This window comes from Chenopodium album, chromosome 7 (genome assembly GCF_948465745.1).
Source record: "Chenopodium album chromosome 7, dcCheAlbu1.1, whole genome shotgun sequence".
In the NCBI taxonomy this organism is placed as follows: Eukaryota; Viridiplantae; Streptophyta; class Magnoliopsida; order Caryophyllales; family Amaranthaceae; genus Chenopodium; species Chenopodium album.
The window spans coordinates 28,924,063-28,996,151 of NC_137840.1; the positions used below are offsets into that span (position 1 = coordinate 28,924,063).

A 72,089-nucleotide genomic window follows, 5' to 3' on the forward strand; every position below is an offset into this window, starting at 1 on the left:
CCATTGTAAAGTAATTCAGCAGAATCATCCAAAAAGAAAAAAAGAAAAATTTGAACGACACTACTCAAGTAGTCTTCCAACGCAGCAATCCCTCGCGCTGGAAGCCGTTTTCGCCACCATCGACGCCTTCCTACGGTTGTTTGCCGACAATGATTGTTGTGAGAATATAACCAGAAACGAGGATACATCAAAGGATTTGTGATTGCCGACACCAATTGCACGCCAAATTGCACCGATTATCAAAGGTTTATGGAACTTGGGGATACAACTATTCAAGTACTTGAAGGTTTAATTTTGACTGATTTACAGATATTTTGTGTTTAAAGAAAAACTTACAAAACAAACCCATAAACCGCTACTTCAAGTAAGTAGCGGTGTTTTGAGGAAACAAGTAGCGGTTTACAAAATTAAAACCGCTACTTGAAATAGCGGTTTGTTGCTGGACTGAGAAAAAAAAAACCGGTTTGTTTTCCTTAGTTGACGTGGACGGTATAATGGGAAAAAAAAAAAAAAAAAAAAAAAAAAGTAGCTGTAATTTGAGAATTAGATAATTTCCCAACATTATTTAGGAAAAGGGCTCAAGATGAATAGAGTTGCTAGTAGTAAATTTTATGGCCTTTCTTCAAGCGATTTTCACAAATAATGCTAACAATATAAATTAATTCCTATTAAAAAAAATAATTCTACATAAAGTCCACCTAGGCTCAGGTGGGTGTTTATTTTTTTATTAATCCGAAGCTTGAAACCGCATATGTCATTAGTGGTTTCATTATTTGAAAAGCCACGATAATGTCATTAGTGGTTCAATCAATAAAACAATGCTCAGATGAAATAAAGTCACAACTTAATTCATTCATTAGAGGTTCTTCTAGTATAGAACCGCTAATGCCATCAATAACAATATACTAAAAGACACACCAACAATGACACGTGTCATCTTCTGGTGTGTCCTTAGTATATTTTTTTTTAAAAAAAATAAAATAAAACTTTGTAAAAAATTGATTGGAAATATACACAAAATTTTTACTTTCAAACTTTAGGAAAAAAAATCGTAGAATAATCTAATATATATATATATATATATATATATATATAAAGGGGAGTTTTTTCCCGAGTTTTTAGAGAGCCACATAGGATCTAATTTTCTTAGTGCGCCATGTAAGATTATAAATCTTAGTAGTAGCCAATTAAATAGGAGATTATTAATTTTTTTTAGAATTAAATAATTCAAATGCCATGTAAGCAAAATTGGCGAATGAGATTTTTAAGTTTAAATTAATTAAATATTATATTAGGAATTTAATATTAGGAATTTTATTTAAATATATAACAAATTTAAGGCTCATAAATACCAAAAAAAAATTAAACAAACCGTGCATCACGGGCTTCATCTAGTAAATTTATAAACTTAAATATCTAACCATATCATTGTTTAAAATAAATCCTATCTTAGTAATTACTTTTTAATGCATAATGATTATATATAGTAAAAAAAAAAAAATCATAAATATATATTTTTTCAACTTAACATAGTTGGTGAATAAAAAATTATCATATTTGAAATAAAAAAAATGTCATAATGGTTCAACATAGAAGAAAGTAATATAATATTTATTCAAAAAAGAAAAAAAAATATTTTAATTAGCTTGATTTGAGAAAAAAATTAAAAAAAAAAAAGATTTTAAATTGATATTTTATGACAAAGATTGAAAAACCGTGCATGGCACAGGATCTAACCTAGTTAAAGGTTCTATATGTAGAACCACTAACGCTATCAGAGGCTCTATGTAAGGAATCGCTATTGGTAATAATGGTTTTATTCAAGATAAAATCGTCATCGCCATTAAAGGTTTTATACTCGTAAGGATTATAATAAAAATCGAGTATATAAAGAATTAATTTAAGTTTTAGCATTATAAATTCAGGGAAATAGCTCACTTTGTTCAAATGAAAAATGTGAACACTAAATATAGACATCCCTTTTCAAAACTTGTAAGGCATTTTGGGTGTTGTTAAACGTCACTCCCCTTTTACTAGGCATCGCTCGCATTTTTTTAAGATTTTCCATTTTTACCCCTATCAAATAAATAGCCACGACTCACTTTACGGTACTCAAAACTCTCGTACTTCACTCTCATACTCTCATTTTATTCTCTAAAAAAAATAAGTAAAATCAGGAAAACAAAAAATTAGATTACAATAATAAATTTGATAAAATAATAATATTAATTACTCTAATCACAAAATTAATACTAATCATAATAAAATAATAACAATAGTAATACAAAGATTACAATAGTAAATTTGATTAATTAATCAATTTAAGAAAGAAAAAAAAAAAAAAAAAAAGCACTACATACATCCGCCCAAAACATTAGGATCCACCTTGGTGGATCCTAATTTTTTAAGTGGATCTACCTAGGTGGATCCACTTAAAATTTCCGGATCCACCAAGGAGGATCCGGAAATTTTAAGCGGATCTCCCACATTCGCCTAAAATTTCCGGATCCTCCTTGGTGGATCCGGAAATTTTGAGTGGATCCACCTACGTGGATCCTAAAATTTTAGGCGGATGTTTTATTTTAATTTTTTTTAAAAAAAATAGTACGACGACTTATGGAATCCTCCGACGAAGCTTTCGGTGTCCGAATGTTGTCGACATCCATCGTCCTAAACCTGTTGCTAATGCTGAAAATTAACTTGGATTTTTGGTGGTAGATCGAATGTGGTGGGCCGAGGTCGAATGTGGTAGTTCGGGATTTTTTTTTTTTACCACGTGGTAGTAAGTGGAGGGGTCGGGAATGATATTATACCATTATGCACTACAATTTACACAAAGGGCTATATCGTCCTTTCATGTCAAAAAGGGAGCGTTAGTATGTAAAATGGGAGCGACGTTTAGCAGTTGAGGGCATTTTTGATGAAGAGATATAAACTTGGAAATATTTAGTGTATCTTGTATAGAACCCTAAAAAGTGTTTCCAAGTCCGTTGTCCTAAGCTCATTGACCTGGAAATTATGAAAATACCCTCTATGATCCAGCCCATCATTAGTCAAGTGTCTGCCACATGAAAGTATAACTATAAATAGATCTCCAATCATTAATAATGATAACTTTTTCCTAATTCTCTCTCTAAATACTTAAGCATTGGAGGAGAATAGCAATAGGCAGCGGTTCAAACCCGGTCTAAGGCACCGTTTTTAACCGGTTTCTATGTGGGGGGTGTCAATTACTAGGGGTGTTCAAATCCAACCCGGAGTTTCGGGTAGTTAATTATTCGGGTCGGGACATCGGGTACCCGAAAAACTTTAATCATTTCTACTAATCTATGTAAAAATAAAGTAAATTCAGCCAATTATTTTGTTACTAATTAAGCTTCATAAGCACTAGCATACAAGGTATTTGATTGGAGCCCTGCCAAACTTTTAATTACTAAACTACCAAATTGAAATACAAATAAATCATATTTTCAAACAAATCTAACTACAATAAATTGAATTACATATACTGTATAAAAAGAAAAAGAAAAAGAAAACGAAAAGAGTATACAACCAGCAAATGAGTTTGACACTTTTACAAAGTATTAAAATTGGTTTTAACATGGGTTAGTAATTTGGGTATTGAGAAAAACACCAAAAACGGACATTGTGGCCTGTGAGCTAGCGATTGAGTATCGATCGCACAAAAACATCACCAAGGAACTGACCGCCTACCTTGCTTCTTCCGCCTACCGGCGAACGAATGCCGTTGCTCGTCGTGTGTATGTCAAATCTGACAGAACCGACATGGTATGTAGAGAGGGAGAAAGAGTGTAGAGAGGGAAAGAAAAGTATGTGTAGAGGAGAGAGAGAGTGAGGACTGAGGAGAGAGTGTATTGAGGGAAAGAAAGTGACGGCTACTCTAGTAAAGAAGAAAGAGAGTTGGGAATAAAATTATAAAACCCTTACCTTTATTTAGCCTTTCACTCACAAAAAAATAAAAAATAAAAAATAAAAATAAAACTCACGGGTCAGTGGGTACCCGCCACCCTCATAGGTCGGCCCATGTCCTGACCCGAAGACATGTTGATTTACTCGGGTCAGGTACCCGACCCGCCAATTTCAACAAAAATTAAAAAAATACCCGGCAAATCAAGTCGGGACATCGGGTCAGCGGGTCGGGTTAGTCGGGTCGGGTCGGGTATTTTTGAACACCCCTGCCAATTACCCCCCTTTTTGGCACCGGTTCAAAACCGGTGCCCTAAACCAGTTTTGGCACCGGTTAACCGGTGCCTTTAATTATTTTGGCCACCGGTTAACCGGTGCCTAAAATAATCTCCCAAGTTAAATATTTTTGGTGGCAGCTAGTTTTGGCACCGGTTAACCGGTGCCTTTTCACTCAAATTTTTTTTTTCAATTTTCGTGCAATAATATTAAAAAAAAAAACCCTGTTTACAGCAATAATAATAACCTGTAATACCACCAATAATATTAAATAAAATAATTAATAATATTATTATTATAATTACTACTAATAATATTATTATCAAATATTATAATAAGATACAAATAGTATTAAAAACAAGAATTTATATATATATATATATATATATATATATATATATATATATATATATATATATATATATATTCCCAAACGCAATACAATTAAAAAAAAAGTGTTATATATATACAAATGATAGTAAGTAAATAATGAATAATAATATAGTTCAAAAGTTAACATAAATTACAATTAAAATGTCATTTACATGTTGAAGGTGATAAAAGACGCCAACATGTCACGAACTTCATTAAGCTCCTTGATTGTCAACGAACCATCCTTTTGGACCTTGCAAAACTTGAAATACAAAAAAAATTATGTTAGAATTAATTAATTAGGCAAAACAATATGTATTTTATCAATATAACCTATATGATTTCTATTTAGCCCATTTCCTACATTTCTTATCAAATGAACTATTTCTTTCTCATAACATGTCAATGTCACCTAGTTTTATGTGTCTTAGCCCTAAAATTGAATCAAAAAACATTTTATCAAGGTTTAAGACGCTTTTTACTCAAAATGGCCCAAATATGGCCTATATGACTTTACTTTGCCCATTTCCTACATTTCTTATTAAATGAAATTTATTTATCTCATAACATGTCAATATTATCTAGTTATAGGGTATAAGGAAAGAAATCACATCAAAAAAGCATATTAACACAAAATGGCCCATATGACTTCTATTCAGCCCATTTTTTACCTTTCTTGTCAAATGACCTTTTTATTTCTCATAACATGTCAATTTTGGGTAATATTAGGTGTCTAAGGCTAGAAATCACGTCAGTATAGCATTTTATTAAGTTTTACAACGTATTTTACTCAAAATGGCCCAAATATGGCCTATATGACTTCTATGTAGCCCATTTCCTACATTACTAATCAAAAGAAATATTTCTTTCTCATAACATGTCAATGTCACCTAGTTTTATGTGTCTAAGCCCTAAAATTGAATCAAAAAAACATTTTATTAAGGTTTAAGACGCTTTTTACTCCAAATGACCCAAATATGGCCTATATGACTTTACTTTGCCCATTTCCTACATTTCTTATTAAATGAACTTTATTTATATCATAACATGTCAATATTATCTAGTTATAGGTGTATAAGGAAAGAAATCACATCAAAAGAGCATATTAACACAAAATGACCTAAAGTATGGCCCATATGACTTCTATTCAGCCCATTTTCTACCTATATTGTCAAATGACCTTTTTATTTCTCATAACATGTCAATGTTGGGTAATATTAGGTGTCTAAGGCTAGAAATCACATCAATATAGCATTTCATTAAGTTTAACAACACATTTTACTCAAAATGGCTCAAATATGGCCTATATGACTTATATGTAGCCAATTTCCTACATTACTTATCAAATGAACTTTTTCTTTCTCATAACATGTCAATGTCACCTAGTTTTATGTGTCTAAGCCCTAAAATTGAATCAAAAGAGCATTTTATTACGGTTTAAGACGCTTTTTACTCAAAATGGTCCGAATATGGCCTATATGACTTTACTTTGCCCATTTCCTACATTTCTTATTAAATAAACTTTATTTATCTTGTAACATGTCAATATTATCTAGTTATAGGTGTATAATGAAAGAAATCACATCAAAAGAGCATATTAACACAAAATGGCCCAAATATGGCCCATATGACTTCTATTCAGCCCATTTTCTACCTTTCTTGTCAAATGGCCTTTTTATTTCTCATAACATGTCAATGTTTAATATTAGGTATCTAAGGCTAGAAATCACATCAATATAGCATTTTATTAAGTTTTAGGACTTACCTCATCAAGTTGTTGACTGTCCGTACAATGAATCACTATGTCAAGCATGAATCTCATCACATACAAAGCACAATCAAGTCCATTTTCTTGTTGTGCGCACTAGCATATGACAAACAAATCACATCAGTGAAACATGCAAAGGAAATTAACAAATATTTACTAACATATATTTTGAAGATAATCACAATATCATGTAAATTACCAACGGTGACTTCCATGTTGGACCCTGTGGAGCACGACAATGTAGCTTCTTCATAACACTGTAGTAAATAGAGTACATTCAAATTTGATTAGTCGTTTGACTACTAAATTAGTTATTATTAGCAATAATCATCACTAGGTAGCTATATATATTTACTTTTGCAATATAGTCTTCACAAGCCACTTCTCTGATTATCGAGCTGAATCAAGGTGATAAATTGTGTTATTGGAATTACAAATCACCATGAGGCTCCAATTCTCCCTACATAAGTTCACAATAGACAAGCAAATTAATATTTAGGAGTCAACATATAATGAGGCCAAATCGATTGAATTTGACATGGTTAGTCTTACTCTTTATATCATGGGGCGAATATGAACTTGTCTCCCGACGCGCTGATTCCCTGATACTTTGCTCAACATAGTACAACACGTCATGGAGGTTGCCTATGATTCTAGTAGTGGATAACTGGTCGGGGCATAACCACCCAACTTTACAAGGAGAATCAGTTTCAGTTAAGTGCTCCTGTGGTGCTCTGCGTGCATGAATATTGAATAATTAATCACATGTAGGATAATCACCATAAATTTGAATAACTTGAAAAAAGTGTAGATTATGTGGGTATTGAAGTAACTCATGAATGTTTGAATGAGGGAAATGTTAAGCTTTGCACCACGTAGAAATTCCTTCACAACTTCTTTGCTGATCCATGCAACTACATCCTCATCATAGTGGAACATTGCCTTAGGAAGTGCAACTTCCATGGGATCGACCAAATGACAAGCACGGTTGTGAAGAAAGGTCATGTCAGCAGAGAGCGATTGAAGAACAATGTCTTCAAATAGTGGAGTAGGTTGCATGGGTGAACCTTTCGAAGAGTGCAACTTCGACGCTTGTTCACTCTTGGACCTTTGTTCACTTAGCTTCTTCTTAGGTTGATCAATGCTTTTAGGATTCTCCACCCTATTTCTCTTTGAAGTTTTTCTTCCATGCAAAATTTGAAATAGTTTAAGAAAGAATAAGTTTATAAGTTGAGAAATGAAGAAAATAGGCATATTATAAGTTATTTTAGCTTAAAATGGTTTTATTTTGATGAAATGGACCCATTAACTTAGAAATTAGCTTCTTTTATGTAATTTCAACTCACAATCACTTATAAATATGTAACTATGAGATGGTTTGAGAATGAATAAGTTTATAAGTTGAGAAATGAAGAAAATAGGCAAATGAGAAGCCATTTCGGCTCAAAATGGCTTTATTTTGATGAAATGGGCCCAAAAACTTAGAACTTTGCTTCTTTTATGTAATTTCAACTCACAATCACTTATAAATATGTAATTATGAGATGGTTTGAGAATGAATAAGTTTATAAGTATATGCATGATAATGAGTACACTTAGGCAATTTCAAACTACAAACAAGTTAGTTTATATACAAAACAAAGGATTTGGGTCAAATACAAACTCATTTATGTCATTTATGGTCATTTTCGCCTACTTATGCTCCTATATACATGATAACTAAACTATATTTGCAATGAAACCATTACTAACTTTTAATCAAACTACCTTAATATGAAATTCCTTCGTTGTGGTTTGATCGCATATAACCTGCTTCCTTGTCTATGTCATTTAGTACAACAGGTCTAGGAACAGTGAAAGGTGCAGAATCATCAAACGCATCATATTATTCCTCATCCTCAACATCTCCAATGCCTAGGATTCTTCTTTTGCCAGCTAGCACTATAGACCATTTTGAATCGACTGGGTCAGTTACGTAGAACACTTGCTTAGCTTGAGATGCAAGGATAAATGGTTCCGCACTATCATTCAAGTGTCCAAGATCGACAAGAGTAAAGTCCTCATATTTGACGTTACACCTGATATTATCAACCCACTTACACTTGAAAAGAGCAACCGTGAAGTCACAATAATCAAGCTCCCATATTTCTTCAATTCGACCATAGTATGACAACTCTACATCGACAGGTGATTTATCCTTAGCACTTGCAAACTCCCTTGAAGATGCCACAAGCGTTACACCATTGTTTTGGGTGGAGGAAAATTTCAAGTCACAACCCTCGGTCCAAAAAGTGTACCCATTGATGTCATATCCCTCAAATGAACGAACATCATCCCTAGGACCGTACGCAAGCCACCGTACTATATCTATCACATTAGTATCATCCAATCAACTCATTACTCGATCACGAAACCAATTAACAAACCTCTTATTATGCAACTTCATAAGTGCCCTTTCACCTTTCGATGGAAATTTGTCACGCAAACTAGCCATGCGCTCGTCTAAATATGGGTGCACATCTGAAACATGGTGCAACACATAAAGGTGTGCTTGTAAGAACTAATCTCGGTCAGGTGACATTTGTTTCGACCCAATTGTGCCATGACCATCAAGTCTACCTTCATGTCAAGAAGTAGGAAGACCAATAGGTTGAGCAAGGGCTATGTAGTCCGCCATAAAATTACCTATCTCCTCACCCACGGTCCTTTGCATCATACTTCTTTCAAGGTGAGCCCGGTTCCGTACTTTATCTTGTAATGTACCCACGTGTCTTTCAAAAGGGTAGCCCCACCTCATGAACACTGGACCTCACAACTTAATATCACGCACCAAATGAAGAACCAGATGAACCATTATGTTAAAAAATGAGAGTGGAAAATACATCTCAAATTTGCACAAAGTCACAACCACATCTGCTTGCAAAGCATCTAGAGTACAAGGATCAAGGACTTTGCTACAAATTGTATTGAAAAATGAACAAAAGCTTGTAATCGCTTCCCTCACGTGTTTCGGTAGAATACCAGGATTGCAATCGGTAGAAATACTTGCATCATAATGTGACAATAATGGGATTTCATACTTATCAACTTCAATTCTCCATTTAAGGTTACAAATATTTTCATGTTAGATGAGTACCCTGATGGAACCTTAATGCCGTACAGACATGCACAAAACATACGTTTCTCTACCCTTGACAATGTATAGCAAGCCGGGGGTAAATAATTATTTCCATTCTTCCCTTTACCCTCAACTTTCTTCTTTGACGCATCTTTGGCCTTTCCCTTTCCCTTGCTCTATTCCTTTCCTTTTTTCGAAACATTTCCATCTTCTTTTCTCGGTTCCTTCCCCTTTATAACCTTTTCTTGAGGCCACAATTCTGGACGAATCCCCATCTCTTTCAAATCTAACCGTGCACCCTTTCCGTCCTTTGTTTTGCCTTGGATATTCATAAGCGTTCTCAAAAGAGCATCACACACATTCTTCTCTATATGCATCACATCAAGACAATGCCTAACGTCATGTTCTCTCCAGTACGGAAGCTTCCAAAAATTGATTCCTTCTTAAACAGAGCAGCTGAGACCACAAGTTTTTCTGATTTTCCAAACACCGTTCGTATCCCTTTCACCCGAGCACAAATCTCATCACCAGTCAATGGTCTAGGTGCAGTATCCTCTTCCACTGTTCCATCGAAAGCCTTTTTCTGCCTACGGTACGGGTGATCACGCTTAAGGAACCTTCGAGTCGGTAGGTAGACATCTTTATGAGAATGAGTAAGGTATACGCTTGATGTGTCATCAATACATATGGGGCATGCTTTTTTCCCTTTGACCTTGTACCCACACAAGTTGCCATATGCAGGGAAATCATTCATGGTCCACATAAGGGCTACACGCAATGTGAACATCTCGTTCTGATGAGCATCGAAAACGGAAACCCCTTCGTCCCACATCTTTTTCAAGTCGTCAATAAGCGGGCAAGGTAAACATCTATGTCGTTTCCAGGTTGCCTAGGCCCCATTAATAGCAATGAAAGCATTACATACTTACGTTTCATGCACAGCCAAGGAGGCAATTTATAAATCACTAAAAGTACCGGCCATGTGTTGTGTTGGGTACTAAGAGTGCCAAATGGATTCATCCCGTCCGTGCACAACCCAAGCCTTAAATTTCTGACTTCATCACCAAATTTCTCAAACTTCAAATCAATGTTCTTCCACTGTGGAGAGTCAGCTGGATGCTTCAGCATTCTGTTTTTCTTTCTTCCCTCTGCATTCCACCTCAAGTTTTTAGCGTTTTTTGGTATTGAGAACAAACGCTTTAACCTTGGAATAATGGGAAGATACCACAACACCTTAGCAGGAGGTCCCTCCGTACCAGGATTGCAACTCATGCGCTTGTAGCGCGACCGCTTGCATCGTGGACACTCCTGCAATTTTTCATACTCATTTCGATACAGAATACAGTCATTAGGACATGCATGTATCTTCTTATACTCCAAACCAAAGGGACACTTGAGCTTCTTTGCATAATATTAAGACTTAGGAATTTCATTCCCATCAGGCAACATATCACTTAATGCGGTCAACAAATAAGTAAAACTAATGTCCGTCCACCCATACTTTGAATTAATGTTGAAAAGTGTTAGCACGGCCGATAGTTTGGAGTATTTTTTGCACCCAGGATACAAAGGCTTTTTGGAAGCCTTCGATAATAACTCAAATACTCCACCTTCAACACCATGCAACATCTCATCCACTTGTTCATCCTCGATCTCATCGCCTGATCATCATCGACTCCATCCTCACCATTATCAACAATATAGTCATCATTCTCGTATTCCTCGTCCACATGAATCTCATTATTTCTAACACGCACATCATTCCGATCAAGATCCCCACTGTACTCTCCACTTTCTCCGTGCCAAATCCACACATGGTATTAATGCCTAAACCCACGACATAATACATGATCTCTAATGATTTCAACACTATCGACCACATTCACATTATTACAATCAACACAAGGACAATAAAGGCCTTTGCCACCCAGTTTGTGTTGATAAGCTAAAGCCCTCTCGCAAAACTCTTGAACCCCATTCCAAAATTCCAATGTATCACGTCTACCATACATTCAACCACGATCCTTCTCCATTTAGTAAATTGTCTCTAAACATATATAGCAACATATAATGAATAATGTGTAATTGCTACATATTTTATGTAAATCAAATTCAAGTATAAAACGTGAATATACCATTCATATAGTGAAAAAATGCATGTTTCCAAAGGGTCCTTATCACTCCAACCTAACCCATCCTTGAATGTCTACTCTCACTAGTGAATGTATGTCAACTTTCTAATTTTAAGGAAAATCCGGCAGCATTTCCCCCTAGTTCTCCAAGTACACGATGTAGATAATTAATTACCCACATATGTACCCAGAGAACATAGTGAGGAAATGGTAAGCCAAGATGTTCCTTAAAATCGAAAAGAAAACATACATTCACCACCTAAGTGAGAGTACACATTCAAGAATAGTCTCAACCGGGGACTATTCAAGACTTTCTCCTAATGAGAAAGCCTTGAACGGGTATCTAGGCATATGATGATGCAAGTATTCTATATATTGTTGTATTTATTTGCAATTAAACAATACACAAGTTGCAATTTCATTAATAAACTTTTATTAAATGGATAAATAGAAAGAAATATAGCTTAGTAAAGTTTATAAGTCATACCAATATAGCAACTACCCACTTGAGCTCAATATGTAGTCCTCAAACTAAACTCGTGCTTTAATTCACAAATCTATTAAAAAAAAACAATAAACAAAAATTACGTTAAATATTATGTATGTACTATTTCTTTCTCATAATATGTCAATTCACTAATTTATTTATAAGCTAAAACACATCATTCATCGAACTAACAATTGCTAAACTATGTAGTCACTAGTTTAATTCATCTAATTTATTCAAAATTGCTAAACTAACAAGGTTACTAATCTCTAATTTTTTCAAAATTACCCATCAAAACAACTTAAAAGTAACCATTCACCCATTCCAAAATTCATCTACTTTAGTAACAAGGTTACTAATCTCTAATTTATTCAAATATACCCATCAAAACAACTTAATATTAACCATTTAAACATTCCAAAATTCAACTAATTTAATAACAAAGTTTCTAATCTCTAACTTATTCAAAATAATCCATCAAAACAACTTCAAATTAACCATTAAAAGTAACATACCAAATTTCACCTATTTAAGTACCAAGATTAATATATATTCTATAATTAATTCAAAATTATCCACCAAAACAAATTAAATTAACCATTGAAACATAATAAAATCCAACTAATTGAGAAAAATCACTAATATTTTCACAAATTCCCAATAAAACAACCTAATATTGAGAAAAATTGGAGTATAATTATATTCAAACCTAAATTTTAATTTGCAAACAATGATTCAATATGCAAAACACATTAATATAAGTACATAATTAGAAAATAATTGTGAAATAAAAAAAAAGGAAAAACCTTGAAATTAGTGAGGAAATTAGCTCGGTGGTGGAGGAGGGCAACAACAGCAGGTGGCGCGGCAACCTTAGGGTAGCAGAAGCACGGTGGCGCGGCTTAGCTTCAAGACCTTCACAACCCACTTGAAATTGAACAAAGAAAGAGAAGGAATAGGGGAGGAAAACCCGGTCAGGGGAGAAAGAGAAGGGCGGGGCTGGTGGCCGGCGACGGTGGCGGCTTTAATGGTGGTGGGAAAATGGAGAAAGAGAGTGCAGTAAGGGTTTGGGCTCTCTCGAATGAAACAGTGAAAATGAAAGAGAGAAGGAAGAAGAAAGAAATTTAGGGCGGGCTAATTTTTTTTTTTTTTTTGAATGCACCTGTTCAGTGGCATCGGTTCAAACCGATGCCAAAAATAAAAAGGGCACCGGTTTGAGCTGAACCGGTGCCTTTTCTCTTTGTTTAAAACCCGCTCATTTTTAGGCCGGTTTTTGCCACCGGTTTGGCCTGAACCGGTGGCATTAGGGGGCTGCCTATTTGTATTTTTCTACTAGTGTTTTCTCTTTTTTGCAGGCCGAACTCTCAGATATCAAGGCGGAGCCCCCGGACATACTCTTGCTAGGCCGAGCCAAAGGACACTTGGACATTCATTGGACTTAGTCTCTAGAACATCTTGATATTATTACCCCAATACCCCGAGGAGTATTTTGTTTCCAGAAACAAAAAGAATCGGAGATCATATAAGCAAGTCTTAAGATTCATTAGACAATTTAATCCATGTCATTATTAAGCTACCTCTATGTGAGAAAACTCATGACACATTGACTAACTTTTTGTCTTCTTCATTCATGGCTCGAAAAGAGATGCCACCTAATTGCAACAGAAATTATGTACTAATTAGACATGAACATGATCAATCCAATGAAAAAGCATGTTTATCCCATTAACCAAGTGATAACAATACCATAATAACGTGGCCCCATCTGCTAATTTGAGGTCAAATGCATGTATCATTCAACTAAACCAAAGTTCACTCAAACAAAAATCATTTCATTCAACGAACATAATGTTGCAATAACACCAATTTAAGGTTTGTAATTACAAGTTAGATTTAGGTAATCAAACATTGAATTTTTACTTTATTAAGATTTTGTGCTTCTAATTTGTAAGATTCTCTCTACGTTTCTTAAGTTTTTTTTGTAAATGTTCATTTTTGTTTATCTCCCCATTTCCACTGTAGCTGATACATAACCAACCTTTTCTCTCTACTTCATTTCCTATATTTATCTACCCAAAAAAAAAAAAAAAATAAATAAAATAAAAATAAAAATAAAAATAAAAATCTACAAAAATTAGTAACTACGGAGTAGGTTACAAGCTAAGAAATACGGAGTATGTCATACTCGTGACTACCTTATTAAAATAGATGAATAAAATCTTCACAAACTTTTAAAAAAATCGAGTGTACACATCCATTATAAAGATAACCTAAAGTGATTAAAAGTTACCCCTGAAATGAATAAAAGTTACCCCAATATGAGTTAAAGTAACCCAATTCAAATAAAAATTGTCTACGCTTTATTAGTAAAGAATTAAATTTTAAATGACTAAAAATCAATTATTAGTGATTAAATGTAATTAAATTACCTATATAAAACTTTTCTTGTTGTTGATTTATATAAAAATTGTATTATGTTTAAAGTTACCCAAAAAAGACAAAAAGTTATCCTAAAATTAGCTAAAAGTTACCCTTATTCTGCTCAATGTACACTAATATTTGTGTAAACCGGATGTATACAAAAGTTTTTGTAAAATCTTATAGAAACCGATAGGATATGGATATGGTACATATGTGTACAATATGCGACTTAAACTTTTAGATTTCAGGGTAATTAAAATTGAACAATAGGGTAACACTTTTTTCAATATCATACCATATGACTCCCATGAAGCTCGTATTACCCCTGTTACAAATAATTTTCTTATTAAATTTGAAAAAAAAAATAATGAAAAAGTCTACCTCACATGAAATGAGTGTAAAATTACAGAAAGATTATTTTAAATTCACCCATACAAAAAGACTAGATGAAGCCCGTGCAATGCACGATTTGTTTGATTTTTTTATATTATTATTATTTTTTTTTTGTATTTATGTGCTAAAATTTGTTATATATTTAGATAAAATTCCTAATATTAAAAGATAATATATAATTTTAATTGATTTAAACTTTGCTTACATGACATTTGAATTATTTAATTTTAAAATATATTAATAATCTCTTATTTAATTAGCTACAACAAAAAAATTTTAATCTTACATGGCGCGCTGAGAAAATTAAATCCTACGTGGTTATATATATATATATATATATATATATATATATATATATATATATATATATATATATATATATATATATATATATAGGGGGAGACTCTTATGAGAATTTATGCCTTATATGAGAAACTCACTTATATGAGAATACATCTTAGCCGTAGATTAGATTCAATCTAACCGCCCAAAACATTCTACAGTAATGGCAAAATTGTAATTTTGTTTGCTGATATACCCCCTTCTCTTTTTTCACTTTCACTGATTTTTTTCTCTCTCTAAATTCCATCCACTCTCTAAACCCTAGTTCATGCATGCTACTTCGTGAATCAGAATATGGATTCGAATCAAATTCTACCAACATCTCCAATTGTTACTTATGAAAGAAGGTAATAAGTTTATGTTTATGAATTTTGATTATATTTTTTCACATTTTTCTCCTCTTTTTTTTGTTAATTTTCGTTAAATTTTTTGTAGATCAATCGATTCACAATGTATGGATAAATCTCCAATACAAGCCATTTGTCCATCAAATCAGTAAGTAGCGATTTTATTAGGGTTTAATTATTTGATTTTGGTTTAATTTTTAAATTATCATGTTTGAACACAAAAATTAGGGCTCAGTTTTGCTCGATTTGTGAGGGTTTGGCTCGAATTTCTTAAGCATATACAGTATTAGTTAACTTCCATTGGTTTTGGTGTCAAATTTGTTAGGTTTTTACAAATCATTTTTGGATGCTTATAACCTGTTCGATAAAATGCTAACCTGAAATTTAACTTGAGGCAGTGATTTGTATATAGGCTATTATGATTAAAGAGTAAGGGACTAGCTTTAGACATGCATAACTTGGAAAAGAAACTTAGCAACTAGAATCGAAACTCGGCAGGGCAGCAGCAGCTACATATTTTATTAGATTTGTAGAAAATCCATATCAATGCCTTCTCCTTCCTTCTGTGAAGCTAGCGCATTTATTTCTTTCTTGTTATTACTACGATATTATCACTTTTTTTTATTCGTATTTACGAAGTACGAAATAGCATTTACATATATCCTTAGCAATCGAGAACATACAGTACAACTTCTAAAACACCAAATGTACCAGTAAAATATGTACATTTTTTTTTTTTGATAAATATGTGTTATTGTTACTTGTGAAGGATGTGACAAACAGGTGTACATGCCTAGCTTGCAGCAGTTTGGCAGGGCAGCAGCAGCCTCGGCAGGCAGCAGCAGCTGCAACCTTGCTAGGAGCAGCCTCGGCAGGCAGCAGCAGCTGTAGCCTTGCCAGGAGCAGCCTCGGTTGGCAGCAGCAGCCACCTGCAGCAGCAGCTTCAATGTGAATTTAAAGTGCTATGTAATCTTCAAGCAAATCAGACAAAAACATCAAAAATGATATATTGAGAATATAAGAGATAATTTATATGAAACTGGCCTGGAAGAGTAGTATTAGGAGGATACAGGAGTTGAAAAATAAATTCTAGCATGGATTCTAGTCATTCCATGCCATTACAAATTCTATGTGTTTCCAGAATCTTTCTTTTAAGCTTATAATAGTTGTTATAAACAGTTTTTAGGTTCATGAATGATAGAATTATTATTACTTTAATTTGTTAGTTCTTGAATCAGGAATATAATATGTGATTACTATAAAAGAAGAAAGCTATAACAAGTACGATATTGTTGACGCGTATAGGGCAATTACCTCAATTGAATACTTAGCAGCTTGGTTTACAACACTTGCCCAACTTCTACTGTCTGTTTTTCTCTCCCCTCCATTTTTATTATTAACAGCTTCCAACTCATCTTGCCTTAAACTTGCACCAGTTTTCTGAGCAGAAGATAATGATGCCTCAACTTTCAAATTCATGGGCTTTTTTGCTTCATCTCCCACTTCTTGGATTGGGCCTCTTTGTTGTTGATTCCCTTTTTATGCCATTTTCACAACAATTTTATTATATCCGTTTTAAGCTTCTAACCTACTCTTCTTTTTTTTTTTTTTTTTTTTTTTTTTTTTAATAGTGATGGTGATGAAGCACTTGTCAAAAAGAAAAAAAGTGATGGTGATGAAGCTGTAAAAAATGATGTGCAGTGGTCTAGAAGTCCAATTGTGGAGTCATCCTTACTGGAAGCTATAAACAACGATCACATTCAAAGGTTTGTAATCATCAATGGATATTGATTAATTTTTTATGCATGTTAGATATGTTCTAAAATTTTACTCATATGTTCTAAAACTTTACTTGTATGTTCTAAATTTAATTCTAATTTTAACTCTTATTTTACTCACATTTTTATGTTTTCCTCTTGAATTTTGTTCAGTATTGCAGTATGTATACATTATAGTTCAATTGTTAATTTTTGCTACAAGTTTATGTCTATATTTTTTACTCATATGTTCTAAATTTTTGTACAAATGTTCTAAATTATTACACATATGTTCTGTTCTAATTATTCCCTTGTGTTCTAACCTTTATATATGTTATATGTCTATGACTTGCAGTGATAATCTTGTTGGTGTTGATGGTGCTACAACCTCTAATCAGTTTGCTACAACATCTTCTGGAAATGCAAACAAGAGTACCAATGTAGATAATAAAGAAGGTGATCAAATTAAGTGGAAACTTAAAGTTAGAGCTAAAGATGTTCCGAAAAACAAAGCAATGAAGAAAGAACCAAAGAAGGAAGGCAGAGGGAAAAAAAGGAAAAGAAAGGTTGATGAGAGTGATTCTGATGATGATATTGAAGTTGCTCATGCAGATCAAATGGAATGTAGAGCATTAAGTCAACGAATTACTCCCAAGAATTTTATGAACACCGTGCTTAAAGATTTGCCAAAATCTCATAAGGCGGCTATTAGAAAAATTGGCTTTGGAGGTTTCTTAGATTTGGATTTAGATGCACATAAATCTGTATTTTGCTCTAAGCTTGTGTCGAGTTTTGACTGTGATAGGGTGTCTTTAGTTCTTGAGAGGAACCAAGAGATTGAAATTACACCTGTAGACATACATTTGGTTTATGGATTGCCGATGGGAGGAGAAATTATTAAAGAGCAGCAGCAAGAGGAGGATGAAGAATGGGTTGATTTTATTAGACAATGGAGATCTTATTTTGGGTTAAGTTGTGGAAGTCCATCAAACTCTGTGATTATTAATCGAATTGAAGAGTTAAAGAAGCAACCTGTGTGTGATGAATTCATTTGGCATTTTGTAGTTTCTGTTGTCAATTGTTGTATGAGATCCACTGCCAACCCATCATTAAATTACAGGTTCTTGTATAGTTGCATGGATACAAAGAAGATCGAATGTTTGGATTGGTGTGAATATGTTTATAGGAGTTTAAAGTCGTCTGTATCGGAATGGCAAGGTGGTTCAGCTTTCTTCACCGGTTCATTGCCTTTCTTGATGGTAATTTCTTTTTTTTTTAATATATGGTACATTTTTATATTTTGCTCATTAAATATTTGTATTCGTTCACCTATATATTTACAGGAAAGGAAATGTAGGAAAAAGGGAGAAAAGATGTCCCGAAAACCTTCCAAATTGTATTCGTTCGCCTTTTATGGTTCAGTATGACAACATATTCAAAATGGACACAAGAAGAGAATGGCAGAGTATGCATTTGCCAATGGATTACCTAAGTAAGCTCTAAATTTACTTAGTAATTTTAAAATAATTAGTCATGTATTCTGATTTATTAATCATATGTTCTAAATTAGTATTCATATGTTCTAAATTAGTATTCATATGTTCTAACTTAGTATTCATATGTTCTAAATTAGTATTCATATGTTCTAACTTAGTATTTATATATTATAAGGTTTTATCTTATATTATAACATTTAATGCTATTTGTTTTTATGTTTGTAGTGAGATTTTATATGATGATGGTCAAACTACAATCCGTAGAGATGAGATGTCAAGCCTTGCAGCGAACAATCATGTGTTTAATAACATTGTTGATGCTTGGTCATTCATATTGAACATTGAAAACAGAAGACGAACCCCAGGGTCAACAAACAGATTGTTTTTTTCAACGCAAGCTTATGTATGATTCTTAATATTGAACTTGGCTTCTTTCATGTTATAAATTGAGATTTCATAACTTATGTTTACATGATTTCAGGAAATTTTGTGTACGAATTATCACTTTTCTCCAACTGTGAAAATTCAAGATAGATATCATACTTTATTTGAAAGGTTGGATAAAGAGATGAAGCACTCTAAAGTGCAAAACTTTGATAGAGTTCATGGTAAGACATTAAGAAATCCAAAAGAATTTGAATATAGATTTTCTTCTTTATAAGCTTTCTTCTTTTTTTCTTATTTCGATTTCATGATCTGTTATTATATGCAGGTATTTTTTCCAGTTGTATCTTCATCACATTATTACCTGCTTTGTGTGAATTTTCTCAGCAAGACTTTCGACGTGATTGACAACAGATATTTGGAATATAAAAATTCTTTTTGGCACAATTACAAAAAAAACCGAAGAATTTGGTAATATCTATCTGTCTCAATTACTTGTGCTTAGAATTAGATTTTCTAAACATTTATTTCAATGTTCTAAAGTTTAGCTTAGATGTACTAAAATTATACTCATATGTTCTAAATCAGATGTTTTTAAAAAACTTCATGTTCCAAATAGTACTTATACATTCTTAATATTTTCTAATACTTATTTTAATGTTTAATTTTAGTTGAGGGCTTTTGCCATGTTCTTGTCAACCAAGAGATCAAAATGCGATCGAGAGGTTTCTAGTTTCAAAACTAGGACGTTAAAAATGAGTTGGAGGACAAATGATAATAATGATTATTGCGGCGTGTTTTTGCTTAAACACATGGAAACCTATCATGGTGAGAAAGATACCAATTGGGAAAGCGGAATAAAATTGAATGATGTAAGTTTGTTTTATAGTATTACTCATGTTCATATGTTCTAAATTTTTATACATATGTTCTAAATTTTTATACATATGTTCTAAATTTTTATACATATGTTCTAAAATTTCATACATATGTTCCAAATTGTGTAAATCTTATTTTTTTTTATTTTTTTTATTTTTATAATGATGTAAAAAGTGAGATAGCGGATACCAAAGTCTAATGATTTTATCTTTTTATATTGCAGATCAATCAAATGAAGAAATTGAGGGTGGATTTTTGTGCTAAGATATTATCACACAAGGAAAATGAGTTACATCATGAGATAACTTCAAGATCACGGAAATGGGCTAAAGAAAATAGTTTGTAATATAATTTTAGAAATAGCATGTAGAATTTTGTATAGTACTTTAAATTGTAAGCCTTCACTCGCAAACTATTTTTCTAAAAGGTTGTATTCGAATATATAAGCTTGACTTGTCTTTCTTGTGATCAAAATACTAATTATAACACATATGTTCTAAATTTTTAATGATATGTTCTAAACATTTAGTCATATGCTCTAAATACTAATTATAATTCATATGTTCTAAATTTTTATTCATATGTTCTAAATTTTTAGTCATATGTTCTAAAGTTTTAATCATATGCTCTAAATACTATTGTCAAAATATTACTCATGTATTTAAGAACTAAGAATTTAAGTGATTAATTTTAATCATATGGTCTAAATCAAAATTTTGAAATCGCATTGGAACCATACACCACACATGATTACTAATTATAACTCATATATTCTAAAATTTTAGTCATATGTTCTAAATTTTAATACATATGTTCTAAATTTTAAAATATATGTTCTAAATTAAACTCACAAGTTCTAAAATGTAATCATTTCTATAATAGAAAAAAGTGTTATTCAATACACAAATTCAAAAAAATGTTCCAAAATTATTAAGTATCATCTAACTTTTTTTGGACAATTTCAAATATCGTGGTGACTCAATTCCCCACAACCTTTGCATAACCTCTTTTTTTTTTTTTTTTCAGATTTTGTTCTACCGCCTTTTCTTTGTCCCCCTTTAGTCTTTTCCCACTTCCAGATCTTGTTTCAACATTTGAAGTCTTTATAGATCTTGTTTCAACATTTGAAGTCTCTACAGATCTCGTTTCAACATTTGACAAATGAACTCCTGTACCTTTGTTCTTAGAAATTTTTGGAGGTTTGATAGATATTTCACTTGGAACACTAGCTCCAATTAATAGTTCTATGTCTTTTTCTTTGTTAGTAGCATTCCTTTCACCATTACTTCTTGCATTTCTTTTAGCTTCCAAATCCAACCTCAATCCTTGAAGATTAATCACAAGGTCTTTAATATCTTCATCGTCACCCTCTGCCAAACTAACACAATTATGTATCTCTGACCACAACTCATTCAACAACTTTTTATTGTCGATTATATTGGCACATTGTTCCAACAGATTTCCTCCTAGGTCAAATATTGGTCTTTTCGTTGCCATAGTAGTCCATCTGTTTAGAATATATTGCTCAGGAATAATTTCAAACCGTTTTGCTTTCCAAACCCAAACCATGTGCCTGCATGGAATGCCTTGCCTATAAAAACAACTTGCAAGAACATGTTGTCTCTTGGTTAGTCGGATTAAACACAACATCAAATGTTCTACTCCGACCCCCTTCACTTACTTTTGCAATTTCTAATCCATTTTCTCTCTTAAATTCTTCACACCCACAAGCAAAACAAGTCATTTCTACCTCATATTGGAAATCATAAAAAACAAAAATAGTGTATATGGTTGAGGCATACTTTTCTATCCCTAGTGATGTCTTGCACTCTGGGTATTTGTGCTTTGAATCATTGTCGTTTTGACCTTGAGCGTGTCTCTGGGCATCAATTGCAGCTTCATATCTCATGTAAAACTCAACAAGTGAAACGTGAGGATTGATAAAGGAGCAAAAAAAGTTATTTTCACTTTTTGATCTTGACGTGGTACGCATTATTCCTCCCAGGAACGCATCTCTGAAATATGCCGGAATCCACTTATCCCTTATCTCGTACATATAACACAACCACTCATTACCTTCCAATTCAAACTCAACCATCACCTTATTCCACCTTTCTTCAAACTCAGCTGGCTCAATTTCAAGATGCCAAACACAGGCACATATTTTTTTTCAGAAATCCTGTTTCCTCCTTTGTGATCGCTCGCCCTACTTTATCTGGCAACTTTTTCATTATATGCCACATACAGAACCGATGTTCAGATTTTTGAAACACTCTACTAACAGCAATTTTCATAGCTGGATCTTGATCTGTGATCAGACAATTAGGTTCATTATTGCCCATTGCCTTAAGAAATGTTTTGAAAAGCCACTCAAATGATTCAATATCTTCCTTTGCTATGAAACCAGCCGCAAAAGTGATACAACTCTTGTGATGATCAACCCCTGTAAATGGAGTAAATACCATGTTGTACCTGTTTATAACATGAAGATCAAATTTCATTACATACAAAATATAGTACTATCGTTTTAGAACATGTGAATAAAAATTTAGAACATATGAATAAAAATTTAGAACCCGTGATTAAATATTTAGAACACATGATTAAATCAGAACAGAAGAAATTATTTAGAGCATAGATTTAAGACTAAAGTTTATAACACATAAAGGTTATAATTTAGAGCATAAAGGTTATGAGTTTATAACACATAAGTTGGAGCATTAGACTTAAACTTTATAACATAGAAAGCAAATTTTAGAACATGTGAATAAAAATTTAGAACGTATGATTAAAATTTTAGAACACAAGATTAATATTTTACTTAATTGTAATTCGAACATAAGAATTACTATTAAAACATTTGAATGAAAAGTTAGTTGCTAAATCTTATGAGCATATAAAACATAATTTAGAACATTAGACTTAAAATTTAGAACAGTACAAGTAGAAGCAATTTTTAGAACATTCAAAACATAATTCAGAAAATAAGACACATGAATTATATGAATCACCTGTTAGTTTGGTAAGTGGTGTCAAAAGATATCATATCCCCGAAGAGAGCATAATTTTTTTTACAAATAGGGTCCTCCCAAAGAGCTCTAGAAAGACAAGAATCATCATCAACTTCAAAATAAAAAAAAAAAAAGCACTCCACATCAACTTTTTCTTTGTGAAATTGTCTACAAACATTTGAGCATCGGAACCTTGAATGAATGTTTTTAAATCTCTGTGAAAATTTTTAAAATCTTGCTTGGAAGTTCCAACATTATCATAACCTCCAAGTATTTCCTTCATCATTCGAAAAGTTTTTACAGGGCCAATATTCACCTATTATAGGCACAAAAAAGTTTTAGAACATATTAAGAAACTTTTGGAACATGTGAATAATATTTTAGAACATATGAGTAAAATTTTAGAACGCACTGTAAAAATTTATGAAAGAGTTACCTTAGAGTTATCAACAATCATTTTTTTTGTGCAAAATGTTCATCTTTCTTCCTTCGTTTTGAAATAGATTACAACTTGGTGTGTAGAGGGGATGAGTATGTCCTTCGTGGAACTGTGTCACTATATACTTTTCATCTTCACAATGTTTTAGAACCATAAGAGCTTTGCACCCAACACGAGTGACTAATCTTTTTCTTGTTATTGAAATCTTGCCTTCCTTGCTTTGTCCTTCTTTATCATTTAGAATACTCTCAACAATAGGCTTTTTCTTCTCCTTGAAACCCTGTTTGTTGCATAAGACATATTGGAATGCCAATTTTTTCTCTGTATGCCTTTTACTGGTAGACTTCCTAGTGTTAAAACCAGCAGCAAGTGCATATGATTTATAAAATTCAACACCCTCATCAACACTATTAAATTTCATTCCTATTGCAGGTTTTAACTCATTGTGGCACATAGGAAACCATTCTTTTGTTCCCCCGGGAGTTAATATAGGTACTACTGTAGGAGTAGTTGGCACACTTGCAGTGGCATTAGAAACATTATCAAGTTGTTCGTTGTTGTTAATTATTTCTGCACAAAAGTAATTTTAACAAGTTAAAAAAATTTTAGAACAAATGAATAAAATTTTAGAACATATGATTTAATATTTAGAACGCATGATTAAATCAGAACAAAAGATATTATTTAGAGCATAGATTTAAGACTAAAGTTTAATTAATTATTTACAGCATAATTTGGAACATTAGACTAAAACTTTAGAACACATGATCAAATATTTAGAACACATGATTTTAGACATCCCATTAGAAAAATCAAAACATGTTCCAAAATTTTACTCATTTGTTCTAAATTATTTATCAAATGATCCAAATTATTTATCAAATTTCACTCATCAATATTCTCATTTATTACTTTCCGTTGCTTTCCTACCAACATGTTCTAATTTTATACACACATGTTCTAAAATTTTCAACCATGTTCTACAATTTTGGAACATGTTGTACATAAAAACATCCAAGTTAATAAAAAAAAAAAAAAAAACCTGCTTCATTATTTGCTTGTTCATCCATAATTGTCAACCTAATATAATGAACCTGCAAAAATAAATTCAATCAAAGCAATTAAGTTTAATAAATTCCACATCAAAGAAAAAAGCACTCCACATAATCAAACATAAAGCAACAAATGATTGATGAAAATCGAACATAATCAAACATAAAGCAAACACAATCGAAAATCGAACAAAATCGCAGCAAACAAAATCATAAGAATTAAAATTGCAGCAAACATAATCAAACAAAATCATATAGTAAATCGAACAAAATCGCAGCAAACATAATCAAACAAAATCGCAGCAAAAAATCGAAAAATCGCATAAAAATCGAAGCAAAAAATCACTCTTACCTAAGAAATTAAAAATCACTTTAAAATCTCTTAAGAATTTAAAGAACTGAATCATAAGAACACTAAAATTTTCCAGAACACTAAAATCGAAAATTAGAACATCAAATTTGTAAATTTTAACGAAAATACTAAATTAAGATCACTCATTACTAAAATTATAACAAAAATCCAACATTCAAACCATGAAATTCGAAAATTACTGACAAAAATTAAGGAAAAAACTAACAGAACTTTTGTTGATTATTTACCTGTATAATCTATTAAGCTTGTTGATTCTTGCTATTGCTGAAATCTGACAAAAATCGAACGGAATTGTGTTCGAAATCCTTGAATCTCATTGAAATTGAAGCTCGTAGTTTCTTCACTCTGTTTTTCTGATTAACAAGTATATGGATGAAAAGTTTGGTTTTATTAGAGTCGTTGAGATCGTTTGATCCTAAGGCTTAGATTTGTTCTCATATATTAGGAATGTTCTCACATAAGAACCTATTCTCACCGGATCCCTCCCATATATATATATATATATATCAATAACATAATACTAAAGGCGAATCCAACATGACACTTGCCATGTTTTTATTAAAAATATTCCCGCCATTTTTACTTTTTTTTTTTTTTTTTTTTTTTTTTCTTTTTCTTACAAATCTTTATGATTATTATATCCTATAATATTTAACTTTCAACTTGACAACTATATACAAAGTATATTCCATATGCATTTTATGAAATATTTTAACATATCTTTTTAAAATTTTTTAATAGTTATTTTTTATAATAAACAAATATATACTATGTATAAGGTAATATACGAAATCTATTAACTATTAATAAAATAGAAGATGCATGCTGACATCATCACTGCCCACTTGTTGCTATTTTAATAAAAAAATTTCATGCCTAAATGCAATGATGATGTCAATTTTTTTTTTTTTTTTTTTTTTTTTTTTTTTTTTAGAGCTATCATATTTAACATATATGAAATTTAAATATTAGAAGTTTCTACCTTACAACTAAAACCTATCAATGTATCGTAGGAAATTAAAACAATATTAAATAGCACACTAATAAATGACCTCCTATATTAAACTATGACTTAAACGGCGTTGAAACAGATACAATATCAAAATTTTGATGAAAATAAAAGATTTTAAATTACAAAATGTACATAATTCTTTATAGTCATCATGTATGTATATTGTGTAATAGCGATTTATTTTTAAAATGTGCAAATTAAAAATAGGTTTTATATAAACCGTGCATCGCACAGGTTCTAACCTATATATATATATATATATATATATATATATATATATATATATATATATATATATATATATATATATATATATATATAGAGAGAGAGAGAGAGAGAGAGAGAGAGAGAGAGAGAGAGAGAGGAAATACATTTAAGAGATTTTCACACATTACATACTCAGTACTCCGTAGGTAGTAAGGGGGCTGTTTTTTCTTTCTTTCTTTCTTTTTTTTTTTTTTAAGTTGTTCCGTTCCCTTAAATTTTTTACGTTTGCAATTATACGCTGTTATTAAGAAATTGTGTAAAGTGGAGGTTGGAATATTTCAATGATTGAAAGTACAATTTTATTGAAAAAAAAAATAATGTTGTGCACTTGTGCATGTGGGGTGAAGAAAGTAGTGGAGAGAGGAGAGAGGAGAGAGAAAGTAACAATAAGTATTGAAAAACCGTTAAAATATTACAAAAAGTACAATATCACATGGAAAAGTATGGACTTTTGAGTATAAAAATTTTAAAATAAGGGTAAATTTGTCCAAAATTTATGACTAAAAAGGGAAAGATATTACGAGTAAATAAAAAGAATAAAAAGAAAAACCTTAAATGAAAACTTAAAAAACATATGGGAACGGAGGGAGTACAAGGCAAATATAGCCTTTTATTTATATTGCTTTTATTATTATTAGGGTTTTTCTAAGCTATGCCCCTAAACTTTTTCGGTTTCTAAGTTGTGCCTATGTTTTTCAAACGTCTAAGTTGTGCCCTCAACATCACTTTTTTAAATTAGCAATAACCTTTGATGTTAACATTAATTAACGGACGTTATGATTCGTTAATTGTCGTTGCTAGTTACTTTTTAAAAACATTAAAAAAAAAAAATTAACAAAATAATTAAAAAAAAAAACCAAAATTCCCCCCATTGCAAAACCTTAACCTCTCCCCTAAACTCGCCGGAAAACGAGCCGGTACTCCACCTTAACCACGTACACTGGCCGCCGGTACTGTATCTCCCCATCTCATCCACCCCGACCCCCTCTCTTTCCCCTGATCCCCGCTGTATCCACCTTCTTTTTCGAAACCCCGACCAACCGACCACCCTCATTCCTCCATTAAAACCACCACGAAAAAACCCCTAACTCCCTCTCCCACGCCACGAAACAACGAGGGAGGGTCGTTTCGAGTTGGGGGAAAGGGATTGTTGGCGTTTCGTGGTGGTTGGTGGTCGATTTCCTACCTGGGTTGTGTCACGTGGTTGTGTTCGTGGAGTATTAGGAAGGAAGTAGGGCGAAGGGGAAAGGGCGGGGGCTCGTCGACGGGAGGAATTGTCTGGGCAAGGGTGGGCAATTGGTTGCCGGCGCCGACGACGTGGGCTGATGGGCTGGGTTGTGGTGGTGGGAGGGGTGGTTGGTTTTTTTTTCTAATCATTCTTAATTAAGTTTTTATTATTTTTTTTCTGTTTTAATTTTTTTTTAAAAGTGTTAGACCAATTAGAACAGGACTCGTGTCAAATTATTGACGCCACTTAACTTTTGTTAACGAATATGGCTGTCAAAGGATATTATTGATAAAACATCGTGAGGTGGAGGACACAACTTATAACTTTGAAAAAGTATAGATACAACTTAGAAATTCAATAAATTGAGGCATATCTTAGAAAAACACTTATTTTTTCAAACGGTCTGATTGAGGATTTGAGGGAAATCTAATGTGAAAAGGGGAAAACAGTTGGCAAGAATAAGAGCTGGGAGGCGGCAGAATGCCAATTGCTTAGCGTTCAGATTACATATTGAGTAAACGAAATCCAACGGAATAGCAAACTCAGAGGAATATATCTCAAACTGTATTACTGTACTAGAAAACACATTCCAACCTTTTGTTTGCTTTCTTTGACATTAGACACCTTAACTAATTATATTAATCAAATAAAACTGGCATTTCTGGCAACATGAACAAAGGAAGCCAATTCTACATACTATTTTAGACTTTTACACTTTGTTTGGATAGGAAGAAATGGAAGGAAAAGAAGAGAAGAGAAATGGAGGGGGAAAAATCTCTTGTTTGGGTAAAAGATTGGGGGAAGGAAGGGGAAGGAGAGGGAGGGATCCATTTTCCCTCTCTCTTTAATAACCATAATCTCTCCAAAATTGGAGAGATTTGGAGGGAAAATGGAGCTCACCTCCCCCTCCCTTTCTTTTCCCTTCCCTTCCTCCATTTTCCCTTCCCTTCTTTTCCTTCCTTCTTTGCTATCCAAACAAAGCGTTAGTCACCAAAATATAGAGTATTACGTATTAGAAATGTAATTAGGAAATGAGGCTACTAATTATAACGAGGTTTTTTTTTTTTTTTTTTTTTTTTTTTTTTTTTTCCAAGTAATACTTAATCTAGTGGTAAGAATTTCCTTACTCTTTCCCTCCACTCCTGCTAACTTCGCCTATGTGCTAGGTTCAATTTTAGTGAAGGCTTTTTACTTGTTGATGACTTGATGTCCTTTTGTAACATGAATGCTGCCCTTAATGGGTTCAATACTGCTCTTTCGTTTCCTGTTGGACAGGGTTGTTGTACACCACCACCATTTTGGCTGTCTAGTCTCCATAGTATATAACTGGAAAATTGGTTAAAGTTGATAATGAGATTCTGGGTTCATTTTTTTCCTTCCAGAAATACCACATTTTGTATTGTTCATCGCTTGGTATCCAACTATTGGGAATTGAAGGTAATAATCTGGTGAATTGAAGGTAATAATCTGGTTCTTGTCAATGCTGTTCAATCGTAATCTAGTTCTTATCAATGTTATTCAACAGTATCTATCAAGTTCCCTGAAAGATATGACGTACGGAGTATAGCTTAAGCGGTTAGACCTTGAGTGTTTTCGTTACTTGTCTTCCCATTCTTTGAGAGCCCAATATGATTGAACTATGCATGAATACCCTTCCCTCAGTATTTTTGACTCAAGCAAGTAGAAATCATATTCTCCAAGGATGAATTACATTAGGTCTATACTAGGAATCCAATCTAAAGTTCTCTGTACATTTAATGTTGGCTTTCAGCTTATCAGAAGAAATATGAGAGCAGAGGATGACAACCAATTTTATTTTTTTTTTGGATAAAAACCAAAATTATAAGTCAAATTATGACAGCATGTTGCAATAATTGATCAGCTATGGCCTCATTGTTTTAGTATGAGCATCTACATACAACCAAAAATGTACTATCTAATGTGATGATACTCCAATATTTGCAACAAGATTCTGCGCAACTGCATCAATGAAGTCTTCCGTATTCAGGTAGTTTTCTCTAGTAACCCTGCACAAAGAATGGCACGAGCTAGTGAGCTGACTAGTCTAGAGAGAAGGTAAACAGCCACTAGTGGCTGCAAATTATGAAAGAGTTAGCAGACATTGCACCATGTAGGAAAGCAATGTATAAGAAGTTGCAGGGAAAACGAACTTCAGCAGAGAAGCTAACGGGAATAAAGATGGACATGACTCCGCACTTACTTTGGCCCATGAGCCAGTAAAGCCAGATCTTTGGTCATCTTCCCTGATTCAACGGTCTCTATGCATGCCGTTTCCAATTTTTGAACAAAGTCCAGCAAGTTCTGATTTTCATCAAGCTTTGCTCTGTAAAGAGAACGCAAAAGAATATAAATATAAAATCAAAATTACTAATTGTTCTTCGGCCTATTGCCCTCAAGCCTTTTCAAATTCCAAGTTGTACCCTTCTTGTTGTCTAAATCGTATCCTCACCATTCACCTTCCGCTAAGCTAGTTGTTAGATTTAGTTTTATTTGGAAAGGCTGCCAAGGTTTCCTAACCAAAACAGCACCACCATCCAATGAACTTAATCTCTAAGCATCACCCAGGGGGAAATAAGGAGAGATAGATTTAGAGAGGTCAGTGGAGAGAGATGGGAAAAGATGTAAAGGAGGGGTTGGTTATCATCGAGGAGGGGGCGGTGGTTGGGTTCAATTGGTGGCGTTGACTTTTGAAAACAGAGTTTTTTGAAAATGAAGAACAATTTAAAAAAACCCAATGGTAAAACATAGATATCGTGAAGTAAAGGGTACAACTTAGAGAAGTCAAATGCTCCCTATTGAATGCTAGACTTACTCGTATGAGTTTGAAATCTTTCAACATATTTTACTAGGAAATATAACTGAGTAAACATAGCTTACCTATGCTCTAGTCCACGTGTCCAAGCAAATATAGAAGCAATACTATTAGTGCTTGTTTCTTGACCTTTCTGATGCAGCCGGAAGTGTCGTGTTACGGTCCCATGAGCAGCCTCTGCTTCTAAAGTTTTACCATCAGAAGACAGCTGCAAACAATGTAGCAATAAAAAATAATTGTCAAACAGGTTACATGGTACACACAACATAGAAAAGGTCAATATTTTACCAACCAGCACAGATGTCATTAAACCCAAAGACCCGAAACCTGCAAACAGGTACAAATGAAGCCAATCAAATTATCTGGACAATGATTTGATGAAAAAAAACATCTAATTAACAACTCAAATGGAATTGCAAGATTACTAACAGCAACTAACATCCACAAAAACTCAAAGGCCTCCATACATTAAAAATATGTATGAATAAAAAATTAAAATCATTCTACTGTTATGTGATGTTACCTACATGGAATAATCCAAAATACGATTGCCATAACGCCAGGGCCTCGGAGTTGGTTACAAGATAAAACTCAGTTGTGCAGCTAAAATCTCACAATTAAAGAACCAAATTCTTCCTCCGATCTAATACACTTTTTTAGCAAGTAACTTGTAACTTTTTTAGCATCTACACTACAAGGAGGTTGTACTTGTAGCTATGGTTTCAGCGTTGCCTAATTCACTAATGAACTGCAATCCAAATAAAGACATTTAATACGTGTGTGGCACATTTTTGACTTAGCCCTATTCTCTTCACCTTTAAAAAATTATATTAAGTAAAAATAATTTCAGTTCAGTAAAAATAAATTCAGTTCAGTAAAATTAATTTCAGTTAAGTAAAAATAGTTTCAGTTCAGTAAAAATAAGTTCAGTTCAGCAAAATTCAGTTTTACTAAAGAAGAATTATAATAGAAAATCAGTAAAAATAATTTCAGTTCAGCAAAAATAATTTAAGTTCAGTAAAAATAATTTCAGTTCAGCAAAATTAAGGCGAAGAGAACGGGGCCTTACTTTAACAAAACTAGGTAGCAAACTGTGGTCCTGTACCCCAATTTCCAACATTGATTTAGGTACACTGCCATGGTTTCAGGAGTTCAACTTCTAGATTACAATTTTAAGGTTATAACAACATCTATAAATATTCAACAAAGCCACTCAAGCAAATCTTGAGGCTAGATAAGGAGCTGCTTGTTGCTTGATGAAATCTTGATCATCAGATATCCCGCGAAACCATTTATGTCATAAGAAATCTACCTCTCCTACAGGATACTCACCTTGTGCAAGTAAATCGCTCTGGACATCTCCATCATAGTTCTTACATGCCCAAACATATCCACCTTCACTTTTTAATGCATAAGCAACCATATCATCAATCAGGCGATGATCATACCTGGATGAGAAATACTTATGTTTTAACAGACAATAAGACAAAATCAAAAATCAAAGCAATTAACAATCATTGCAAACTCAAACTAACCATATTGAGTGTTCTTCAAATTTCAGCTTCCACTTCTCTTCATATACCTCCTGAAATATATCTTTAAACCTAGTGCAGTCCAAAAAGTTAAGAAATGTTTCATTATACAATATCAAGATCAATATTTATAAATAAAGGAAGAAAAAGTACGTATGTTATTTATTACCTTCCATCATACTTTTTGAGGATAGTATTTTTGGTACTCAAGTAAAGTGGCCACTTCTTTGCAAAGGCCAACGACATTGATGAATTAGCAAAAGCTCGGATTGACTGACAAACCAAAAATAAGAAAACAACAAAGCAGAAAGTGTAAATGTAACTTGTAGAACTGCATTCTTTCTGTGTGCAACATAAAGCCTAGAGCAATAAGACATACCGAATCAATGTTATACATTGCCAATGCGACTCCAGGCCCTTTAAAGTCGTGTACATCAAGTTCCACATGATCCTTTCCATCCTCTGGGACTGCATGATATTAAAATCCACTTATCAAGGATTATATTATATTCTGTAGACAGTGATTATATTATATTCTGTGCTGCTTTCCTATTGAGAATTGACTTTAAAATGCAGACACAATTAAAGAGAAGACAGGGTCTAAATTCATACCGAACACCAATTTAAGCTTTCCAGGACCTGGGATGAGTGTATCAGTGGCTCGATATTGATCACCAAAAGCATGTCTGCCAATACAAATGGGTTTTGTCCAGCCTGCAAAAGAAGCCAAAGGACATGAGTGACAGTGTTATGATTTAAAAGAGCATGAGGGTATGAACGATTTGAAAGGCAAATTAACATACCAGAAACAATCCTTGGAATGTTCTTACACAAGATTGGCTCACGGAAAACAGTCCCTACAAAAACTACGGTTAATAATGCCTTCTTCAAAAACCAATCATATGCCAAAGAAATGTACAAACAAGAGTGGTTAAATAAGGAAACTGGGGGTGTAGAGAAAAGTGAAGAGAGAAAAAAAGAAAAGGATCAGGAAAGAAAGAAAAAGGGGGAAAAGGGAGCTCCCATGAGGCCCACATAATACATAAGCTGAGTTTGCCTACTGCCTTGCCAAGCACCAACTCACTAACAAATCAGTATCAGATTTGCCACCTAGGGTGCCTGGGAAGTTTTCAGAGAGGTAGCCAAAACAGAAAACTTTGGCAAACATGATTGGAAAAACAGGAGAGCAGTCAAGGAAAGTGGAAAGTAGTTTTAAGAAAAATCTAAAATTACTATTACTGAAATATAAATAAATATACTGTATATAATAATAATTAATGTTCAAAGTACTAAACGTTGACCAGAATAGGTAAACTTGTAACATTTATCTAGAACAAACAGGGTATCAAGGAAAATATATATCACAAAAAAGACAAATGTTGCAACAAACAACAGACAACAAAGCATGTTTTACATCACCAAAAATTTAAATCTACTCAAAGCTAGGAGGCATATGAGATTATTTGACATAGGAGGCAATAGCAAAAGTCAAACTCAAAATCTACATTGCAACATAACAAGGCCAAGTCGCACATATCTACTAAGCAGAAATTTAGTAATAATTTGATTACTGACCATCCAATATGTTTCTGATTGTGCCATTGGGACTTCTCCACATGGACTTCAGCCCAAATTCTTTGACTCTGGTTTCATCTGCAAGCCAAATTGATTAGATAATTTGGAAGCAAAGTTTTCTCTCATATCAATCATATTTATTTTGCCCTTTGGCAAAACAGAAATGTGACTTCCTCTAAAAAGAACAAAAAAAAAAAAAAAGGGTAACACAAGCCCTCCCACCTCTCAGTTTCTCCTCTAACTAATAACAAAAGCACCAAAAAGAAACCAAATATTCCTAAAGCCAATTAAGAGTTTGTTCAAAAACGATCATCAAAAATCTGGGATAAAGCAGTACAAAATCATGTACAAACAAATTTAAATTAACCAAAAGGAGAACACACAGGTCATTGAGGCATGACTTGCTGTGAAGCAATTGGATCCTACAGCCTAGGTGAAAGGCTCTTAAGAGACTTCATTTAGATATGATAAGAGTTTAGCCTTTTAGTGTACAAATTGAAATTAATGCAATGACTTTTTTCTGACTTTATTAATTTGTTATCCCAAAATATAGTAGCTCTTCCTTGAGATTCTGTAACGAATAGCAACAAGCCACTTGTCCTCCTCATTTACAGGTTATGCAGGCGCCAAAAGAGACAAACCCAAAAAAACAATAAGAGACAAGGGCTGAGCCACTACCAGAAAAGCAGGAAGCACCAGACCAAGCAACCATTTTGAGGGTTGCAGGCAACAACTAATTTGGCAGCCAGGGAGAGAGACAAGCAGTAGTAAATGTAGCAATTAAGGCATGTACTTATATAGCCAGTAAACAACCTAGGGTAGTATTTTAAATAGGGACTTAAGTATTTTATTTTTTAAAAAAAAACCACCACATCCACCCAGCACCGCCCCCCCAGGCTATCCCCTTTGGCTGGCGCCACCCCCTCCCCTTCAGCTGGTGCCACCCCCTCCCCTTGCCGGCACAGGACCCAGCTAACTTCGATCACCGCCGTATGCTCTCTCAGCCGTCAACCCTCCCCCTCCCCCTTCCCCTTAAACTCCTATCTCCCCACCCCAAAACCTCCTTAACAGCAAATTAGCATCCTTGATCAATAGGTGCCAACTGCGGAAGTTCTAAACCGTCTAGTTTGAAAGATTTCCCGATGCATAGCAAACAAACTACCATCTAGTTTGAATGATTTCCAAATGCATAACAAATAAATTTAACAGCAAATTAGCATCCTTCTTCCGCAGCCGCTTGAATAAGAGCAACAGGGCTTTGATTGAAATACCCAAATGGAAATATCGATTGATTTCCTGTACCATTGTTCAGAATAGGGCTTCGCCATTGTACATGAGGCTGCCAGAAGGTTTCGGCGGAAGAGTCGACGGGGATTGCGATGGCTGCGGTGGTGGCGGTTGTTCCGCTAGCTGAGCTTCTTGATTGAGGAGAGATCAGAAAAAGTTGAGATTGATTTAGGGTTTAAAATTTTGGAAGAGGGATCGTGATTTGGTAAGCATCGCCATTTTTATTGCATCTGAAATAGAGAGGCGGAGAGAAAGTGAAGGTTAAATAAGAAGATGAGAGAGGAGACTGGACGACGGCCAGCGCCTGGGAGGCAGGAGGTTGGGTTGACGTGTGCGGCAGTGTTGGGTGGCTGGTGGGTTTTTTAAATTTTTTTTTTTTATTTTCATTTTTTAATTTTTTAATCAATCATAGAAAGACACATTTCAACCGGTTGGGACTAATTTGGGCAGATGTAGTATAAAGTTGGGATTATTAAAAAATAATCAAAAGTTGGGATTATTTTGGGCGGACGGAGTAAAGTTGGGATATTTATGACAATTTTTTCTTACTTCAAATCCCAAGGAATATGGTACATATATTTCTCTCCTAGTTATTCATTAAGGAATGCTGATTACATATATATTTGACATACCCTACATGCCTTATAAGCAGTAAACAGAAGAACAAGATTACTCTCTATCTGATGATACATTTTACAGTTCCATTTTAAGAATGACCCCATTAATATTATAATACCTCTCTTCCCACAACTTATATAACCCCACTAATATTATAATACCTCTCTTCACATGCCCTATTTTATTCGATACAAAAATTACAACACTAACCTTTAACCTCATCTACCTTTTCAATGATTAAATATTGATGCAACCAATAATAGGCCTTTGGTTGTACAATATTAAAGATTGAAGACAATATTGATCAAAGAGCATATGTTGTCTAGGTTTAGGAATTAAACCAAACATGAAACTAGGGCTTTTGTGCAGCATGAACCAGGATTTCAACCATGACTTTGGGGTACTATCCAGCTACTTTGCTACTGTTTTCGTTTCTTAAACTATTTCACGACTATTTCATCCTAATTTACATTATATGTGAAGATAGATAGATGGCTTCCATGTAAGATTTACAAACGAACTATGGATCCAGAGAGACTTTATATGAAAAAAGAACAAAAAAGCAAATTTGGGAAAGATGCTGGATGTTTTAATGTTTCAAAAGAATAAAGCATCTGGAGTGATTTTAATGTTTAGAGTTGACTGAGAAACTTTGACAACGTATATTTTAGTGTCCCCATGAAATAGCATAAAAATTATCCAACCTCCCACCAATGAAAGTAAATTAAGATAAGTTGTTGGAATTATACATTACTTGTATTTTAAAAGTAAATGTAGACAGTACAGACAAATTAACCCAAACAAATAAAATAACTAAAAAAAAATAAAAAAAAAAAACCTAAATTCTTGTGGAAAAGGCTAAAAGAGAATCTGAAGGGTAGATGAGGTATAGTGTTAGTCCAGAGGTTTAAGAGCTTTAAATGAACTTTAAACTGAGAAAATTGCTTTTGGTGAAGATGGATCATTAAATTAGAATGCAACTCAAGAAAATAGGAGATAATTACTACTATTTGCTAAAATAAGACAGCTTCTAATCTTCTATACAACATGAAAGAGAGGTCAAATCACCTCATACACCAATCCACCTCAAAATTCTCCATGTAAAACATTACACCGTCATCATCACTAGACACTCAAAATGCAACTAATTCAATAGGGATGCAGTCCATTTCGCACAAGTCACCCTTGTATATATAAAGCAGAAATATGTAAAAATCATGTCACTTACTCCAGATATAATATTTGGTTAAGTAGAGTTGGTCAAAAGATAAATAATAGGACCGCATATTATGGATAATAAAGTGACGTAACAAGATCAAATAAGGGGCACCAACAAAGAAAAATGAAGCATATACATAGGGTTGAGAAGAGGGGGGGGGGGGGGGAGGGATAATTTATACTGAACTTACAATCTTCAAAATGAAGAGCTACCATGAAAGAATATGTAAGAACGATTGGGAAAAGCAAAGTTGAAATCATAATAGAAGTACTCATAAGAAAGCCATAGAAGTCAAATGAATTTTGAAAGCAAATTTTGATCCCTTTTATATATTTAAAAAAATATACTAGTATATATATTTATACAGAGTAAAAAAAAAAAGGAAGAATTGTAGCATAAGGTTATATTTCAATAATCTGAAGTTGATTGTCATAAGAAATTTGTACATGTCTAAATAAAAGACACCATTTGGGTTGTTCGAAGCTTCTAAAAGTACATCAATAAAACGTGAATTCAACACTATTTGATGGATATATGTACAACAAATATCTATGAAGTTAAGGTGAAGGGAAAAAAAAGACTATGTTCCAAAAGTCAAGATCACTATATATATTCTTAAGCAGACTATAAAATGATTATTTTCAGCAAATTCTTCGTAAATACTCTATGAGTACAGATAAGTGATAAAAGAAATATTTTGAGGATCTCACAGTAGATGATGTAATGATTACAGTAACAACTAACTACAGGTCTACAGCTAGGAATGGAAAAGGGATCTCAAAGTGCAAACGGTACTTATCTATACATTTCTTCAAGGTGGGAGGAATTTTAAAAACATTTCATTTTCACTTTAATAAGAAGTACTAAAATGAAAGAAAAACTAAAGACAAATTAGAGATCATATAGGAGCATGATTGTCGGTTCGCTCCCACATACTTTCACATTGCCTTCTTAGATTTATCATCTTTGCATGAGCAAATTGAAACAGCAAAGTAAAAAAAAAGAGAGAAAAAGTGGGAATAAAGAGGATGAAATGATGGTCAATAAAGCCAGGAGTAGGAATTGAATATCAGTAGTACACTATGCGCCAATTAGGGATTTATCGAATTAAGGCAATTGATTTAGGGTTCAAATTCAAGCAAGTTCACATAAGTACTTGAAGGTTTTATCAAATTCTAGAGTTTTAGCTCATTTCATTTCTCCCTCTATGGCAGATGGGATGCAGCATCTCACTCTTCATCTAGCATGTCTATGTGTGCTTGGCCAGTTAGAACCATAGCACAAGGGTTATTTTTTTTCTCTCTCTTTGTACTGATTATAAGAAAAAGCAGAGAATTATTAAAAAAATTAAGATGGACAATTGCAATTCCATTACAACTCGACTCCAAGTTAATGAGATGTTGAGTTCTATGTTACTTAGACTCAAATAAAGTGTCAAATTAGATACGGGTGTCTAAGCATCAGATTCACCCATTTTCTTTAAAAAAGTTGTGTTTTTAGTTAAAAATGAAGTGTCCAAGTGTCTGTGTCGATGTCCGACACGAGTCGTGTCAACACGGACACGTAAGGTAAATGAAAGAGTCCGAATAACATAGGTTGAGTTGATGAGATGTTGTAAATGAAATATAAGAGCGATTGTTAGCTTGGTTAACAAAAATTTATCATTCACCTACTTGGATCTTGTCATCTTTGATCAACATCAAATTAGTTGAAGTCAAGTTGTAATGTAACTCCAAAAGACTTGCATCATAGTTCATCTTCTTATGCATTGATATTTCTGTAGTTAGTTCTATTGAATTCTTAAGTCATGTGCATTCATGAAAGAATGTGGAGAAAGAAAGCAGTTTTTTTACAGAATTTCAAAAATAACAAATTTAAAGAAAAAAAAAATCTCCACTCTAATATAATTGTATTATTTGGAGTTTCACGCTTACCAATGCATAACTATGACCATTAATATCTTTAATTATCTTTTCATAAAATTATTGATAATTTAAAAGTACATATCAACTACAATTTCTCTTACTTCTGAATCACATAAGATGGTCAATGAGTGTGATTGGTGTAAAAGTCCAAAAGCTGCAATTACTGGAGAACGAAGGAAGTATTGTTATTTTCAAGAAAGTGTATGTAACAAAATATTCTCGAGTAGAAGTGCTAAAGGGCATATATTAATGACTATAAATTTACAAGCCATCCAATCATAATTTCTTTGTGCAATCCTTTATCTTTATACATAGCCTATAGGGTGGATGTCAACTCTGTAGTTGGCATGTTCATAGGGGAGGTACCCTGAAACCTTTTTCATGTCCCTAACCTTAAACCAATAAAGCTCCAAAGAAACCTCTAATAAATGTCTTAGTAGTATGCATTTTGATAAAAGAAGTGTCATATCTTCCTAGAAAAGAATCTATGGACCATCAACATGTAAGTATGCAACTATGTAACTGCTCATAGTTCAAGCATTAAACTAGATCCAAACATGATTGCTTCAAACATGGAATAATCAATATACTACTTACATAGTTAAATACTTAAATGACACAGGAAGTGAACACTTTGCTTGCATGAAACAAGTAAAGCCATTTGAACAAGCTTTAGTAACACTGAAATTAATAATCAATCTTTTTTTCTTTTTTTTTTTTTGACGGGAATAATCAATCTTACTGAAATACATTTATCACATATCTTGACACAAATATACAGGCCAAAGTGACATCTCCTCGTGACAGAAAATCAAAAGCCATGAGAAAACTAACCAGGAGTAATTGTGGCACATTTAATTGCAACATTATACCTGCACAAATAAAATTGTCATTGAGGTACACATGAGCAGCCTTTCACACAGACCTTGAGATATGTATAAGATTAACCTCAACCTCTTATGTATATACACAAAGTGTAAAATATTTAGAAAATAACTATGTCAAAGAACAGTAAACTTATCCCTAAATCTCGAAAGGATTTATCAACAGAAATTAGCTGCATAAAATCTGATTTCAAGCCAAGGAAAGTCAACCTTAAATGAGCAGAACTTAATCATAATATCATAAATTTGACGTTGATTAATAGTGGAGCAATAAATATAATGGAGCATGACTAGTATAACTAAGCATTAATTTTAACATTTCCAGAAGACTAATTAATAATAATTAAACATCTTTTGGTGCCACATTCACCTTTTACCTCCTTCTTTGCATTGTCGACATTAAGTTAACTGTTTCACAAAAGAATATATCCCAGAAAAATATTCCACACTTGTCCTGCATCATTCCCCCCCCCCCCCCCCCCCCCTCTTCCTTCTCTCTCTTTTTGAGAAGGTGAGATATGTCATGGTCGAAAAAATGAGTCGTATAAAATTCTTCTGTGAGATCCAGCCATTAATATATATTAGTTAGGCATTGTTCACTTCACCTTACAAAGTATTATTCAGTAAAAATAGTTACTATATGTAAAAAAAAATCAGTTTGACCTTGGGTTGAAAGCCCTACAAGTGAGATGACTGAGATTAAGGTTCAATTTGAGTGGACCCCACCATTTTGTAATAAATGCAACAAGGTTAGGCATGATTGTGCTGCAACTCAAAAGCATGTTTAGAGGCAGAAGCATTTGGTGACACTGTAAGCACCCAAGCACATGTAAAAAAGTCTGGATTCCTAAGAAAGCTAACCCTGCTACTGGTGATAAGCTGCTGAGCCTGTTAAGGATGTTACTCAAGCACGTGATGAGGGCAGGTCCCTGGAAAAAAATCAAAGAAGAACACTAAGAGACAGATTAATTTTCCTATTTTTAGCTCAAACACCTACCTCCCTTTGGTAAATGATGCTAATATTGTGGTTGATATTCTGACGAGACTGATTATCCTAATCCTATCAGGGGTGATGGTAATCCCCCTCTGGAAACATTATTATTCTATCATGGAATATTAGGAGTCTTAATACCCCTGGGAAAGTGGCTGCACTTAAGAAGCTACTTTTTGATCAGAAGTGTGATGTGATTTGTATTGTGGAGATAAAAGTTAAAAAGCACAACTGTTCTAAAATTCAGAAAAAGATTGGTTATACTTGGTCTTGGGCTGACAATTATAGTTGCTTTTGACAAGAAGAATTTAGGTGGGGTGGAAGGTTGACCTTATTAATCTCACTGTTCTATCTGTTTTTATTCATTGTCATCTTGCTACTAAGGACCTTCAGAGTCATTTTCTTGTTACATTTGTCTATGGCTTGCATACTGTTCAAGACAGATTACAGCTGTGGACTGGTCTTAAGCAATTATCTGGTATCGGTGATTTCAACTCTATCTCCCCTACTGAGGACAGAATCAATGGGGCTATTGTTACTGACTATGAAACTAGGGATTTACAGAATTTCCTTGATGATTTGGCTTTGGTTGAAATAAAAGTAAGGGTTCTTTTTTCACTTGGTGCAATAAAGCTCATAATGGCCCTAGAACTTATTCTAGGATTGATAGAGGAATTGTGAACCAGGATTTGATTAATCAGTATGGGCATGTGGAAGCTGTTTACTTGCCTCCTTCCCTTTCTAATCATAATCTTGTTCTATTTGACATTTTTCATTCTCGAGGGAGACTGGATTTCTCAATTGCCTAGATGAACATGAAAACTTCCTTGATACTGTTGCTAATGCTTGACAATATTCTGTTCCTAGAACTGCAATGTTTAGAGTTTGGTCTAAACTCAAATTGGTGAAGACAGCTCTAAAAGATCTGAATACCAGAAGTTTGGGCCTTGGGGTCATTGCTGCAAAGATTGAGGATGCCTAGAACACTCTATGTGATGTTCAAAGCCAGATTAATTCCGATCTTCACAATGTTGTCAGGAAATGGAAACTATTCAGAATATTAAGTATTGGATCAGTGTGCAAGAGAGTATATATAAGCAGAAGTCTAGAGTTCACTGGCTTAAGCTTGGAGATAGTAAAAATAAGTACGTCTTTTCTGTCATGAAGCACAGACAAGGCAGGAATAAAATTGACACTCTTTTTGATGAACATGATGTTTTCCTTAAAGTTCTTGCATTAAGAAATTAATGGTTTTTATAAGAAATTACTTGGTACTAGAGGCTAATTCTCTCCCTGGAATTGACAGCTCCAAAGCCCTAATGGGTTTTACTCCTTTTCTTCAAAAAAAATCCTGGGATATTTTAAAGCCCAATGTTTATGATGGTGTGTTGGGAGTTCTTTTATACTAGTTCCATGTTCAAACATTGGAATTGTACCACTATAACCTTAGTTCCTAAGTTTTCGAGCCCTTCTTATGCTAAGGACTTCAGACATATTGCTTGTTCTGTTTTGTATAAATTGGTATCTAAAATCCTTACCTCTAGACTTGATAGTGTTCTTTCTGAAGTCATTAATGGGGCTTAGGTCCAAGAAAGCATATAGGGGATAATATCCTGCTAGCTACTGAACTCATCAGAGGAGTGGAATGAAGTTTCCTTAATGATGTTATGTGTGAGCTTGGTTTCCCCGGTGAGTTTGTTAACTAGCTCATGGCTTGCCTTTCTTTTGTCTCTTTTTCCATTTTGATTAATGGTACCCCTCCAAGCCTTTCCAAGCAAAGAAAGGGCTCAGGGTGATCCTATGTCCCCTTTCCTCTTTGCTATTGGCATGGAGTACCTCCCCTTGCTGAGTTACATCTTGGTCCTAACTTCAACTACCATCTTAGATGTGAGAAAATTATATTCACTCACTTAATGTTTGCCGATGATCTTCTGTTGTTTTCCATATACAAATTATGTTACATTTCTCTTTCAAGCTTTTACAAAATTTTTTGGTGGACAAGGTTACTTCTAGAATTAATGGCTGTTACATTGCTCTTAGACAAGAGTGAAGTCTACTTTGGTGGGCTCCCTATATTGAGGAAGAAGCTTTGAGAAGTCTAATCCCGTTCCTGATACTATCCTTTTCAAATACTTGGGAGTTCCACTATCCTCTAAGAAAGTCAACATTGCTCAATGTAAACCTTTGGTGGACAAGGTTACTCCTAGAAATAATGGCTAGTCTGCTTGACATTTGACTTATGCTGGTAGATTGCAGTTGGTTAAGAGTGTTTTTTTTGGCATTCAGATTTATTATCTTTGTCTTGCCTAAAAAAGATCCTCAAAGAAATGGAAAACAGATTCAGAGTTGAGAAGGCTAATCCCTGAAAGAAATCCTTAGTGTCCTAGTCAGGTGTGCCTTTCCGGTGGTGGGTGGAATCTCATTTCCCTCCCTGAGAATTTGTATTTGTAGGCTGCTTTGGGATCTTGCACAAAAGCAGATAATCTTTGGGTAAAGTGGGTTCATATCTACTATTTCAAAAATAGACCATGGTGCATTGATGATATTGGTGGATGGGGTGCTATTCAGCATGGTGATAGAGTAAAAAAAAAAAAAAAAAAAAAATCAACCAGTTGTCTGGCTCCTAAAGTTACTTGGAGAAGAATCATTTGCAACAATGTTGCTCCTCCTAAAAGTTTGTTTATCACTTGGCTTGCTGTGAAAAACAGATTGGTCACTAAGGATAGGTTGCTTTCTTGGAATCTTCAATGTGACCGTATTTTCTTTCTTTGTAATCAACACATGGAAAATGTAAAGCATCTTTTCTTTGAATGTGCCTATGCTAGAGATATTTGGATGAAACTGTTAAACCTTTTTGGGGTTCACATACGTGTTTGGGCTTTTGATGTTGAAATTTCCTGGATTTCCAGAATCTGCAGGAAAACTAGACCAAAAAATAAATTGTTGGGTATGTGTTTTGCTGAAGCTATATACCATATTTGGCTGCAAAGAAACTCTTTGATCTTCACTGGTAGCTGCAAACCTGCTGATATAGTTTTTAGAGATATATTGTTTGCTGTTGCCTGTAAGTGTAATGTTAGTGACAGACATCTGCTTATTATGTAAGCCTGCCCTTTGCTGTTTCTGTCTGCTGTATAGCCTTGCTGTGGGGTCTGTCCTAAAGCTGAGTCTAGGGAGAGGTCTGTGTTCTTTGTGTTCTGGCCTGCCCTATCCTCTATCACCCTTCCTAGAAGGTGGGTAGGGATGTTTAGGGGTGGCTGAGTTCCTGTTTTTGTGGTGAACCCTTCCTAGAAGGTGGCATCACATTAACAGGAACTTTTGGTGGTTGAGTGCCTGGTTTTCAGGCTTGTGTAGTATAGGGTTACAGCTTAGCTTTTGTAAGTTGTAATTTTTGTGCTCTTTTGGTAATAAAATTTTTCATTTACCAAAAAAAAAAAAAATTCAGTTTGACCAGTAAGTTTAAATCAATAGAAAACAGATTCAATCAGACAATTCAGTAGCTTCATATATGAACTAAAAATAATTTTATTTCATAATAATAGGGTTATTTCAATGTACATTTTGTCTCTGAGTCAAATTTAGCACAAAACACAAAATTTTAAAGTCAGAAGCATGTTCAGCAATGGCTTCAAGTCATTCAACCTAATGGTGTTAAGTGAGGGGGTATTGTAATTACACCCACGCAGCAACATCAGTCAAAACCATACAAGTAACGTATACACCCTGGACATTAAAAAGCTTGAAATTGCGAGAATTACAACAACAATGGCCACATACTTGAGGGTCGCTTCTGCACTTTCCACAGTGACCTTATCATCCGTTGCATCGCGATTAAGAATTCCCAGATCATAGTATTTAATATCCAAATCCACAAATGGAAAAATAAGCTGTCCATTGAAATACAATTCAAAGATTATACATAAACGAAAAAAAGAAATGAAATAAGTGCCAAATGCAATTCAAAAACAACATAAACAAAACGAAACTGCAAGCAAAATCATACATGCATAAGTAGACAGCAAATTGAGATTTCATACCTTATCTTTGATCAATTTCCATATAATTCTCGTCATTTCATCACCTGAAATTCAATCAAAATAACAAGCAGTCATCAAGTATTCATTATATACAATAACAAAACAAGATTGAAAAAAAAAAAAAACATTACCATCCATTTCAACAATAGGGTTCTGAACTTTGATACGTTCGACAGGGGTGGCAGCCATAGCCGAAGAAGAAAAGCAGCGAAGGGAAGAGAAATTGAAGCGACGAAAATGGAGGTTTTTGGAAGTGATTACTTTGTTGAATAAATTGGAATTGGAAGAAGAAGAGTGAAAAATAGAAGAAGATTGCAGAAACGCCGTGCCAGGGGTGGCGCTAATTCGAAGTCGAAGCATTTTGGTCGGCTGGAAAATACGATGGTTGAAAATGAGGAGAGATGGAAACTAAGGTTGTGCCAAGGGTGCCCTTGGGTTCTTACAAATCTTGCCGCGCAACTATTTTGGGGTTTCTGTATGATCATGTTCTCTTCACCTTATTCACTTTCCAGGTTTAAACATTATTTTTTTGCCTAGGAGTCCCAACTAATAAATATAAAGCTTATTATCTCACTATTCATGACCTTGTTAGATTTTCACATCAATGTATGAAATAATTTGTAACCTATTTAGGAGAGTATTCCACACTGCAATCAAGAAACTAATAAAAGCATGACATAACAGAAAGAGTAGGATAGCATGACATAAGCTTTTCCTATACAAGCAAGATATTTACAAAGCTTGGGAGGTACTGTTGGGACTTTGGAAATAGCAAGAATGGGCGTCTCATCCAATATCAAATTTCATTAACTAATATTTTGCTGATAACGAGCATGAACCTAATTGTACTGAGATTGTTTGTTAATATTTAACCTAATTGTAAATTCACATCTTCCCTGCCCTAACCTCCCTTTATGTTTATGCTCGGAAGATTAATTGTTTCATTTCTTTTAAATGTAGATGGAGAGCTCCCAATCCAAACGAACGTTCGCTTATTCTCAAAACACGGCACAATCACTTAGTGTAGTGGATGTAGAAGAATTGTATGCTACTTTGCCTTCGGGTAAGATGTTAAAAGTGGGGCGGGAATATCTACTTAATAGGAAGAGTAAGAGGACAAGACCTTATTGGGAAGACTTCATTGAGTATGTTGAAGGCGGGAGACTACAAGCCAAATGTAAATACTATGATAAAACCTATGCAGCTGATGGAAACCTTAATGGCTCAAAAAATATTAAAAAACATACAAAATCATGTCTTAGTAATCCTACCAATGTAAATAGAGGTAAAGAAAAACAAATTGAATTGTTTTTTGATAATGAAAATGATAGCGGCTAATCGAAGTGGGAATGTTAACTAAAAAGAGATTAGGGAAGCATTGATTTACATGTTTATTGTTTATGAGTTACCTTTTAAGCATGTAGAGAAGCTGGGTTTTAAGCACTTAATGTAAGTTGCATGTCCATAATTTACTATTCTCTCTCGTGTGACCATTGCTCGTGATTGTTTAAAGCTCTACTATAGTGAGAAAGAAAGATTGAGAGAGATGTTTAAAGATTGTCAAAGAGTTTTTATGACCACTGATACTTGGACCTCAATATAACGAATCAATTATATGTGTCTTATAGCTCATTTTATTGATAGTGAGTGGAAATTGCATAAAAGATAACATATTTTTGTCCAATATAAGGTCATAAAGGAGAGGCTGTTGGAAAAGCCGTCGAGGCATGTTTAGAGCATTGGGGGTATTGAGGATAAGATTTTTACTATCACTGTTGATAATGCCTCTTCAAATGATGTTTCTTGTATGCGCTTAAGTAGAATGGTTAGCGGAACCAGATGTATTAATTATGAAAAAATCTTCATGTTAGATACATTGATCATATCATTAATATAATTGTGTGGGATGGAATCAAACAACGTGATGTATGCATTGATGGAGTTAGAAATGTCGTGAAATATGTGAAAAACTCTCCCGCTAAAATATCTAGGTTCAAATATCTTGTGCAAAAAACAAATATAGATTCCAAAGATTCCTTGTCTTTTGATGTACCTAATCGTTAGAATTCTACATTCACAATGTTGGACACGACTTTGAAATTTCAGCGTGTTTTTAGTGGGTTATCTCTTCTCGATGGAGAGGATTTGAATGATAATGAAAGACCTCCCGAAGAAGAAGATTGGAAAAAGTATAGAGATTGACTTTGTTTTTGAAGGGGTTCTATGTTTTGACTAAACGTATCTCTGACTCTCATTATGTGACAAGTAATAGGGGTTTGAGTGAGATTGCTTCCATGTATAATATGTTGAATAAGTGGGAGAAAAGTGGGGATTTGAATTTTCTGAAAGGAATGGTGTCCTTCAAACAAGTGTATTATTCTGATAGCGGGTTCAGAATTATTAGAAAGCTAATATATTCATTAAGGTCAAGTGATCGGATTGCCTAGGTGGAGGCCGCTTCCGATCAGTAATATTAATGTATAATTAATATTACAGCTTAATCTTGACTGAACCCTTCGGGTCACACCCTAGCAAATATACGAACCAACTCGACGAATTAATTCGGAAGAAATTAATTCGTCGCCCGAGTGTTAAATATTTAGACATCGGAAATTCGAGCTTAGAGCGTCGAAACCGAGCGTCGGTAGTCGAGTAAAAATAGTAAAAGACGAGACATGAAAATAATAATAAATCAACAAGACCAGAATACCCCTAGCATCGGAATGCCGCGAGCAAACCGAGTGCTAGGGGCATTTGATATAGCATGGTGGCTAGCATGCGCACCAAGCCGAGCCTAGGCTGGCTAGTGCGTGCTAGCGCACCAATGCTAGCATCGCAAGGCTAGCCGCGCTGGGCCAAGGCGCGCAGGGAGCAGCAACTCTCATCAGCAGCCCGCATCTTTGATGTGTGGCTCGTTGGCAGAGAGCACGAACAGCCCGCACAAGCTGCTAGGCTTGCTGGCTAGCAACGCTAGCAGCCCGGACGCTTGTGGTGGGCCTGCTGGCAGCCGCGCATGGCAGCCCATCTTGGGTGCCTTGGTGCCCAAATGTGGTGCCATGTGGCGCGATTTTAGTGGAGCTTAAGGGGGTGTGTTGGCCGGTTTTTGGAGAGGGAGTGGGGAGCAAGTTTGGTCCCCCCCCCCTTCCAAATGGTCCTCACCTAACCTCTCTCATGAGCTTGCCACTTGTTGATTTATTACTAGTTTGATTATTAATTTTATTTTAGCTTTAAAATAAAATGGAAAAATCAAATTCTCCCACATTGATGGGAGAGCTTTTTCACTCTCTTGTTTTCCCTATAAATACCCAAGTTGGGGTATTGGGAATATCACTTGAGTGAGAGTTGAAAAAGGCATCACCATTGTGAAAACCAATGAACTCATTTAATCACTTGGGTTTTGGTCGGACCTTGCTAACTCCAAGGTAGCGGACCTAAAAAGTTGATGTTCGTCCTTTGTGGGTGGATACCGTTGGAGGCTCGGTATTTTCAGAGCTAAATCTTTCAAGTAAGAGCCCATTAGGTCGGGTGAAGCACACTTCAAAGGTAAATTCCGATTTTATCCTTTTGTGTTTATTTGTTATGCTTTATGGTTTTATTAATTGCGAGTGGTTCTTTGGGTCGGGGTCGTTTCTGCGGTAAGTTGGACTTACCAAACCCCAACAGTGGTATCAGAGCCACGCTCGTTTATTTTTAAAATCATAATATTTTTCAAGGTGAATTTTATGGCTTAATTTTTCTGGTTTAAGTTGCTAATTAGATTAGTAGCTCGTATTATCAATTTTAACCTCGTATTTAAGCTACCTTCATCCCCGAACCCAGATTTTGACCCAAAAATAATGAATTTTGGGTGGAAAATGTCTTTTGGAAATGGTTTTTCCCTTCCAAAATGCGGATTTTAGCCAAAAAAACGACCAGAAATGCTATTTTCGAGGGTTTTTTCGTTTTAACGAAAAATTTTAAGTCTTTCTAACCTTGAAAATTAATTGCATATTTATGGTGGTTATGTAATTGGTTCAATACATATTTTATATGCAATTTTAAACCTCTTTAGGCATGATTACTTGGTAGTAATTTGTGTTTGAATGCTTGGTTTTATTTTTCACATAATTGCAAACTAATTGCATTAAGTGTGAAATTGTTGTTCTTTGAGGCTTCCAAGTATTAAAGATTCAATCTTTAATTATGTTAAGTGATTGAAAATTTATATTACTAAATTCCATGAATTTTTTGTTAAACTTTGTTGATTTAATTATTTTTTAGTTGATTGGAATCATAAAGTTTGAAACTTTGTGATAGAAATTTTTTTTATCTTCATATTGGAAGATATAATTTTTCAAGGGTTCACAAGTATTAAAGTTGGAACCTTTATTAAACTTATGTTCATTTTTCCAACTCCCTCTTACTTTGTTAAAAACTCAAGGTTAATTTAAATTAATTAAATTAATAGTGAGTAATTGCCCTATTATTTTTGTTGCACCAAGTTAAACCAATTTAATTAAAGAATGGCTCTTGGAAATTATTTTGGTTACATGCACTTTAAAAATTTTATTTAAGTTAGACTTGTTTAAATTTTTTAATTTTGCTCAAATGAATTAGTTCTAAAATTAATTTAGAATTAATAATTATGTCACGCAAAATTGGGATCAAAATCCCGAGGCTAATGGCACGCAAAACAAGGCATAAGCGCCCTTGGCTAGTCGGGCTGCTTAGCAGCCCGCATGTGGCTGCCATGCCCTGTGCGTGTAGCCAAGTCGTGGCTGGTGCGCGCGGCCGCAAGCAGCAGCACAACAACAGCACGCTGCCATGTGCGTGCGTGCGTGTGTGCTGTGTTGCGTGGTGCTTGGGGCTGCTGTGGCGCGGGTGTCGGGGCACGAGCACATGGTGCATCGCTTGGGACTTGGTGCATGCGTCGTGTAATTAGGGTTATGGGTAGACGTTGCTTGCGAAGCAATGTAGTGTAATGAATTCGTTCAACTTGGCCATCAAGGGCCACGTTATTGATGTGTGAAAGTTTGTTGATGTGGGCGGTGTAACGCTTAGCGACATCGGGCCCATTCCCACGTTCATTGAGCATCAAACGGTTGTGCGAAATGTGAGCACTCCATGTCTTAGTACTAGGCACTTAGACACTTTGGGCTACGTACTTTTTGCTTAAAAATTGTCGTTTTAATTATTTTATTAATCTAATTTGTTTTAATTATTTTAATAAATTTTGGAGGCTAGGCAAAACTTATTAAAATAATTAAAACAAATTAGATTAATAGGGCATTGGCAAAATTTATTTTGACAAATTTTGGGAATTACCAGCTTAATTAATTGGATTAATTAAGTTGGATGCGGAATTTAGTGGGAGCTTCAAATGTTAATTGCGGTTATTTACATAACCGGTTAAAACAACTTTGACTAGTTTTAATTAGGCGTGTTAATTGGATTAATCACCTAGATTAGTTACTAGTTCACGTGTGTTTTTGCATTGTTACTTGTTTATCGTTGTAAAATGCATTGGCCATTCACAAATAGTGAATGGATGAATGGAGTGTATATTCTCTCACAGGTTTTATGAAATGTCAACTAGTGGGGCCCGATTAGGATAGAAAATACGGACTGCGATCCGTGATGTATTTTTGTAAATCTAAATACGGTATGCGTACCGTTGAGTATTTTTGTACCTTAATATTTAGATTAGTCCTAATCGTAGATACTAGTAGTTGCATTTAATTATGGTCAAGTCTTGAAGATGGAGGTTCTTGGAAGACGTAGCCATGAAGTTGTAAATGAAGACCTTTTGAAGATTTGAAGATCTCAAGGGCTCATGCTAGTTGCCAAATTCATCTATATTTATGTTTTTTGATATATATATATATATATATATATATATATATATATATATATATATATATATATATATATATATATATATATATATATATATATATATATATATATATATATATATATATATATATATATATATATATATATGTTTATGTATACGAATTATATGTTAGATGCATGTTTAGGATTTCGAATGTTGTGATGATTAATTAAGTTCACTTAAATCAACCCACATAGAAACCCTACGTCCCTAAATATTGAGTAAAAACTTGCCATTCCAAAACAACACTTACCAGCCGAACGAGGGTAGTGGTGTGCTACACCAAAGTGAGGCATCACTACCTCTCCTAGGAGCGTAAGACATACCGGGTATGTAAGTTGGTTTTGGTTGTACTCAACGATATGAGTGATGGAAACCTAACATGTCGTGGCAAAGTGAATAAATTGTTGAGAGAGCATTAGATGCGACGATTTATTCAACCAAGAGTGGCTTGGAGCCATTAGCAAAGCATTGCTTACCTTAGGAGATTGAGTGTTAAGACAAGCCAAAGCATGCTTAACTTAACCACTCTTTGTTTCTTCGGATCTTGGAATCGACTTATTCTCACCAAATTAGGGGACAACTTTAAATGTGTGAATAAGACGTTTTAAATAAGTTTGATTAAAAATTCATGAATTCAATATTATTTAGATATCATGAATGGTTTTTTCATTTCAAAATTCTTTCAAATGTAGAATCATGTCTTCAACTATCGACAACAATCTTATGTTCCCAGAACTTCCCGAGAAGTTATCATTTAGCTTGAATTTGGTAAACTTCAAGGAATGGGAAGAGGAACTCCGTTTGACCCTCCGCAATTGCTACCTAGAGCATATCTTGGATACTCCCATCCCGAGTTTCTACTCAAAAGATATTATGAGCGATATGGCTCATGAGGAGTGTGATTGCAAGAGAGTCTCTCGACTCATGGCAAACTCCATTCCGGAACAGTGGAAGAAGAAATTCTCCAACTACCTTCCGGATGTACTTCTCAAGGCTCTAGAAGATGTGGTCAATTTGAGGGTAACAAAGAGCGACAAGGGCAACTATGATGGACTTGTGGAAGAAGTGACTAGGTCATTGTCTAACATGAGGATCAAGCCACCGCAAGATGGATGTCTTAGCAAAGAAAGGCAAGAAGTATGAGCTAAGGTCTATAGTGCGAGACTTAGACCCGGGATGCCACTTCAAGCCCATGTGCAAAAGATGACAAGGTTATTTAACCATCTGGAACTGATTGGTAAACCAGTGGAGGATGAGCAAGCGACCCATATGACAATGTAGCCAATCCACTTACTAAACCTTTGCCTCAAGTGAAGCACAACAAGCACGTTGAGGCAATGGGAATCAGACATTTAGGAGACTGGCTTTGATTTCCTTGTTTAGTGTTTTAGTTAAATTTTGAACATTTAATGTAAGACACTAAGAAAAATCATTTAAGTTTTGGAGTAATATAAATTTCATGCAATATTTTATTACTCCGTTTGCTATTTAATTGTGGTTTATGATTAAATAATGAGTCCATTCGATTCTTGGAATATTCAAAATAGGGTATCAAGACCAGTCTTGGTAAAAAAACACCTATTAAGTGAACGTTAAATATTATAATCGAAAATTATCCCTAATTGAGGTCATTTAAACGATGGACGATTAATGACTAATTGAGATTAGTGTGTAGTCTGGTTTATAGCACTGTTTCTTGTGCTACGAGGACATGATTGTCATAAATCATTTGCATAAGTATTGGTTTAGAACCATACTGGATCGACCTATGAGAATACTTTAAGAGATTAAAAATCTTCATAAGTATACTTCTCATTATGGCTATCGGAACCTATTTCCTTGACCATGAGTATTGTGAGTTCTCTTTTTTGAGTAATAGTCCGCTTTGATGTTGTCAAACGTCTTCCGTAATAGGGGATTATAACGGCAACACTCAGGCGACTAGGTCCTCTCAATAAGAGGAGCTACATTACAAGACTGGGAATGTACCCCTACTAAAATAGGGAAGATGTCTTTGTTGTATACAAGGCCTCTCGTAGAGCGAGACTGTAAAAATGCATGGACGTGCTCGGATGGATTTTAGAAGTCATCTGTTTATTGACAGTCGAACTCGGAATCGAGAAACACTTCTAGACGTAATAAGGATGACGAAATAATCTTACCTAATAGTTCATGAAGAGACATGAAGAGACATAGGAAAGGGGCTATACACTAAATGCTCACTTGTCCGGAAGGACAAGTGGGAGATTGAAAGGAATGGTGTCCTACGAACAAGTGTATTATTCTGATAGTGGGTTCAGAATTATTAGAAAGTTAATATATTCAGTATGGTCAAGTGATCGGAATGCATGGGTGGAGGCCGCTTCCGATCAGTATTATTAATGTATAATTAATATTATAGCTTAATCTTGACTGAACCCTTCGGGTCACACCCTAGCAAATATACAAAACGACTCGACGAATTAATTCGGAAGAAATTAATTCGTCGCCCGAGTGTTAAATATTTAGACGTCTTGAGCTTAGAGCGTCGAAACCAAGCGTCGGAAGTCGAGTAAAAATAGTAAAAGACGAGACATGAAAATAATAATAAATCAACAAGACCAAAATACCCCTAGCATCGGAATGCCCCGAGTAAACCGAGTGCTAAGGGCATTTGATATAGCATGGTGGCTAGCATGCGCACCAAGCCGAGCCAGGCTGGCTGGGGAGTGCTAGCGCACCAATGCTAGCATCACAAGGCTAGCCGCGCTGGGCCAAGGCGCGCAAGGAGCAGCAGCTCTCAGCAGCAGCCCGCATCTTTGATGCATGGCTCGGTGGCTAAGAGCACAAGCAGCCCGCACAAGCTGCTAGGCTTGCTGGTTAGCAGCGCTAGCACCCCCGCACGCTTGTGCTGGGACTGCTGGTAGCCGCGCATGGCAGCCCACCTTGGTGCCTAAGTGTGGTGCAATATGGCGTGATGAGTGGCATTTATGCCACTCTTTTATCCTTTTTCTATAAGGATTCTCCCCTCATTTGCACTTGTTTGACCCTTTTTCTAAGCATTTTTACTTAGTTTTGCTTCCTCTTTTCTTTTCTCCTTTATCTTCTCTTTTCTTAGTCTTCTCGCTTTGTTTTTATTGTTATTTCCATGCTTATGCTTTGTAGGAACCATCGGGGTTTTCAAGAGGAGGAAGCTAAGCTCAAGGGAAGCTGAAGGAAGCAAGATTCAGAAGAGGTTCGGCCGAACCCCCTAAAGGTGTGGCTGAACCAGGGTGTAGCCGAACCTTCTCAGTGGTTCGGCCGAACGTCGAGGCAGGGTCAAGAAGAAATTTGGCAATTTTGCAGGAGTGGTCGAACCACATAAGTTCGACCAGACCAGGATCAGGGAGGTTCGACCGAACCTACCCATGGTTCGGTCAAACCTACCCTGTAGTCCGGCCGAACCTACCCAGTGTTCGGTCGGACCACTCCTTTTTTTTTAGCTGGCTCTGTACGGACTATATAAGTCCCATCTTAGAACGTTTTGATGTAATTTTTGGATTAACTTAGTACTAATTCCATAGAACATTAGCCTAATCTAGAGAGAGAAAATATATTGTTATTCAAGCATCCTTCATTGTATTCAACTTTGCTCAAGTTTTAATCTTCCATCAATCAAGCAAGTATCCAAGTTTTCATCTTTCTTTAATCCTTTATTTAGTAATCTCTTCTCATTTCCTTTAGTATTATTTATTTGTTTTACTATTACTTATTCTTGTCAATCTTATTAGCTTATCTAGTTGTTATTGATTTCATTGATTTTAATCATGTTTTGTTTTGAGTTTCTTGAGTTTATTTCTAGTTTTGATATTATGTTTAATCTCCTTTCTCTAGGCTAAACTTTTAGCTAGGGGAAGGGGGTGGAAGATATGATTTGATATTGGATGAATGATGATGGTTGGATTGAACTTATGCCTTATATTTATGAAAGACATGATTTTTATTAGTTTGGGAGTATCGTTGCACTCTATTTGATGTTTTCTAGTTTAAATGCATGAAAGTGATTTGAACTAAATTAGGATCACCTCTATTTTAATGATTGCATGAGAATGAGTTATTAAAGTGGAGTTTTTATGGATTGTGCTTCTTTATTCTCTTGATTTGATTGTAACTAATAGGATGCATGAGAATGATCCTTATTAGTGTAGACCTCTTTCATTGATTTGCCTAGACTATTGCATGAAAATGAATTGTTTAGGTAGAATCTTGTGTTCTTTGGCACATGTTTCATGATAATCACCATTATTCTCCTCTTTCTAATCATATTGGACACCCCTGTATCCCTAGCGTCATTTTCTATTGATTTTAATAATCATTTTCTTGATTATTTGTAGTTTTAGTGTTCTTACTCAATAAAACCAACAAAAACAATCCCCCTTTCACTCTTGCATTAGTGATATTTGATGTTGAATTAGCGTGCTTCCTTAGTGGTTCGACCCTTTACTTGCCACTAACTAGTTTAGTGTAGGTTTAGGTATTATAAATGATTAATTTGGTTAGGGTAGTAGATTAACGACCTATATAACCCGCGATCAAATTTGGCGCGCGTTGCCGGGGAGGCGGCTTGTTTAGCGTCTATTATTGCTTTTATTAGAGTCATTTTGCTTTCTTTTCTTTTTGTATTTTGTTTTATCATCCTTGTCATTGCTAATTGTTTGCTTAGATTTGGTGAATGCTTAGGAGGTCTCAAGGAGCACCCTCACACCAAATTGACCACGAAATCAACCGAACCTTGAGACAAGTCCGTAGGCTTTATCAAGACGAGGGAAGAGGTTTTGGTGATATAGTTGATAGTGAGAGTGATACTTACTCTTCAAGATCACCACGCGGATCAATGGCGGGACAAGAGAATGATGTTTTGTTTTGTGAGTTCGGAAATCCAGAGGATTATGAGCTCACGGGAGGGATTTTGCTACCCGTCACGGAAACCAACTTCTCAATCCATCCATAATATACTTGAATGGTCCAATCGGAGCAATTTTCCGGAAGTGCAAGTGAGGACCCTATTGAATATTTGGACCGATTCCTTGAATTGTGCGCAATGATGCAAACCAATGAAGTGAGTCAAGACTACATTCGTATGCACCTTTTCTGGCAATCTCTCACCGGACGAGCAAAGAAATGGCTAAAGCAAGTAAATCCTAACACTCTCACAACATGGAGGGGGGTGGTAAAGGCGTTATTGAAGCGCTTTATCTCCGAGGAGAAGACCACCGAAATGAGAAGGAAAATTGCATCATTTGAGCAAGATGCCGATGAAAGTCTTGGTGAAGCATGGGAGAGATTCAAAGAGTTGGTACAAGCATGTCCTCACCATGAGTACAATCAAGGGTTGCTCATGCGGTTTTTCTACAACGGATTGGAGCCCATGTCAAGAGCCAATTTGGATGCGGGGGAGGGTGGTCAATTAATCAAGATCCCTCAAAATCAAGTTGAAGCCACAATAGAAGAGGTAGCAAATAATTACTCTTGGGGGGGGGGGGCAAAGAAGAAATGCTCCAAAGAGAGGTGGTATTTATGAATTGGAGAAAGTTGATCAATTACAACATCAAATTGATCAACTAACAAAAGGGCTTTCCAAGTTGAACACGAGTGTGAATGCAAGTTCAAGTGGTGGAGCAAGCTCTTCTCAAGTTAACTCTTTCTCTTGTCAAAATTGTGGAGGAACGAACCATGATACATCCTATTGTGGAGGTTTAAGTCCCGAATATGTAGCGACTTACAACACAAGGCAAGAGGGATTTAGAGGAAGTGGCGGTGGAGTAGCTTGGAGACAACCACCACACGGGTTTGTACCTCAACCTCAACAATGGAACCAACAAGCTCAAGCTTCCTATAACTCCAACCCTCAATATCAAAATCCACCTCCATCTCAACCCCAAAACCCAAGAGGAAGCTATCCAAGGAACAACCAATACAATAATCAAACCCAAGCACCTCAAAGAAATCATCAAGAACAAGCACCTCAAGCGGAGCTAACTCAAACTCAACTCCTCCAAGCCATGCATGCGCAAATGCAATCTTTTGGGCAACAAATGCAAGAGATAAGAGCTCACAACAAGATGGTTGACTCACAGCTAGCTCAATTGGCCGAGAGAACTCCTTTCAATTCACCATCCACTCTACCCGGACAACCACAACCTAACCCATCTCACAATCCAAAACCCGATACATGCAAGGCGATCACATTGAGGTCGGGAACTTCCTATGAAGGGCCAAATGAAGGGGATAGTGAGGAAAAGAAGGGAGGAGAGGAGAGTGTGAATGAAAACAAGGGAGGTGAGAAAGAAAAGGGTGATGAGATAGAAGGAGGTTCGGAGAAGAAGAAGCTTGACAATGAGAAGACAACTTCATTTCCTAGTGAGGCTAGGAATCTTGATGGACCGGTTCCTTTTCCCGGTTGTCTTGCGGAGAGGAAGTTGAATGACAAGTTCACAAAATTTCTTAGTGTCATGAAGAATTTGCATATCAACCTCCCTTTTCTTAAAGTTGTGACACAAATGCCATCTTATTCCAAGTTCCTCAAAGATATTCTCACCAACAAGAGGAAGCTCAATGATGAGCTTATCACCCTTCCACATCAAGTGAGTGCTCTTGTCCAACATAAGATGCCCAAGAAGGAAAAAGACCCGGGAAGTTTCACTTTGCCGGTGAAAATTGGGAACATGGAAGCTAGGGGCGCCTTAGCCGATCTTGGAGCAAGTGTTAGTTTAATCCCTCTATCCATTGCTCAAAAACTCAATATAGAGATGATCCCTACAAGGAAGACAATTCAATTGGCCGATCGATCGGTGAAATTACCTTGTGGAGAGCTTGAGGATGTTCCAATTTAAGTGGGACACATCTACGTGCCTTGTGACTTTGTAGTGATGGATATGGAGGAAGATGTTAACACTCCTTTGATTTTGAGACGTGAAGCTCTTAAAACTTTGGGGGCGGTCATTAATTGCAAGAACAACACCATCACTTCTACCCCTTAGTACGCGGATATAGCCAACTATCTTGCCTGTGGAGTCGTTCCCCCGGAGTACTCTTCTCAACAAAAGAAGAAGTTTTTTAAGGAAGTGAGAAGGTACTTTTGGAATGACCCAAACCTATTCAAGCAATGTGGAGATGGCCTTTTATCGGAAGTGTATTTCAGATCATGAAATTCAAGGTGTTCTTGAGCATTGCCACTCACTACCATGTGGAGGACATGGTGGTGTTGACAAAACAGTGGCAAAAATCTCTCAATCTTTATTGTGGTGGCCGACAATGCATAGAGACGCCCACCAATTCGTTGCGCAATGTGATAGATGTCAAAGGAGCGGAGGCGTTACCAAGAGGGATCAAATGCCCCAACAAAGTATTTTAGAAATTGAACCCTTTGATGTTTGGGGGGTGGGTTTTATGGGGCCTTTCGTTTCTTCTTGTGGGAATCTATATATCTTGGTAGTGATCGATTATGTGACGAAATGGATTGAAGCCATACCCTCACCTACCAGTGATCACAAGGTTGTGCTTGAGCGTCTAAAGAAGATCATTTTTCCTAGGTTTGGAGTTTCGAGGGTGCTAATTAGTGATGGAGGCTCCCATTTCGCCAAAAAACAATTTGAAGCTCTTCTCAAGAGGTATGGCGTTCATCACAAGGTTGGATTACCTTACCACCCTCAAACTCAAGGACAAGTGGAGGTCTCGAATCGTGAAATCAAAAATCTTCTTGAAAGGATGGTGAACAAATCAAGGAAAGATTGGTCTCTCAAACTTGATGACACACTATGGGCTCTTAGGATGGCGTACAAGACTCCAATCGACACGATCCCCTATAGGTTGGTCTATGGAAAGGCTTGTCACTTGCCGGTTGAGTTAGAATACAAGGCTTGGTGGGCCATCAAAGAGCTCAATATGGATTTATCGTTGGCCGGTGAGAAGAGATTGCTTAAGCTCAATGAACTTGAAGAGCTTAGAGATGATGCTTATGAGAGCTCAAGGTTATATAAGGAGAAGACCAAAAAGTGGCATGACCAACATATTCGAAACAAGAACTTTAAGGTTGGAGACAAGGTTTTGCTTTTCAAATCAAGGCTTCGTTTGTTTCCGGGTAAACTCAAATCAAAGTGGTCGGGTTCTTTTGTTATATAAAAGACTACTCCTTATGGCTCCTTTGAGTTAGATGCGGATGGTAACAAGTTTATGGTTAATGGTCATCGTTTAAAGCATTACTTTTGCAAGGAAGAATTTGGTATCATCGAATGTATAATTCTTGATCCTTTGGATCCCAAGCCTCCACTTGAAGAATTTTTCTCATGGTCAAGCTAGTGACCTCATAAAGAAGCGCTTCTCGGGAGGCAACCCGAGTCTTTAACCCTTTTTTTTCTTCCTTTCTTGATGCTTTGTTATTTTCTTATCTACAATTTTGGTTGTTCGATTTTTTAATTTTGATTGTGTTAGAATTTTTGGTATGCTTTGCCTTAGCATGATGGTATGGTGTTTAGTGTGTTTTGAAGAGGGGTGTTTGTGCATATTGTGTTGCAAAATGAGTTTTTTTTTTTGAAAAAGCCAGGTGGTTCGACCGAACTCCCTGAAGGTTTGGTCGAACCTTTTGAAAGGTTTGCCCGAACCTTCTTGAGTTCGGTTGCACCTCCTCTGGAACCTCAAGTTGAAAACTTTATGTCAGAATTGTAGAAATTAATATTCCAGAGTAGGTTCGACCGAACCTTGAAGAGGTTCGACCGAACTTTAGTTCGCCCAAACATAGCTGTGTTCGGTCGCACCTGCTCTGGAATCAAAACTTGAAAACTTTCTGCCATTTTTGTAAATTTCAAGTTAGAGAGAAGGTTCGACCGAACCTTGATCAAGTTCGGCCGAACCATTTCAAGAGTTCGATCGAACTTACCCATTGTTCGACCGAACCTTGGCGAATTTAAAAAAAAAAACGGGGGCTGCTCTTCTTTTCCCATTCATTTCATTCGGCCCTCTCTCTCTCTCTCTATTCTCCTCCTTATCACTGTAACCTCCATTGCAATCCCCTCCTACAACCTCAAATCTCCATCAAAATCACTCCAATCTTCTTTTTTTCTCACTTATTTTCCATCCTCCTCTCCATTTCTACAATCTCCACCAAAAATTCCTCACAAAAATCCCATCTTTTCATTTCCCCAATTTCTAGGGTTTGAGTGTTTGAGTGTTTTGGTGTTTTTGGGTTTCTACTTACATATAATCAATTGTGGTATGGTTTTCTTAACTTTTGCAAATTCATTTCTTCAATTTCTCATAGTTATACCATGTTTTGCATGTTTAAATTTGAATTGTGGTATTCTTGAAATTGTTAGTAATAACTTGCTTGATTCTTGTGGTTGTTTGGATTTACATGTTGCAATTGATTGGTAATTGATAGTAGAACATGTTGTTATCATGATTATGCATGTATACCTTGGTTTTATTTGATCTCAATGTCTTTGCTTAAAAATATTTATTTCATGCTAGGGTGTTCATGCTACTATTTGGTGATTGAGGAATTCATGAATTGGATGTTGTTAGAGAATTGTTGTTTTTGGTTTGATTTTGATGGTTTGGTGAATGATTATCACGTAATTAGGAGACATCATGCCAAAATTCACCTAGACTTTGTTAGGACTTATATATGAATGTCATAGGGTTTCTTGCCCATGCCTTGGTTTAAATGTGTCCATTTATGCCTTGAATTGTATTGTTGTCATCCTTTATATCTATTTCACAACTCAAGGTGTAGGGAATAATTCAAGCTTTTAAAAATCCCACTAGCTTGAACCCCACTGTGATCATACACTAAAGTACGGTGGCGTCCAAAAGGGAAGAAGATAGAGCAAAAGAGTCGCCAACAAGTTTTTTAAGGAACTTGTAAACCGTTCACGAGGTGAAGGTTACACCCCTTAACGATCCAAGAGATCGTCAACTCCATAAGGTCTAGAACCAAATAAGGGTTCGGGGATGAAGGTACAAATCCAACCTAAAAGAGATTGAACCTGCCCTAATAATAGGCCTCTACTATATTCTGCTCGTATTCATGTGCGCTTTTTAATTAACATGCAATCAATAGATTTAACCCTAAACCTGTTTAATCTATGTTGGTTGAATTTAATGCATAAATAAATCTATTATTGGCGATCACTTGAAATTATAATCATATTAACCCTAACAAGATTATTAAACATCTTATTAAGCATGATTACAAGTACCAATTCCCTTTAACATGCATAAAGGTGTGATCAAGCAATAACAATAAAAATCAAGCAACATAATAATCATAATCAATCATTAGAATAAACATGAATAATAATAATCATCATAAAAATAATAATCATCAAAATAATAATAAATTATAACAATTATAATCATAATCATGTTCATGTTAATATTAAAGCATAATAAAAATAGCAAGATCCTAGGCATGATACTAACAAGATTAATAACAAATCCTAGCATGTCACTAAGCAATAAAAATCAAATCTTTAACCCTAACATGATACTAACAATCATAAATATTAGGAAGAACATAGGAAGCATCGTAACAATCATATTTAATATTAAAATTACCCTTGACATGATACTAGGAATATCATAATAACAATATAAACATGATTTCTACATCATAATATCAATTAAAACCATTAAAGCACTTACTTTGATGCCTCGTACCTCTTTCTAATAACAAAATACACACGTTAATAACTTCAAGGAAAATAATAAACAAAACAATTAAATTAAATAATTGAAATAGAGATTTGGGACCAAACCCTCAGAAATTAAAACCTTTCACGTCTAGGGCGAAGGAAACTTCGAATATGGCTAGGTGTTTCTAGATCTTGCGAATGCGGAATTTTGTATAAGAAAACCAAGTTTTGAAGAAAGATGAATGAGAGAGAGATGAATGATTAAGAGAGAATTAAAGAATGCTAATGAATGATTGATTGGCGAATGGAAACTGATTGTAGGTGAATAACTTCGAATGATGAGAATTGGTGAATGAAAACGGAGTTTTTAATACGATATTTATAGAGAAAATCAGCCAAAAAAGATAAATTAACAAAACACAGTCTGACGCTCAGGAAACAGAGCTGGCGCCAACCCTGACTAGCTGGCGCCAGGCACCAGCACTAGCGCCAGGCGCCAAGCCTGGTGCCAGGCGCCAAGGCCTGGGGTTGGACGCCAAGCTTGATTTTAACGTGTTTTCGAAAATCCGATAAGTTTACCGTACTGGAGGATAAAATAATATAATTTCTTCGAAAATGCTATTTGATTTTGATTAAAACTCTGAAAAGTCAACAAAGTCAACTTATCAATTTTAACTGAATTAGGAATGAAAAGAACCTTCTAGAAGAATCTAGAAGACTAAAACCATTCCTAATTGCATTAGGAATGATAAATCATATTAGGCCCTCCCCTAGATCATTGGGCCGCATATAAAGCTCAAACCGGGCCCAGTTTGGTAAATTGGCTATAAGTTCCTCAATATTCATTGGAATTGGGCTTATAATATATCATTGGAAAGGTCTTTGCAAGCCCCATCCAACTACACCACTATTGGACCCATATCATGGACCAAACAAACTGGTTTGACTGTTTTCTTAAAATAAAGTTTTCAAAAATAGAGAGAAAAGAAAATAAAAACTTTCCGCAACACTAGACCTTTCCACACTTTCGTTTCATTCGATTATGATTCGACGTGAAAGGCACTCATCACCGGGTTTGGTTTTGGGGAGACACAAATGGGTGTCTACTGAAGCCCCCACTTTGACTGAGTTTGGAGAAACGCCGGTTTCGAAAACAAAAGTCAAAGTAGCAATAGGGACGGAGAATGATTCAAAACGTTCTGCGATCCTAAACCATTCTTGTAACGCCGATACCTTGCAAAACTATCATTAGTTAAACAGATAAAAGAGTTAAGAAACGCGTATCTTGCACCGTCGAGCACACGTCTCTGAAAGTAACCGATTTGCTGTCGCTTTGCTGTTGTTTTGATGACCTTCTGCAAGCTAGAGAATGCCATCCCGCTTGAAAACCGCTACGCCTGTAACTGCTTCCAAATTAGAAGATTGCTTCGCCTGAAACTATCCTCTCCGTAATGATAATTTTCCACATCCTAGGGAACATTATCGAAGATTATTTCTCTTGAAACAATCCTCATTCGTATTGACAATATTCCACATCCTAGGGAATACTATCTAAGATTATTTCGCTTGAAATAATCCTCAGTTGCTCGTGACAACTCTCCGCAAGCTAGGGAATGCTGTCTTGCTGCCTCGATGTTCACTCGTCTCTTGAACAGAGAGATTCTTTTTCCCGCTGTGATAGTCTTCGAAAAGATCACTGCTTTTTAATGTTTTCTATGCCAGTACGTCGGCGCTTTGCTGCTTGTGAACCAGTATGTCGGTGCTGTTGCTGTGATGACAATCCTCTTTTCTTTGGGAATAATTGCCAACACAACTCTTGTATGATGTATGACAATCCGATTTAGGGAAAGTTGTCAATGCTTCGTAATAATCCATCCTTGGAAATGTTGCCACGATGAAGCGACAATCCGTATCTCGGAAAATTTGACAAAATCCAATTTTTGGGAAAAGTTGCCAATGCTTCGTAACAATCTTTCATAAGAACTTTGCTACGATCGACAATCCACATCTTGGAATATAACTCTTGAAAGCAATCTATCTTGGAAATTTGCCAATGCTATGCGACAATCCTTTTGGAAAATATTGCCACTATTGACAATCCGCGTCTTGGAACATTTGCAAAAAGAGTCGACCGACAATCCACTTCGGGAAAATTTGCCACTTACTGAAATGAATGACAATCCACGTTGAGGAACTTTTGCCGATATTTATGATGAATAGAAACCTACAACAATCCTTTGGGAAATTTTGCTATAGGGAAATGGGTGTATGACAATCCACTTTCGGAAAACTTGCCAGCGATGACAATCCGAACTTGGAAAAAATTGCCAAACAAAGAAGGAGAACGACAATCCACGCTTGGAAACTTTGCCAGAGATGACAATCCAATCTTGGAAAAAATTGTCGTTGAAGAAGATGCACGACAATCCATTTTTGGAAATATTGTCAGTTGGGGATGACAATCCAATTTTTGGAAAACTTTGTCGTTTAATAAGAATGCGCGACAATCCATATTTGGAAATGTTGTCGTTTAAGTGCTTGCTTTTAAACCGTTTGTAATGAGCCAGTGTTTTAGGTGCTCAAGCTAAGTGAGGCAATTTTTTTTTGTCAGGTCAATCACTTACTACGATTGTAATCGAGCCGACTGTTTTGGGGTTTTTTGTACGTACCCGAATGGAGGGTGTGTAGGTCCCTCGGGAGACAGATCTGCAATGCAACACTCGAACGGCCTGATCACCTGCAAAACAACGGACCCCGGGGGGGCCGGAGGTCCGCCTCCGACGATCAAGTCAGTGACCGAAATAATGTATTTTAGAGAGGAAAGTAGAGAAAAGGGAGAGTAAATGTGGGGGGCATTGCCCTTGGAGAGAGAATTGGATCCCCTGAAACTGATGTAATGATCAGTATTTATAGAGCATTGGGATATGTGCCTCTTAGGTTATTTAACCCAAGTAGATTGGTTTCCCACCGTTTTACGGTTTCTAGGGTTGTGGGCTTAGAGCCCATTTTCACCCTTCTATCATCGAGTGACACGTGTCATGCTCTAATTGGCTCATTGAGAGCTGAGCTTGCGAACATGTGTCGAGGTGGAATTGGTCCACATATATAGGGGGTATTTTTACCCTTAAACATTAGCCCCTCGGAAGGGGTAATTTCTCTTTCAAGAGGAATTACTCCTTTCAAAATCAAGGCTTTATTTTCCGCTTGTTCAAAAGCTCTATGGGCGGCATATGTCTAGTTAAATAAAAGAGGGATTTGATTAACATGGAAAATCTGATACCTTAAATGGTATGATATTTTCTAAGTTAATCAATCATAATAATGATTGCCGCCTGAACTAGACAGATGACAACTTTTATTTCTTTTAGCCCCACTATGGTAGTCATATGACCTTTGAGAGACTTAGAATATTTTTGAGACGTTTGACATCCCATAAGGCAGGTGGCAAGGGAATAAACGCGTCGTCAATTGTCTATTCCTAGATCAAATACAATTTATACAACTTAAACAAACCTAATACGAGTATAAGGCAAGCATAGGGGTCGAACTACAGAGAACGGTAAACACCACCAGATGTTATCGACAATTAAGCTAGTCCGGAATAGGGGATAAATAAACTAAAGTCTAAAAATGCTAAAACAAGAAATAAAACATTAAGGCACCAAGGGAAATGGGTAGGTGAAGATGTCACTTGATCATGCAATAACACGGAAGCAAAGCAATGGTAAACTAAGCATGCATGAATACCGAAGTAAAGGATCCAATCTAGCCGCCTTCCGGGGTCAATTGGCTTCTCCTAACATAGCCTCTATGTTTCCACATTAGAACCATATACTAGGAGGTACTATTAAATAACAATCGATAGTAATGAATCTCAACTAAGTCAACTTCCGTTACTTGTTAGTAAAGACTCATCTTTGATCAACTAACAATGTGCACTTGCAAGAAAGACCAAAGAATAACAAGCATGCAAAGACTTTAATCACCATTAACATAACCCCAACATTAAAAGCATGAACAATTAGCAACTACACCATCCCCACACCCTTGGCTAGATGACTACTCACAAATCATGTTGAAAACAATATCAATCATCAAATCAATAAGCATCAACATGATTAATAAGCAAGGAAGAAAAATAAAAGAAAATAAACAAAATCAAGAACAAAGGTAAAGAGAAAGAGTAAGAAATTGCTCATTAATTGAAGATGAAGGTCTTCAAAGGATTGAACAAGCTCCTTCTTCAAAATCCAAGTTCATTAATGAAGAAAACCTCACTTTCCCTCTCTACCAATGAAGACTAACCCTAACCTAACCTAAAACTAATTACTAATTAGAGAGAAGAATAGATAGTTATTGAATATCCTTTTTTTTTCTAATTACCCACAAAATTGGGTATTTATACTAAGCTAATAAAACTAGGAAAAGAAAATAAAAATAAAAAGGAAAATAAAATAAGAAAACTAAAATAAAAATAAAGGAAAGAAGATAAGAAAAAGTTAAAAGAAAAGAAAGAAATAAAAATAAAAAGAAAAGAAAAATAATAAAAACAAATACAATTCCCACCCAAAACATATCAGCTCCCCTCTTCCTCTTCGAATTAGTTGCTTTGAACACCATTGAAGAGCCTTCACCATCACCACCGTTCATCAATAATCATCATTGAATCACCACCATCGATCATAATCAATGCTCTAAATCAATGGCTATCATCACCAATTGCATCATAATCATCGTTATTAGACCGATTGATTTTCATTAATAACCACGTGTGAGGCTCGTGGAGTGGTTCGGTCGGACCATGGGTTGGTGCGGCCGAACTACTGGGTTGGTTCGGTCGAACCATGGGTGTGTTCGACCACTCCTCTTCGATTAACGAAACCACAAAGTCTCTGACTCGAACTTCGACCGAACCACCAACGGTTTGCCCGAACCCGATTGAAATCGAATTTGCTCTGATTTGGGGCTGTTGCTGTGCGAATTGGTGATGCGGGGTGATTGTGTTGCTGTTGGTGGTTGAGAACGGTGGCACGGCTGGTGGTAATTGGGTTGGTTTTGCAGGCTGTAAATTGGTGGTTGAAGGTGGGGGTGAGCAGGGGTTGCGCGAAGGTGGATGAAGGTGGGTTGTAGCTTGGGGTGGTGAATTGGTGGCTGTGAGTGGTTGTTGTTGATGTTGCAGTTGCTGTTGGTGTGTTTTGCGGTTGTGCGTGATTAGTGGCTGCTGTTGCTGTGAGCGCGTGAATTGGTGGGTGATAGTGGTTGCTGTGGCGGTCAGGTGGTTGTTGGCTGGTGGTTGGAAGTTGGACTGGTGGTGAATGGTGTGGGGGGGTTGCAGTGGGTGAGTGAATTGGTGCTGGTGTGTGTGGTGTTTGCGGGGTTGCAGGCTGGTGATAGGTGGCTGCTGTGGTGTGTGGTGGAGGATAAGGGAGGTGGGGTGAAGTTTAAGCTGGCAGCAACAGGGCAGCAGCTTTAGAACAAATTTGCACCTCGAATCCCGGACTTTGAACTCGAACACGACTTTAAAACCCGAAACACCAAACTCGACCTACAACAAAAACACGAGGGCATTATCAAAAGACAAAATAAAAATAAAATAAATAAAATAGAGATAAATAAAATAAAATAGAAAATAAGGGACATAAAACTAAACTAATAAAAATAAAACAAAAACTATACAAGCAAACAAAGTAAAATAAAATACGAAAATAGACTAAAACTAATAAAATAGAGAAAATAAACTAAAACGCTCCAAAATTACCAAATAAACAAGAAACTTTATTAAAAAGAAAACAAGAGAAAGAAAGGGAAAATAAGATAAAATAAACACGAAATTGACTCTAAAACTACTCCCTAAGAGTGACATAAATGTCACTCATCAAATTCCCCCAAGCTAAACCTTTGCTCGTTCTCGAGCAAAGCTAAGGCAAAAGAGAACAAGATGGAATTATTAAAGGTAAAAGAAACAAAATAGAAACAAAGAGAAAGAATGTACACTAACTCACTGCCGTAGGAATCACGGATGCATTTAGCGTATGCATCAAGCCCTTTAAACCCCTATGTCGCCAAAGAGGACGAGTAAGCTCTCGTGAGGGTTTCCTAAGAGCTTACCCCACAACTCTTGACAAAAACCAAGGCAAGACAACGAAAGGAAAAGGAAAAGAAACACGAAGAGAAAAAGCAAAACACAAGCTCATATACGGACAAGAGATAAGGACAAGTACTAATGAATGCAAACCTTTCTAAATGGACAAATGTATGCACGTTCCAAGATGTCGATGGTTGATTGAAACATAAAACATGCTAAGCATAGAGAACTACTTAGGACTCACTCCACCCTAGCCCCAACCAATCGGGCCACGTTCTCTCCACTAGCTTCAAATCAACCCTTAAGCTAGCTTCTCAAGATTCCACGAAGGAACCGGAAAAAGATAAATAAATGAAAAACTTTGAGAAGGTAATCCCGACGTCTCAACTATGCATACTCTTTCCATAGGTTTGAAGTCTATCTCCCTCCACCGTTCTTTTGACCTAAACCACTAGAGCCTAAGGGTCTTTTTATTGGTTGTAACGTAAGGCTAAGGGTTAAGGCGGGGTAAAAATTTAAAATTTGGTGATAATTCCTAAGTGAAGCAAAAAGTGCGGCCGACACTCAAAAATAACTCAAGAATTCACTAAATATCAAGCAAAAATACCACTAATGCCATTCCCCCAAGCTTATTCAACACAAACACACAATATTCCCCCCCAAGCTTGAACAAAGCATTGTCCTCAATGCTTAAACTAAGGAAGAAAATGAAACCATCTAAAATATTTTTGTTGTTTTTGTTTCTTTTCCAATTTTTTCTCTCTTTTTTTTTTTTTTTTTTTTTTTTTTAACTTTATTCATTGTCCTTGCCTTTTTTAATTTTGGACGGCTTTTTCTTGAAACTTCACTTGATTTTCATAAATTTGCATATTTCTTTACAAGCTCAACTCTAACCAAATCTTAAAGTGCTTCTTGTTTATAATCAACAACTCAAAACTTAAACCTCACATGTCAATGCTTCACTAACTAAAAGGTTGGTAAACATAGGCCATTAGGTTTGTAATGTGGTTTAAACAAGAGCGGGAAACATAAGGCTCAAATTGGTTAGCAAGTAGGTTTATGCAAAATAGAAAATCAAATTTGTAACAAAACAAAAAGAAGATAAAGAAAAAAAAAATGAGAAAAAAGTGCCCTTTTCCTCCCCTAGAGTGCTTCGGTCACGATCTTGGGAGCTATAAGTCAAAACAAGGATCAAGACATGCATAGCTAAGGATCCAAATGCGTCACACAACAAAGTGATGAAGGCTAGAACAATTTTACCTCACACGGGATTATAACTAAGCAAATACCAACTAAGTGTGCCAAATCCACTATAGAGAGCAACACCATCTTACCACGTACCCGTGAACTAGGGCTTCATGGATTCCTATAAGTTCTTAACCCGGCTACCTTAGCATGTAATATCCTAGAGTCAACCAATGACACTCTCAAATCGTGCACACATTAACCACTTAGGAAGAAAGGCATTCAAGAGTAAACAAATCCAAAAGATATAATGTCCAATTAAGAACAAACAAAACACAATTTTGCTAAACTTGCCTTGAAGTAAACAAAAATCTTTTTGGATTGTCTAAAAGCATGAAAAATATGGAAATGCATATACTCACGTGCATGGCATATATGAATCAACATCCCACCAAACATGATAGAATACCCTCCCCCAAGCTTGAATGAAACCAAGCTTTCAAATCATAAACAATGAAACCAAGGAGGGGAATACAAGGAAAAATTAATCCAACATTACCAACACATGATCTTCAAGTCACAATAAGTAAGAGAGAGAGGGAAAAGAAGGATATTACCGGATATGGGATAAATGCAAAATCACACAAAAAACCCGTAATAACCTCATATGAGCCATAATCTCTACAAATAAGGCTTGAATTCCACATGATAGGTAAGTTGAGGCACATTTCCTTGATTCTTGATCATCACCAATGCGCAAGAGTATATCAAGTTGTGTACCTAGCAAGGAACACAAACACGTCCATGTGAGAAAATCTAATCTAAAAACAAAAGAAAATGAAAGCAATAAAACACGGGTTACTCCCCGCAAAGGCTTGTTTAACGTCCAAGCGAGACCGCTCTAGGAAATAAAAATTCAACGCACGCAAGAGCTTGTCAAATGCACTACTACACATTTCATGGGGGTGTAAATAGGCAAATGACGGAATAAGAACATGCAACAAAATCATTGCACGCAAGTGAAAAGGGAGATGCCAAAAGAAATAAGAAGAAGGATCGAAAGGAAACTCAAGAAAGTAAGAAGTAGAAGAAGGAAAAGAATAGTGGAAAAAAAAGGAAAAAGGCAAATCCTCATCACATATTTTCTTGTTGACAAAATTCCTCTCTTCCTCAATGATGATGGAATGAGAGACATGAAAATCATCCATAGAGGGCGGCTTCCCAATAGGTTGTTTGAGATATGAAGGGAGAGAAGTAGGGTAAGGAAGGATGTGGTCGAACCTTAGAGAAAAAGGGGTATGAGAAACGGGAAAAGGGGTAGCTACTCCCTCACCACAAGGTCTCACATCGCCAATGAGAGCATGAAAATCAATCATAGCATCCTCAAATGAAGGGCACTCACGATCTACACCTCCCTCAAGCTCAAAAACTCCAAGGGAGTCAACCTTATCCTCCTTTTCACCACAATAGACAACCTTTCCTTCAACTATCTCAAAACCCAAGGTCCCAAAATCGTGCATGAAGGGAGGTATATTCATCTCAAACTCATCTAAGTCCCAAGAAGCATTCTCGATGAAATCATCCAATAATCTATAAGTCCTCATATGACTCTCGAAAAATATGTGGGACATTACCTCAAAAGAGTCTATATATTCATAGATTGAAGGGTCACAAACATACACTTGAGACTCATCAAGATGGGAAGAAGGATTAGGATTTTCAAAATCAACACTCTTTTCATTTTCAACTCCTTCACCATCACTCGAATGCTCTCTAATGGGATCCTCACTCATATGGGGAAGAGAAGAAGAAGGAAGGGCATTTTCTTGAGAGTTGGATAGTTGGAGAATTTGGCTCTCAAGCATCTTCATTCTAGCTTCCGTCTCCCTATTCTCAACTTCCCTCATCTCGTTATACTTCTCCATCATCTCCATTATCCTCATTATCTTCTCTTCCTTCAAACTTTCCATAGAATTACCCTCATAAAAGGACTTATTAGAAGCATAAGGGAAATCATTTGAAGCCATGTAAGAACAAGAAGATGAGGAGGGAGGATCATTCACATTATAAACATGAGCATCATCATATTGGGGAGAGGGGGCATAATCAAGCAAATAAGATTCATTATCAACAATACGAGAAAAAGAGTTGAAATCACTTGTACTAGGTTCACAAATAGGATCACAAGACAAATCATGGGGATGCATGCCACTAATAAAACTATTATCACATTAAGAATCAAAATTAGCAACACTACATGCCCTATTGCGTACTTCCTTAGCAAACCCTATAAAAAAGCTCCAAGCACTATGAACCGATAATGCTTGAAATTCGCCATTAAACCTACTTTCAACTTCATATCTCGTTTGTTCATTCATGCCATAGTAACAAATCTCACAAGCTTCACAAGGATTACAACCATTATAGTTCAAAAACCCCACAAGTCTATGGAAGTAGACATAAAAAGGCTCATCATCATATTGAGGAAAAGAAAAATGTGCCATTTTTCAAAAACAAAACAAAGAGAACAAAAACAAATCAAAAGAAATATATACAATGCCAATTTGACAAGGGAATAAACGCGTCGTCAGTTGTCTATCCCTAGATCAAATACAATTTATACAACCTAAACAAACCTAATACGAGTATAAGGCAAGCATAGGGGTCGAACCACAGAGAACGGTAAACACCACCAGATGTTATCGACAATTAAGCTAGTCCGGAATAGGGGATAAATAAACTAAAGTCTAAAAATGCTAAAACAAGAAATAAAACATTAAGGCACCAAGGGAAATGGGTAGGTGAAGATGTCAATTGATCATGCAATAACACGGAAGCAAAGCAATGGTAAACTAAGCATGCATGAATATCGAAGTAAAGGGTCCAATCTAGCCGCCTTCCGGGGTCAATTGGCTTCTCCTAACATAGCCCCTATGTTTCCACATTAGAACCATATACTAGGAGGTACTATTAAATAACAATCGATAGTAATGAATCTCAACTAAGTCAACTTCCGTTACTTGTTAGTAAAGACTCATCTTTGATCAACTAACAATGTGCACTTGCAAGAAAGACCAAAGAATATCAAGCATGCAAAGACTTTAATCACCATTAACATAACCCCAACATTAAAAGCATGAACAATTAGCAACTACACCATCCCCACACCCTTGGCTAGATGACTACTCACAAATCATGTTGAAAACAATATCAATCATCAAATCAATAAGCATCAACATGATTAATAAGCAAGGAAGAAAAATAAAAGCAAATAAACAAAATCAAGAACAAAGGTAAAGAGAAAGAGTAAGAAATTGCTCATTAATTGAAGATGAAGGTCTATAAAGGATTGAACAAGCTCCTTCTTCAAAATCCAAGTTCATTAATGAAGAAAACCTCACTTTCCCTCTCTACTAATGAAGACTAACCCTAACCTAACCTAAAACTAATTACTAATTAGAGAGAAGAATAGATAGTTATTGAATGTCCTTTTCTTCTAATTTCCCCAAAAATTGGGTATTTATACTAAGCTAATAAAACTAGGAAAAGAAAATAAAAATAAAAAGGAAAATAAAATAAGAAAACTAAAATAAAAATAAAGGAAAGAAAATAAGAAAAAGTTAAAAGAAAAGAAAGAAATAAAAATAAAAAGAAAAGAAAAATAATAAAAACAAATACAATTCCCACCCAAAACATATCAGCTCCCCTCTTCCTCTTCGAATTAGTTGCTTTGAACACCATTGAAGAGCCTTCACCATCACCACCGTTCATCAATAATCATCATTGAATCACCACCATCGATCATAATCAATGCTCTAAATCAATGGCTATCATCACCAATTGCATCATAATCATCGTTATTAGACCGATTGATCTTCATTAATAACCACGTGTGAGGCTCGTGGAGTGG

At 35.4% G+C, this 72,089-nt stretch overlaps 2 protein-coding genes and 1 non-coding gene across 3 annotated transcripts; all 3 read right to left on the reverse strand.

The window, feature by feature from the left end:
* Positions 1-21,690: 21,690 nt before the first annotated feature.
* LOC145640121 (protein FAR1-RELATED SEQUENCE 5-like) lies at positions 21,691-24,619 on the reverse strand. Its single transcript, XM_081691432.1, has 5 exons — positions 24,592-24,619; positions 23,701-24,119; positions 23,287-23,426; positions 22,345-22,571; positions 21,691-22,226 (listed from the first exon to the last, which is right to left on the reverse strand). The coding sequence occupies exons 1-5, from the start codon at positions 24,617-24,619 to the stop codon at positions 21,691-21,693; spliced, it is 1,350 nt and encodes a 449-aa protein (XP_081547558.1).
* A 4,672-nt stretch (positions 24,620-29,291) lies between these two features.
* On the reverse strand, positions 29,292-44,815 carry LOC145641012 (isocitrate dehydrogenase [NADP]-like). Its single transcript, XM_081692216.1, has 15 exons — positions 44,514-44,815; positions 44,383-44,426; positions 44,123-44,232; positions 39,305-39,342; positions 33,422-33,499; positions 32,650-32,703; positions 32,459-32,560; positions 32,226-32,314; positions 32,016-32,119; positions 31,850-31,918; positions 31,647-31,762; positions 30,607-30,641; positions 30,380-30,522; positions 29,703-29,825; positions 29,292-29,508 (listed from the first exon to the last, which is right to left on the reverse strand). Exons 1-15 carry the CDS (start codon positions 44,740-44,742, stop codon positions 29,418-29,420), a joined length of 1,425 nt encoding a protein of 474 aa, XP_081548342.1. The 5' UTR covers positions 44,743-44,815; the 3' UTR covers positions 29,292-29,417.
* Positions 44,816-55,493: 10,678 nt separating this feature from the next.
* On the reverse strand, positions 55,494-55,601 carry LOC145641068 (small nucleolar RNA R71). Its single transcript, XR_014115140.1, has one exon. It is a non-coding gene; the product is annotated as a small nucleolar RNA R71 (small nucleolar RNA).
* Between the last annotated feature and the right edge of the window lie 16,488 nt (positions 55,602-72,089).

Excerpts from the sequence above, each read along its gene's own strand:
- LOC145640121 (XM_081691432.1), bottom strand. The coding sequence starts at position 24,619 with ATGGATGAACAAGCAAATAATGAAGCAG. Across the intron at positions 23,427-23,700 it reads TTGGGTGCAAAGCTCTTATG|GTGAATATTGGCCCTGTAAA; the intron begins GTTCTAAAACAT and ends TGCCTATAATAG. Across the intron at positions 22,572-23,286 it reads CAAGGTTCCGATGCTCAAAT|GTACAACATGGTATTTACTC; the intron begins GTTTGTAGACAA and ends TGTTATAAACAG.
- LOC145641012 (XM_081692216.1), bottom strand. The coding sequence starts at position 44,742 with ATGCTTCGACTTCGAATTAGCGCCACCCCTGGCACGGCGTTTCTGCAA. Across the intron at positions 32,704-33,421 it reads AATCAGAAACATATTGGATG|GGACTGTTTTCCGTGAGCCA; the intron begins GTCAGTAATCAA and ends TAGTTTTTGTAG. Across the intron at positions 32,315-32,458 it reads AAAGCTTAAATTGGTGTTCG|TCCCAGAGGATGGAAAGGAT; the intron begins GTATGAATTTAG and ends AATATCATGCAG.